Source organism: Homarus americanus, unplaced genomic scaffold (assembly GCF_018991925.1).
Source record: "Homarus americanus isolate GMGI-L3 unplaced genomic scaffold, GMGI_Hamer_2.0 scaffold58748, whole genome shotgun sequence".
Classification (NCBI taxonomy): Eukaryota; Metazoa; Arthropoda; class Malacostraca; order Decapoda; family Nephropidae; genus Homarus; species Homarus americanus.
The window spans coordinates 595,217-667,305 of NW_024729645.1; the positions used below are offsets into that span (position 1 = coordinate 595,217).

The following is a 72,089-nucleotide window of genomic DNA, read 5'->3' on the forward strand; positions in this document are numbered from 1 at the left end:
CTGTTGTGTCTCGAGACTGAGTTGGATATATTATAGAGAACTGGTACTCTTGTTGACACGACATTGTGGTGATCTGTGCGAGTGATTCATTTTAGCGAATGTGATCTGTCTTGGTGACTATGAGATTCGTATTTGTGACTTTTGGTACTTCGATCTAGTGACGTTTAGTGATTCTTGCTGTTCATACTTTTTGGTGACATTTGATAGCTTGCATTCGTGACGCGTAATAGTGACTGAACCGAGAGATTGATACCTGAAGCAATGGTGGTAAGTCTTTCTGTAATTATAACAACAAAAACAACAACAACAACAATAATAATAATAATAATAACAACAACAACAACAACAATAATAATAATAATAATAATAATAATAATAATAATAATAATAATAATAATAATAATAATAATAATAATAATAATAATAATAATAATCTACCCATAGTAAAGTCAGGGAAAGGTGCTTCTATCCCCCTGTAATATCCCCAGTTAAGATCCATAAAATCATAACCATATACGACCGCAACTACAAGAGATGACTCGAAGGACGATCCATGAGACATTAATCGAATCCCCACTCATCTCCCACTGCGACCCTGCCACATCTAGACTGGGGAAATTACAGTTAGTATAGACACACCTTTCACTGACTGTACCAATAAGCACAGTCAAAGAAAAAGTCGTGTTACACTTATGTTCTGAAACCCATGACGAAGAAATTAGGTAAAATGACAGTGAAGCTTCCGGATTCGACTCTAAACGAGGAACTTTGGCCAAAATTCTTCGTCATGGGTTCCAGAACATAAGTCGTGGAAAGTGTAATACGATTTCTGTCTTTCACTGTCCATCAATTATTAACCTAAACTCTTCCCATCACTGAGTCACAGGTAATTGATAACATTAAGAACAGTTTTACCCGTGACCACATAACGTGACATCTTTAACATTTTCCTAAGTGAGTCGTTATTAGTCTAGCTGGGAGGTGAGTCTTGGTCCGTTAGAAATATGAAGTACAACTGTGAATGAAAACACACACACACACACACACACACACACACACACACACACACACACACACGCAAATATATTTATTATCATCTATCTATCTATCTATCTATCTATCTATCTATCTATCTAGTTGTCTCTTTGTCTAACATGTTTATCATCACGTCTATCTGATTATTTTCTCTCTCTCTCTCTCTCTCTCTCTCTCTCTCTCTCTCTCTCTCTCTACGTCACGCACCAGTAGCAGTAGGTAAGCTAGACCAAGCAGGTAACGTGTCGCCGTGATAGGTGTGGGAACAAGGTGTTGACAGTAGAGGTGACCGGGTCTGTTGACTATACTGTTGTTTGTGCCAAGCCCGTTACTGTGTGTGTGTGTGTGTGTGTGTGCATACAGCTACACCTACAATCTTTATCTTCGTCATGTACGTGCACCATAACAACCCCTAGAGCTGACATACCAAGGGGTCATATAGGTCAACGAGATCACTGGTGTAGTCTACCATGATCAGAGCCTCAACACAGCCACTGACAGACAGTACTGATCCTCAATCTTATAATGTAAACACAACCACTAATACAACTCTTACGTACAATATAATTATTTTCCTTATATATTACACATTTCTTTTGTAAGTTGTGTAATTATAAGTAAATAAACAAAGCAAATAAACAATTACAGTATATATATCATTTCGTTTATTTCTTGTTATCTGAGCTTGATTAGCCATTCACAAGCTGCCACGTCACATTGTTATCTGAGCTTGATTAGCCATTCACAAGCTGCCACGTCACATTTGTAATTGGCTCTAGTGTTGTGACGTCACGCCCTAGTGGTTGACGTACACCAATGACCACTCAGGATCCAAACGCTACTTTTAGGTAGATATGTAGATGGTATAAAGTGATTACTACACACACAACAAAATTCCCTACAATACACACACACATTATATAGCAAACATCGCTACATACACTTTATATAGCAGTTTCCGCTACACACAGAAAACTACATAGCAGACTTTGCTATGTCTAGAAAGCTAAACTCAACCCTGGAAAACACACACAATAGATTCACACAATCCGACAGTTCCATCATTACCTGTTAACAGAGGCAATAAACAGAACTGTTACCCGAACAACGGTACGCACAGGTGAGTCCAACTAATTATATATCTCCAGCAGGTAACTCGGTTATACTCACTCGCCATTGGTCGATCCTGTTAGCTTCACCGGAGTCGCTGTGTTAAGCTGGTGATGACAGTCTTCGTCTTATTTTTATCTTCACATCTATCTGTCTTCTACAATGGCAATTATTCTCTCTCTAACTATTTTTAATTTTCCCCCTTTCCACTCTTTTTCTTCATTCCTTTCTGTCTCCTTCCATTTATTAATTTCTCTCTCTTCCATCCCTCCTCTCTCATTCACTTTGTTATCTCTTACTCTATTTTACTCTCGTCGTCTCTCTCTCTCTCTCTCTCTCTCTCTCTCAAAGTAGCAGTAACGATATACCACAGACAGACACGCACGTTGCTTAAGTAGATGACCTCGTAACAGGAATAATAACCAACGTAATTAACAAAATGTAGTCTGTCTGACCACTTAACAGTTATACGTGTGGTGAGAGAAGAGAGAGAGAGAGTAATGCATTGTAGAGGAAAAATTTTCATTATATATCCATCGTTTTTTTTTTTACTCAGAGAAAACGATAATTGCCAAGAATACTAATTGATTTGTCTATCTGTCTGTTTTTCGAATGTCTGTCTGTCTGTTAGTACGATCGCCGCCTCCAAATTTGGTCAGTGTGGGTGAAGGGTCAAGGTCTGAGGTCATCAGTGAAGGTCATCCCCACGCTTAAAGGCATCCACCAACTACCTTGTTTTATTAGTGTGTGTGTGTGTGTGTGTGTGTGTGTGTGTGTGTGTGTTCAAGGAGTCTAGTGTGATGTGTTGTGTTACTAACGTGTAGTTTGTGTTTCAGATGTTGCTGATGATGGTGACAGTGGTGGTGGCGGTGGGGTCAACGGACGCTGGGGAGTTCTCTCTGTTACGCCCTCCCGTGCGTTTCTACGCCGGCGTTCACAGCCCCCAAGAGCCTCAGTCTGTCCTAGTGGAGCCTACGCTACCGCCCCCCCAGCAGATCCCCACTTCTACTTCCCCAGGGAGGAAGAACAGCAACAAGGATGCCCCCGTCATATCCACTAACAATGTGGCGGAAGACCCGATGCCCACGCCAGCAGCACTCCGTCAGAGACCTTTTATAGGCACGCCAGGAAAATATCTTCACCCCTTCAACCGGACCGGGGCTCTCATGCATAGATTCAGACAACAGATGCAGGGAAGGAGAGCGGGGTCGAGAAGACAAGGTATGGGAGGCTTTGGCCTGGGTAACCGTCGTGTGCGTCCTGGAATGGCGAGGCTGGGGGCCGGAGGGTCATCAGTGGCTAGCCATAGGAGACGCCCTGTCGGCTCTGAGTCTCTCACGAGTTTCAGTCAGTGGATGAACGCCCCCGGTGTCCTCCGCAACAGAGTTCCCTTGAAGAACAACGCTGACCTCTTGTCATCATCGACCTCTCAGCCAAATGATTTTTTGTCTGGGTGGCATAATTCTTACAGCCGGAGCCAGACCAAGGCTCAAAATGCCACATCCGACGAAAGAGTTACTACAGAACTATCAGGCAAGATTGAAGACCCGAGCAACAGCCCACAAAGACCAGCAGCCTCTCAGTCCGAGCCAGGTTATAGGAGCTCTGGTGCTGCCAAGACAACCAACAGAAAATCCAGTTTTGGTTTGTTTCCAAAACATCCTTATGCTACTGCTCAGACGCCTCAAGCAAACGTCCCTTCTGTGCACGATATGACCAGTTTGCACTTTAAGAAAACTCATAACTCCTCTTCCTCCGGAGCTCCTAATATGCAAACTGAAATATTGAAGGAAAAGAGAACAAGGTTTTCAGAGAGGCCGATCACGAGGCAAACAGGAGCTACTTCGTTCACGAGGGACACCACCAGGACGACAACAACTACGACAACAACAACAACAAAAACACCAACAACACCTTTACCAATCAGATACTCAGCCACGAAGGCGCCTCCACACGGGAAGGACATTCTCGCCTCCATACAGAGCATCTTCGAGGCTGCTAAGACGGATGAGCGAGAACTCTCCTCGATGAAAAACATCAACCATGGTAACACCTCACCCCAGCCACTGGATATTTTCTCAGGTATCTCACCCTCTTACGGCTTTGTGCCCAGTAACAACGACGTGCAGTCAGTACTTAGTCGTCTAAACACAGACACTCTCGTTTCGCAAATCCAAACTCCTCATTCTATTCCACAAGTTCCTGCAAATCCCAGTGTCTTGATTACCAGCCAGAGACCTAATACTCCCGATCTAGAATCACAGGCTAGTGAAGCTATAACCAACATCCTCATGCCGCAGCGGCCTACTTCAGGAGACAGTTTGATGCTTCATGTGGGTCACTCAATCCCTGTCCAGGCACAGCAGACATGGAGGCCCGAACACCGAGCAGGCAGCGAAGGAGATATCATTCTCGATGAAGGACCTATGAACGACGTCATAGTTGGGAGTCCAGCTACTTTAATCCAGGCACCGCCGAACAAAGCCCCTGTGGTGGTGACATCAACTCCTGCATCTCAGAACCAGTTCGGGAACCCTGTCCACTTCCGAAACACTGAAGAACCTACAACACAACACTCTATAGTGATGTCTCCCTCGTCGGAGTTGCACCCTGACGAATTAGGTCCTCTCTTAGACTTCATCAACTCCAAGTACAAACCTCACCAGATCAACACCGTGCCCTCCTCTGTGACGAGTCTCCAGTCTATGATCAACGCTGGCAGGATACCGGAAGTGTTCAAGAGAGAGCACGTGATGGATGTCATTCGTGACGACCGTCTGAGATATCGACCACAACCTGTAAACAGGAATGGAGAACCATGGAGGAACATGGCAGTGGAAAGGACTCGTACACATCCAGAGGTGAAGAATGAACTCAGCAACGGTGGACAGTTCGTAGCCTTGTCGAGTATAGCCTTACTTGTAGCCTTCTGTGGGTACTTCCTATATGCAGGATCAGGAGCTACCAAGGAGGCCAGGAAGGTCCTCCACCCACTCAAAGTCGCGGTGGATGAGGCTAGAAACGGTCTCCATCTTCTCTTGCGGGGACTTGATGAGTACGAAGATCACTTGATTAAAGAAGAAGAAATAGAGAATGAACACTTAGAACCTCCGCACATTGAGAAGAACAACACGACCCAGAGTGACATTCCTACCATCCTGAAGAAGATGTGGAACTCTGTGGTCCCTGCTGAGGTGCGCATCACCAGCGGCACGGTGAAGCACGCCACGGGGGGCTACCAGCCGGTGGATGCCTCCTCTCTTATTCGAGGCAACAAGTCACGAAGAATAAATAATTCTGGATCTCGACAACCTCACGCTATAGAAGCCTTCCCCAGCCACAAGACCAAAGAGAATCATTATGATCCTTTACACAAGAACAATACGAGTTACAATGAGACTGTAGCACGACCTGCCATAGGTCTCGCCTCCGTTGCTAATTCTTTCCTAAATTCTTTGATAAACACCAAAGCTGTGGAGAACATTATCTCACAGCTGAAATCTTTTCCTGTAACCATCGAGAAGGACAACAATCCTCTGATCAAACCACAAGAAGACATTCAAGAATTAAACCCACAAAAGAGAGATGATGAACCGATTCCTGAGCTCAAAGATGATCTAAAATCCGCAAACCATGACCTCGTGAGCCAAGATAACTCCCAGGAGTTCGAGAAAGTTGATTCGACCACAAACAACCCCGAAGAACTGGATTATCTAACAACAGAAGAATCTTTGGGGCAAGAAAGCCTCCTCATAACCTTCGCTGGCACAGGACTTCGGCAGAAGGGTCTGCGTGAGGTAACGACGGAACAGGTGCCGACGTCAGCCAGCAAGAGATTCATTGTTAACAACCGCATGCACATCCGCCATGACCCAGAGACCGACCCCCCACGCACCTCCGTCTTCGTCAACAACGTGCCTTTAAAGCCTGCGTCTTAACTTCCAAGACTCAGCAGAAGAACCTTGTTGTGTTGTTTAGTTCTGCTTCGGAATTTCTCTTCGGGGGAACTCATCTTCGTCATGGTGTCATCTTCGATCTTAACTGATGCCAAAGAATATGCATCAAAGGTTCATCCAGAAATGTTTACCAAAACTACTTTTCATATATATCTCGAAATACTTCCATCAGTCACGTGGCAGTACAATTAGTGATCAGTTTTTATTGTCACACTAAAAATGAATTATTAAATGATATAGGGAAGATAACGAAGGCCAGCCATATAATATTAAGAATTTCAGCAAGTCAGGTTACCACAGCCTAGTATGTACCGCCTACGGCCCCTCCTTCACCAGCAGATACAGAGACCGAGGCCTCCACATGGATAATCTCAGTAAACACAAGAGGTTTATGATGGAAATTTCATATACTCTACCACACGAGAGCGAGTGATTGTATTTTATTCATCTTAAAGATACACTCCATTACTGCCTTGACTAAATAATTAATCTATTAACGGTATTTAGATGATACAATAAGACATAGATTTGTGCAATGATGTCAGATTTATTATGAGTAAGTCAGCTATTCTCCCGTCTGTGTCGAGGAGGAGCTGTGACGTGATGGACGCTAAGTTAAGTCAATTCAAGTATGGAGCTGCACCAGAGAGTCTAAATAACCAAGTTTAAACAACACTAACATTAATATATTTGTTATCTAGTGACCATTATATATGTGTGGGAAACTTAACATTATTATACAGGAGCTCAGGTGAGAGAGATGAGTCGTGAGTCTTAACACGTGTTGTACCTTAATTGTTCACACACACATACACACACACACACACACACACACACACACACACACACACACACACACACACACACACACACACACACACACACACACACACACACACACACAACAACAACATCGTTCTCAAAGACTGCAACTCGGGCATAATAAATGATAGCTCTTAAGAGGTTGTTACTATATTTATACACATTATTACTTTATATGTATGTACAGTGTTGATTTATTTATGTGTATACTTCAAGGATTCATGTGTTAGTAGATTATGGATGAACAGTACATGTGAATATATTGTTAATTTATATGTGCTTATATTTAACTCATATTGGGACACAATGTTATGCTGTGTGTACCTAAAATGTTGATCTACACACACATACACACACACGAAGGTCAGTGTTAGGTGTACTGTAAACAAACTATCCATTAAGGGTGGTGAGACGGGCATTATTATTATGTTAAGTCCTAAATAAAGGATCTTGACTACAGCTGTTTTTCTTTCCTCTGATCTGTAGTTTGATGTTGATGATGAGTTGATGGTTGTATCGGTAAATATGTGTATAGTTAAATAAATTGATGGTCTGAACGAGAGAGAGAGAGAGAGAGACAGAGATTCCAGGAAAGTTGTAAAAAATATAATATCTAAAAACCACAAAATATAAAAACTAAAATATCCAAAACACAAACGAAAAAATAAATAATTTACTTACTTAAACAATGACTGAATGAATAATTAAACAAGATAATAAGTTTCGTGAATTACAGATTTATAAACGATCTTAAGTTCTTTTTTTTCTTTTTTTTTACCCCGGGATGAGAGTGAATTCACGACCTTATAATGGATTCTCATTGTGATTTCGATGCCATGTTGACCTTATTCTTTCATTGACAGTTACGATGGATATTCACACATATAAACACTGGTAGTGACTTGTTCCTGATTGTCGCCAGAAAAAAGGTGAAACAGTTAGACGCTTTCTTAAAGTTACTGGGAAAAACTGACTCTGCACGTTGAAGAATCTGGTTGGCGAGTTGACCTAGACTTCTTTACAATACCCATCTCATCCCCACTACACCCTCAAGGAGCCACAACAAACACCTCACTACACCCTCAAGGAGCCACAACAAACACCCCACTACACCCTCAAGAAGCCACAAAAAACACCCCACTACACCCTCAAGGAGCCACAACAAAAACCCCACTACACCCTCAAAGGAGCCACAAATAAACACCCCACTACACCTCAAGGAGCCACAACAAACACCCCACTACACCCTCAAGGAGCACACAACAACACCCCACTACACCTCAAGGAGCCACAACAACACCCCACTACACCCCTCAAGGAGCCACAACAAACACCCCACTACACCCTCGAAGCCACAAAAACACCCCACTACACCCTCAAGGAGCCACAACAAACACCCACACACCTCGAGGAGCCACAACAAACACCCCACTACACCCTCAAGGAGCCACAACAACACCCCACACAAGGAGCCACAAACAAACACCCCACTACACCCTCAAGGAGCCACAACAAACACCCCACTACACCTCAAGAAGCCACAAACTCCACTACACCCTCGAGGAGCCACAACAAACACCCACTACACCCTCAAGGAGCCACAACAAACACTCCACTACACCCTCAAGAAGCCACAAAACACCCCACTACACCCTCAAGGAGCACAACAAACACTCCACTACACCCTCAAGGAGCCACAACAAACACTCCACTACACCCTCAAGGAGCCACAACAAACACTCCACTACACCCCTCAAGAAGCCACAAAAACACTCCACTACACCCTCAAGGAGCCACAACAAACACTCCACTACACCCCTCAAGGAGCCAACAAACACTCCACTACACCTCAAGAAGCACAACAACACCCCACTACCCTCAAGGAGCCACAACAAACACCTCACTACACCCTCAAGAGCCACAGCAAACACCCCACACACCTCGGGAGCAAACACACCCCACTACACCTCAAGGAGCCACAACAAACACCCCACTACACCTCAAGAACACAAACACCCCTACACCTCAAGAGCCACAAAACACCCACTACACCCTCAAAGAGCCACAAAAACACCCCACTACACCTCAAGGAGCCACAACAAACACCCCACTACACCCTCAAGGAGCCACAACAAACACCCACTACACCCTCAAGAAGCCACAAAAACACCCCACTACACCCTCAAGGAGCCACAGCAAACACCCCACTACACCCTCGAGGGACACAACAAACACCCCACTACACCCCTCAAGGAGCCTAACAAACACCCCACTCACACCCCTCAAGAAGCCACAAAACACCCCACTACACCCTCAAGGAGCCACAACAAACACCCCACTACACCCTCGAGGAGCCACAACAAACACCCTACTACACCTCAAGGAGCCACAACAAACACCCCACTACACCCTCAAGGAGCCACAACAAACACCCCACTACACCCTCGAGGAGCCACAACAAACACCCCCTACACCCTCAAGGAGCCACAACAAACACTCCCTACACCCTCAAGGAGCCACAACAAACACCCCACTACACCCTCAAGGAGCCACAATGAACACCCCACTACACCTCAAGGAGCACCCTCAAGGAGCCACAACAACACCCCACTACACCCTCAAGGAGCCACAACAAACACCAACACTACACCTACTACACCCTCAAGGAGCCACAACAAACACCCCACTACACCTCAAGGAGCTACAACAAACACCCCACTACACCCTCAAGGAGCCACAACAAACACCCCACTACACCCTCAAGGAGCTACAACAAACACCCCACTACACCCTCAAGGAGCTACAACAAACACCCCACTACACCCTCAAGGAGCCACAACACCTTGCACCTGTGTACCAATGGTGATCTTTACCTCAAGTACAATGATTCTAGTTTCACACACACACACACACACACACACACACACACACACACACGAGGCGAGGTAAGAAATAGTGCTTTGGTAAAACTTGTTGTTCCTCAGTGTTCAAAGTCGATACTTCTGGAGTAGTTGTCTCTCTTCTGGGCTTCTCAGTTGTCACCACCTACCAGCACCAATCGTTCACCTCCACAGACTGTAATACTTAGTTGCTGGTATATACTGACTCTTGAGTGTCTAGGGTGTTGGTGTTGTTTGGTGATGGTAGAGATACTTAAAGTTATTTGAAGGTTCTCTGAAGTGTTTGTAAACAGTGATAGTGACGCTATAATATATTACTGAGGCTCAAGAACTATGGTTGTTGAGGAGGTTCTCTGAAGTGTTTGTAAACAGTGATAGTGACGCTATAATATATTACTGAGGCTCAAGAACTATGGTTGTTGAGGAGCCGTACAGGACTGAGTGATTTATGTCATAAGTTGATCTGATGAAGGGAACAACAAATCTGGCTGACTGTACGTTTGTCACTGGCCATTGGTACGCTCATCTGCTATAAGGAGAGTACAACTGGCGACTCAACGCTTTAAGACAACACCAAGAGGACTGTAGTGTATGACATCCATGACATCATCTATAAACATAACAGTCACGTGAGCTGCTCTGATGTCTCCTTCACAACAAAACACAATGGTTGGTTTTATAGATTATTTTTGTGAGAAATATATGACATAAATTTAATAATAATCATATCATTCAACAAATAATAACTTTGAAGATTCTTAAGGTGTTAAATATACTCATTACCGATAAAGATAGACTGATAGGTGTATATTAACCATACTAACCAGATGAATACTTTGACGGTGGCACTAGTGAGTATCTGTAAACACCACCCAGTGAACTATGTTGAAGAGTATATCACCTCTAAAACACTGTGAAAAAAGTATAAACGGATTGTACCATGTTAAGGGTGTCAATAAAGATGGTGTAGACAATTTAACTCTATAGTTTACATTGTGGTATAATATGTGGTGTTGCATATTAATGTATTATACCATAAGGTCTGATGGGGATATTGTACGCTAAGAAAACATAGACACCTAATGTTAAGAATTTGTTTACTGAAAAGGAAAACGTGTGGGTTACTCTTACCTATTCTGAGTTAAAGTTTTCTATTTTAGTGAGTGAGTGAGTGAGTGAGTGATGGGGTCAGTTAGAGAGGGAGTTACACAGTAGACGTGCCAACACACTTAGCAGAGCCAGACTTACAACAAATGGTATCACGAAATGGTGGATTCAAAGGCTAATGATTTAGGTAAAGTGATGATGAAACTTATCGAATATTATATTTATGTTAGAATGAGAGAGGAGAAGGAAGGAGGCAGAGTGGTGAGCCGCGAGCCCCAGAGTAAACCGGTTCAGCCTGGGGTGGGGTACCTAGTAGGTCTGGTTACCACTATCACGCTGCTACCCTGACCTGAGGACGTTGTTCTATAAGGTACTCCTCGCGGTACTTGTCTTAAGCCTTCAACTATGTCTAGAAGTACACGACAAGCGACAATCCAACGCCTCCTTGTCCTAACACCCACTGTACCCTTGTGAGGAAGTTTTCCATCACAGCTACAATTGTCTTATTGAATTCGTGTCATTTCTCGCCGAATGTTAACTTTGAGTTTGTTTAAGTCACCTGGGCGCTGGGTTCTTGTATACCTCATGTGCTGTGGGCTGTGAGGGATATTCTTACTCCGCGCGTCATGATAACATCCTGCCATATAGAGTATCTTTCTCAGTCAGTCCAACACCAATCGTTTTGTCTGGTAGCATTACGTCTCCGTATTGCTGGCTAGTACTTCCTTAAAACACCTCGTGTGGTTGCCTGCTGACCCACATATTGGAAGATTATCCTTGTTCACGTGGCCAGGAAGATGGAAATGGGCAGCATCCATGACCTGAATTGACTTCATGATTTCTAAATTCTGCTCCACTAACTTTGAAATTTTCATCTACAAAGGACAGTCGGCTTGCCATAATCTGATCAAATCTTGCCTAAAGAACCTGAGCATCTATGGATATAACTGTAGATCTTTGTGTAACATATGCAACACACAACCTCAGCATACAGTCGGTGTGACGAATATCATGGACTTTATTGAAGGTGTAACTCGTTGAGTATTTGTGCTTGTTGTAGCAGCTTTGAGACGCCCATTCCTCTCTTTGTTGTTGTTTCTGAGGCTGACACGTTCCTCAGAGTAATGTATGGCTGGCAGTAGTGATGTATGGCTGGCAGTAGTGATGTATGGCTGGCAGTAGTGATGTATGGCTGGCAGTAGTGATGTATGGCTGGCAGTAGTGATGTATGGCTGGCAGTAGTGATGTATGGCTGGCAGTAGTGATGTATGGCTGGCAGTAGTGATGGGCTGGCAGTAGTGATGTATGGCTGGCAGTAGTGATGTATGGCTGGCAGTAGTGATGTATGGCTGTGGCAGTAGTGATGTATGGCTGGCAGTAGTGATGTATAGTAGTGATGTAGTAGTGATGCAGTAGTGATGTATGGCTGGCAGTAGTGATGTATGGCAGGCAGTAGTGATGTATGGCTGGCAGTAGTGATGTATGGCTGGCAGGTAGTGATGTATGGCTGGCAGTAGTGATGTATGGCTGGCAGTAGTGATGTATGGCTGGCATAGTAGTAGTGATGTATGGCTGTATGGCTGGCAGTAGTGATGCATAGTGGCAGGAGTGATGTATGGCTGGCAGTAGTGATGTATGGCTGGCAGTAGTGATGTATGGCTGGCAGTAGTGATGTATGGCTGGCAGTATGTATGGCTGGCAGTAGTGATGTATGGCTGGCAGTAGTGATGTATGGCTGGCAGTAGTGATGTATGGCTGGCAGTAGTGATGTATGGCTGGCAGTAGTGATGTATGGCTGGCAGTAGTGATGTATGGCTGGCAGTAGTGATGTATGGCTGGCAGTATTGTGTGATGTGATGAAGTAGTGTTGTGAGTGTGTGTACGTTTGTATGCACGTTGTTCCCTCCTCAGAGAGTTGCCTTGTTCATTATACACCTTCACCAGTTCTGGTCTCTACTCAGGAGTGAACTGTGATGTAGTTATCTAAGCTGAAAGTAAAATTATTGTCTTTAAAAACAATGATAAATCACTTATGAAACTTAATGTCCAAACAACAACTTTTAAAACTTGTGAAGGATTTTTCTATGACCACCCTGTATAACTCTCAAGAATCATTCCCTCATAACTACCCGTCTCTTTATATTTCAGGATGGAGAACACATATTTATCTCAATAACATTCCTTAAATACTTTTTGAATTACTTCTTTTTGTATTTTAGAAAGTGTGGTTGATGTTGGGTGTGGTGGTTCTCGTAGGCGTGGGTAGGAGTGAGGGATCCCTGGAGGCGTGGGGACAGGGACAAGATTTACCACAGGAAGCTCAGGACTCCGCTACCTCAGGCTTCAGTATCTCACCGGGAACTGTTCATCAGGATGTTCACTCTAGCGTCTCCCCTGACGTTTCCTCCTACAGTAGTACAAACCTCCAAACCTCCTCCTACTACACCGACCTCACAGAACCCCTCCAGAACCCCGTGAATCAGCTCGGACACAGTAGAAGAGGACGCAGCGGTTCTGGGTATTAATGTGTTCCGTCTGGTTTATGTCAGTGAGATTTTATATTTTATTGTTGGTCAAGTTTGTTGGTGAGTGTTATTTAAGGGGGGATCAGGGGCGGTCCTATGACACTTCATCCATTCTCTCGGTAATAACTCCTATCTCGTTTTCTTCCTCAGCGGTGGCGGCAGTGGTGGCTACACTGGCGCTAATGGTGACGGCGGTGGTGGCGGCTACGGTGGCGGTGGTGGTGACGGCTACGGTGGCGGCGGTGGTGGCGGCTACACTAGCGCCAGTGGTGGCGGCGGTGGTGGGGGCTACGGTGGCGGCGGTGGCGGTTACACTAGCGCCACTGGTGGCGGCGACTAGCGCCAGTGGTGGCGGCGGTGGTGGGGACTACGGTGGCGGCGGTGATGACAGCTACGGTGGCGGCGGTGGTGGCGGCTACGGTGGCGGCGGTGGTGGCGGCTACGGTGGCGGCGGTGGTACACTGGCCAGTGGTGACAGTGGTGGTGGCGGGTGGCGGCGTGGTGGCGGCTACGGTGGCGGCGGTGGTGGCGGCTACGGTGGCGGCTACGATGGTGGCGGTCGTGGCGGCGGTGGCCTCGGCTACGGTGTTGGCGGCTACGGTGGTGGTGACGGCTACGGTGTTGGCGGCTACGGTGGTGGAGACGCCAGCATTACGAACCACTTGTACAGCGTCTTCGGTTTGATTATCTTCTCTACCTTCCTTTGCTACATCATCTACGAGTGCCTCAGAAGCCTCGGCGAGGAAGAACCTGACAACGACCTAACTCGCGCGTTCCGAGAGGATGGAAAAGACGCCTGGACTACCTTCATGCTCTTCCAAAAAGTAGCCACTGCTCTCGGAAGGTGGTCACTGCTGGAATACCTGCCTGAAGGGGTAGAAGAAGTGGTCGATGTAGCCAGGTGGTTGAAATAAGGTAGGGATGCCTGTCTGGTGAATCAAATGAGCATACCTGTTGGTTACCTGCCACATACCTGATTATAGATACCCATAGTATTATACGTTATTAATTTTCTCCTAATTATACTCTCGGTTGTAAGTTTGTTTCCATTTTAGTTCCATATTGTGAGTTTTATCTTTAGTGTTACAGAATCTGCCTCACAAGTCCACAAAGGAGAACGATTGACTTACGAGCATTTGAGAATCTGGATCCTGGTGTATAATGTTGAAGGAATATAAGTTAGATGTGAATAATAACTGTCCTTACTCCTCTCTCAATATGTCAGTGACGTAATCGAGACCACTAAATCCGAGGCTAAGGCCGAAATCGAGATCTTTTGGAGACCGAGACCAAGATATAGGAAGGGGGGGGGGGGGAGCTACTCATCATGTGACTAATGAGTTCCACCGTGTTACCTCACCCCAGGTAAAACAATAAACCAGCAACTGACTACAGTAAGGATAAGTGAAGGTATATTCTTTTATATTTTTGTAACCATACTACTGTAATGACATCAGTGCTCATTATCTATTGGGGTGGTTAAACTTCAGGTGAATTAAGCTTAGGTGTGAATCTTCAGGTAGAGCATTTGTGAGGTTAATCTTCAGGTAATCTGTGTTTATTTATGTTTGCGTGTAAACCCAATTTTACGTGTGTGTGTTTTTTTTCTAGTAAATATATTTATGGAAGCTTAGTAGTGTTATGTGTGTATAAAAAAGGTATATAATATGTATATGTTTTTAATTCCATGATATAAATATTATCAATTACATATGTAGGTTTTGTTTCTTCCTAATGTCTTATTGTTATAATCTACTAAATAAGGATCGTTCATTACATCCAGGTACTTTATATCTTTAACCTTAAACACGAGACCCAAGAATAAATAAATAAATTGTGGTCTCGAAAGGTACCGTGCAAAATCCTAGATCACAGATAGGCCGAGATCGAGATCGAGACCTGGAATAATAATCTCGAGACCTACATCACTGATATGTAATAGAAAAAAGGTATGACTGTGAAATAGATATATAACTTGTATGTATTTCTTTTGTCTAAACTTCTTATTGGTGAGAGACGATCATGGAGATATTCATAATATATAAAAATGAATAACTTCATAAATAATAATAATAATAATAATAATAATAATAATAATAATAATAATAATAATAATAATAATAATAATAATAATAATAATAAATGCACACACACACACACACACACACACACAAACAAATAAAGTAACACACAAACACATCGTCATCTAAGGCGCGCACACACACACACACACACACACACACACACACTGGGAGCCTCGCACAGTCTCTCGCTCACTCTACTGTACCATCACCACCAAGCAGGCTCTATCCTCTCACCTGTTCGTCCAGGTAGGTAACACGACCATAGTACCACCAGAGTCGTAGCACTAATCACACTCCACACCAGCCCTCCTGAACTTCACTGAGGACCACTCTTTTTTTTTTTGTATCTTCTGCCACAAACACAAGATATCATAGGTGGTGGTGCATGGAGGAACAGTCATTTAGACCAAAAAGTAAAGAAGAAGTATCAAAAAAGACATTCGTGTTCCCCAAATTGTTACTTGAAAATATTGTACAGGAAGCCTCATCTAGTAAGCCCTGATTTTGCTTGGGTGTCCAGAGTAAGTGCTAAGTGACCTGAACTAAAACAACTTATCATCTCGAAGTTCTTGTAAATTATAAGTGACAATTAAGTGTTTGGAGTTTGATCTCTAGTGAAAAGAAAAAAAAGGAAACGTGGACAGATTCCCTACGTGTACTATTGGGCATCTAACTGGTTGGTGAAGATAACGGGACCTCTTAGTGCATAAGCGGCAGAAGCGTGTGTAGGCTGTGACGTCACTCATACGTCATACCAATTTAATGACGTTTAAATAGACATAAATTCATCCCTTCGACGTTAATTGAAAATATTAATGGTAAGTATCTAGACCAGAAAGTTATTATTAGAGAGAGAGACATAGACAATCACGTAAAGATTAACCTAACCTAACCTAACCTAACCTAACCTAACCTAACCTAACCTAACCTAACCTAACCTAACCTAATACCAACCAAATTTAATCTAACGTAATCCAAGTCCTTCACCCAAGTAGCGTTAGGGTGTTTTAATCTTCAAGTGATAAGAGTTACCTTCTTTACATTACGGTATGATTAAGGGAGTAGAGGTAACTTAATGTCTCAGGTTAGAGGATTCTGTATGTGTGTGTGTGTACTTAATAAACTAATTACGCCTTAAAATACCTTATAGTAGTTGAAGAGCATTAATAACATCATAACGCCTGGAGGATCAGTAGTAAGAATCAGAGAAAACGATGAAAAATAAAAGCAATTTAATGGGTAACTAAAATAAACGTAGCTGCTGCCCTCTTATCAGCTTATACAAGGAGTTCGGGCAGTTGGTCTATTCAGTGTTAGTACAGAAGGTAACCGAGAACTAGGAATTAATGGTAATAAATTCTACGTTATTGCAGATAATGTGGTTCGTGCTAATGGGCGTGGTCTTGGTTGGAGGAGGCGTGGCTATAGGGAAGGAGGAGCCTCTCAAAGCGTCCCACTGGAGGCAGGTTGGACCGTATGAGCGCTTTGACCCCGCTACCTCCTCCGTCACCGCCAGCTATAACGTGCCCTACCTCGTCCTCCCGGCCACCACACTCGACAAAGATGACTTTTACGGCCTACGTCTCCAGGAAATGTTCAAGAATCACAAGATAAATCAACGTAACCAAGATGACACTGTGTCTAACGCAAATGGCAGTGACAACAGGCACCGTCAACAGAACAACAACAATTATGACCTTCACCAACAGAACAACGGAGGGATCAACACACAATTTACTGATCAATTCAACGGAGGAAGATTAAACGGGAGACTTGACCACAGAGGATCCAATGGAAGGTTGACTGGCGAGGTTGACAACAGGGAATCCTTCAACGGGATGATTGAGGGAGATAGAGACGTGTGGATGACCCAGGAACGAGAGCAGGGACAGTCCTGGGGCCTGGACAGGAGGGTTGGGGCCTGGGACGTCGCGGAAGGTGGCTGGGACAACAGTCGAAGTAGTGGCGACATGGGGTAAATTCAACCAGTTTGTTATTAATTTGTTCCGTATGATATCTATCTATCTATCTATCTATCTATCTATCTATCTATCTATCTGTCTGTCTGTCTGTCTGTCTGTCTGTCTGTCTCCATATAATTCTGTTCTATAAAATACCCAGTTAATAAACAGTTCAAGGTCATCCAATATGATGTATAATATATCTATGATTTAGTTGGCCAAACTGCCTTTAAATCACCTAACATAAACACTAGTGACTCTATATGTATAACCTTCTACATGGCCTTCTGCAGGTACGGTGCTATGGGTGGTGAGATGAGTAAGAAGAGTATCGACGTGTACAGTGTGTTATCCTTGGTGTTGTTTACTTCCTTCCTCACCTACCTCATCTACTTCTACCTGTCTACTCTAGAGACTGAGGAGGAGGAGATAGGTGGTGTTATTGGTGTCCGCTCTATAAGGTCATCTGACACAGCTATCGCCATCCTGGACGACGTGACCAACGCCTTCGAGAGATGGGCGACCTTTGAGTACCTCTTGCCTCGGGAACTGGAGGAGGAAGAAGAGGAGGAGGAGGAGGAGGAGGAGGAGGAGGAGGAGGAGGGGGAGGAGATGTTCTGAGTGCCTGATAATGGATGAGCCTTAGAGTACCTCTTCGCTGTGTTGTGGATGAAGGAGGAAAGGGTGAGAAGGAGGAGGAGGAGGAGGAGGAGGAGGAAGGAGTGAGGAGAAGGAGAGGAAGGAGTGAGTGGAAGAAGGAGGAAACAGAAAATGGAGGTACTGTACACTGACCATAGAAACGAAGAGACACAAAAAAAGGCTTGTTAGCTTATAATGTAAAGTCTATATATATAAAAAAACTGTTTTAAACTGTAATGTTGTGAATCACGACCACATTAAAGAGGCATTAAATACAATACTCATCTTTATCTTTATCTATCTATCTTCCTCTTCCTTCTAACCCTCTCCCCTCTCTCTCTCTCTTTCTCTGTGCACATGTCAACAAACACCTCCCTTTCTCATGTCTGACTCTATTATTAACACGTACCTGGTTGTTGATTTACTGTTTTCATACCTGAGTGACTACAAGTTCTCCTGTAATGTATATCAAGTTATCCAATTATCCTCACATCAAAGTAAACTAGAAGGCATTATTATATCCTCATCTGTATATTATAATAACTAACTTCATATTTTGTATTTTTTATGATATGTTTATATTCAGTTAAAATAAATTCACTATAGATAGGTATAAGGAAATGTTACGTATGGTATTGTATGAGATGTCTTCGGGAGATAGTCTATAATTAAGATGTCTTCCGAACAGTCAATTATAGGGGAACACTAACTTATTAACCCACTTTTAGATTCACAGGTGTTGTATGTATGTATGTATGTATGTATGTATGTATGTATGTATGTATGTATGTGTGTATGTATGTATGTATGTATGTATGTATTGGACAATTGTGTATGAGACCATTATGTAATATATTCAATGTATGAATAAGTTTAAATAAAATCTTATTCACTGAGACGGCTTTCCATTTTCTATGATTAGCAGGAATTCTTATGGTAAAAAAAAATGGTAAGATACTTCATTTTCGAGTAGAGCAACGAAACTATGTATAGTGGTAGCTGAAGTGATTCTAACATGATTAAAGGTCGGAACCCAGTTGAAATATGTCCTTAATTGATTCTAATTGACCTTAATTAGCCCAAATCACTATATCGGCCAATTATTGAGCTAGAGACTCCGTTTTTAGCTCAATCGAAAGGAAATTGTCGAGTTATTGAGGGTAGAGCAATTTAGTTTTGAGCTATAAACAAGTTTAGTGCCTGAAATAGCCAAAAAACGTGACGGCGCTCACTCACGACTCGGTATGTATGAATCAGGAGTTATGACAAGTTCTGAACCTGGTCATCTAGAGGCGTCACACATAACCAAGACTCGCTATATATAACAAGTTGCAGATGCATCTTTATTCTAGTTGATGAGTACAGAGTTCGAGTCATCCAACGTCCCAGAGTTTGAGCAATGGTCACAGGAACATGCAGAGAACTCACCGAACAAATTCTGGTTGGAAGTTTCTGGTGTACAGTATATGTCCGACCCATGAGAGAACATGATTTTGACTTGTTCCGGTGAAGCCTACAGCTGAGTGGGTTACCTGGATCTTTCTCTTCGATCATCCCATGTACTCGAGATTGGTCTTCATTCAGCTTATAGGTTGGAGAAACATTGTGGATTTTAACCCAGAGGTGATCCATCTTCTCTATAAAGGAATTTTCACGATTAAGAAGACTGAGAAGTAATTCAGTTCTCTGCACCTTGACCAGACGCACGAACAGTTAAATGATGATATGAAGAATAATGGAGGATTGTCAGGATTTGTCAGCGATCCCAATGTTCTGAAACGATACTTGGTGTTTGAACCCCTCATCACCAGATTGTTGAAGCAGTTTGAAGAGGAAGCAAGAGAAGCTTCTAGATTACCAGATACCAAGCACCATTCAGAAACTGCCTATATGGAAGGTCGATTTCACAGTGATGTCGATAAGTTAACAAAGTACCTCAATGAACAATAAAATCCTTTTTTCGAAGTATCTCACGTCAATGACCAAACCTTGTCACCAAATGAAAGCACCCGAAGCTGCTGAGAGTCTCGTGTACAAGATGGGAGAAATGGGTAAGGAGCAGCATCGTAAATTCCAGAGAGAAGTTTTTGTGGAGAGATCCAGAGCTGTTCTCTCGACTATCTATAAGAATAACATTGAACTTTTTTCTGATGGAAAGAGTAAATTTAAAACAACAGAAAACTCACTGAAGCAAACCAAAAAAAGTTACTCTATTCTGACACACTTGGTGACATCATCCACCCATCGTGCAACAAGCCTCGAAGACCTCGTCGAGTGTTTGCCGGAGCATTGTGAGTGACTGGCTCTGATGTACCCAACAACATTGACTGCAATGTTCTTGATGATGAATTTGTGATACAGTCAATGATGCCTCGCCCAGGACACAAATCATGTAGAGATTATGTCCTGAATATATTTTTACCGGAGATAAAGAAACTGTTAGTAAATCATGACAGAGTCGACATTGTGTTTGATCGCTATCTGGAAAGAAGCATAAAAGTGTGACCCGTGAGATGAAGAGACAGGATCCGCGTTACAATGCTTCACCGATAACTTCAGGTTATTCTTAAGCTCATTTGAAGCATCCACACACACACACACACACACACACACACACACACACACACACACACACACACACACACACACACACACAAACGTCCCTCTGTGTACATGACTGTTATGTACACACACCTGTCCACACGAGGAAGCAGGTGTGGTAGTTGTGTAACACCTCATCAACACTACCTGCTTCAAGTAGAATCACCCAGAAAACAGAAAACGAAAATGGAGTAGAATTTAAAAAAAAAATCCTGAAAAATTAAACATACAGAAATACTAATTAGTAAAGATACCAGGAGATAGATAGATAGATAGATAGATAGATAGATAGATAGATAGATAGATAGATAGACAGAGTACCGGGTATGTATGTAATTAATAGATGGTAATATGACTAGATGTCAATAGAATGAATATATAATATGTGTGTTTATGTGTGTGTGTGTGTGTGTGTGTGTGTGTGTGTGTGTGTGTGTGTGTGTGTGTGTATTTTGAAGACAGAGCTGAAACTTTGGAAAGGAGTTAAGGAGTTGTGGGTGGTCTTGGAGATGGTCAGCCATTATATCTTACACATCTACCCAGGCGAGGCTGAGTAACATAACTAGTATATATAATTACATAGTTCTCCTGTTATGATACTTATATTTTTATTTTTTCCAATGTAGATTAATCCCAAACTAAGAACCTTGTCTCTCTCTCTCTCTCTCTCTCATAATAATAAAAAAAAAATCCTTCTCTCAGTTACGTAGGAAAATAAAACTGATTGAGGTTACCCATACATACAGGAGAGGGGGCAGGTGCAGGAAAACAGACCAAGCATATCATTGTTTATCGTCTTTTCTCCCTTCTCCTTTCTCCCTTCATTAACATCCCATTTCTTCTCCTTCTTCTACACCTTCTTCCTTCCATCTTCACTACTGTCCACACCTTCCCTTCCCTTCACTGACAAGAATCTATTAAGTTTATATCAACAAATATACTTGCTTGGTCACATGTACGTAAAATTATACCGACACACACATACACACACACACACACACACACACACACACACACACACTTGATTATCTATCGCCGATGTTTGACTAACTGTACTCTAGCGGCCAACAGGTAGGAGACAGACAGACAGACAGACAGACAGACAGACAGACAGACAGACAGACAGTTATTGACAGATTGAGAAATGCATAGATAGATTACAATGGCCTATAGATATGAATGAAAATACACCATCAGTCATCACTTCTTTTTACATCTGTCTCATTGTCTTGTGATTTCTGTCTGTCTGTCTGTCTGTCTCTTCTTCGCTTGGGTCCTCCTACAACACGTCTTCACAACCTCGTCAGATCACAACGTATCACAACACCCTATACTGTCCTCACACGTCATGGTTCGATTATTCCAACATCAACCCAATATCACTGACGCCCATACAAGACAATGATATAATTAGTCATCCTTTAAGACACATTAAACCATGATTTTGGTCCAAATTCTCACCTTTATCGTCAATGTATACACACAATCTCCTCGGAAACAGACAGTGCTATTCTGATTCCGTGATTACATTTTAAAAGGTAATGTTTGCCAGAATTTCCGCCTTCGTCATCAATGTCAACAGAACCTTACGGGCAAAATAGAGCTATACCACACTCTTTAAGGGCATTTCCTCGTGATTTTGGCTAGAATTTACACCTTTATGATCACAATAGTTGGACGTACAAACAGACTAAGTAGAGTTCGAATCTATACATCAGTGTGGTAGAAGATTTAGTGCTGGGTGGTAGTGGTAGTGGTGGTGGACGTCTTTCTGCAGATACTGTGGTAAGGTATTGTGTTTACTGCTCGCCTTCCTCACCTCACTGATGGAAGTTCTATGAGAGTGAGGGATATATTACCCCCCCCCCCCAAAGAGTAGGTAAACTTCTTGATCATTCTTGTTATTCCATTTTTGTCTGTGGTATAAATTAAAGGTGGATGAATTTCTATGTCTGTTTGGTTTGTGTGTCTGTATTTCTGTATGTCTGTCCGTTCTTCTGCCCGTCTATCCAGGCATAGGTGTCGTATATCCCTTAATTCATCTGTACGTCAACTTGTCACTACGTCCGTCCGTCTGTGCGTCACGTCGCCCTGATTAAGTTTACAGAGTTCTACGTTAAGTTTTGATAAAGTGTTTATTTAGGTCTGAAATTAGTTACAATGTCTTGCTTAATTGTCAAAGTGTAAAGCTATTAAGACGGTGATTGATGAGAGAGAGAGAGAGAGAGAGAGAGAGAGAGAGAGAGAGAGAGAGAGAGAGAGAGGGGCTCACCCATACCTTGTACACACCCACAGGTAATATGGTTGACCAGGCGGCAGTACTCAACCGAGATGGTGGATATGGCCATGACAACGGTTATGGTGGTTATGGTGGTGGCTATGGTGGTTATGGAGGTGGCTATGGTGGTTATGGAGGTGGCTATGGTGGTTATGGAGGTGGCTATGGTGGTATAGTCGGAAGGTAAGTAGTTTATGGTTGTTATAATGAATATGGTTATGGTGGCTGTAACAATTGCTCATGGAAGTTACAATGGTTATGGTGCAATGGTAGAGGGTAAAGACCAATTATGGTGGCTATGGTGGAGGATGAAGACGAGTTATGGTAGACAGATAGATAGATAGATAGATAGATAGATAGATAGATAGACAGACAGATAGATAGATAGATAGATAGATAGATAGATAGATAGATAGATAGATAGATAGATAGATAGAAAGAAAATAATATTAACTAAAGAAATTATTCGTAAATAAATGAAGAAATTGATAAAAAAAATGAATAAATAAATAAATGACTAAATACATATAAAAATAAAAAGACTGAATAAATACATTATTATTTAAAGTAACAAAGAAACAAAAAATTAATCTACTCTTAGTCGTTCAAAGTTTGTTAATAAAAGATCATTAACGCCATTTTTTTTTTTTTACAGTTTTATAAAATTTATTCTTGATAATTTGTCAGTTATGCGGTGTTATTGTTCTTCTTGATTTTTGTTCTATGTAAAATATAACATTGAGTTTTGTGTAAATTTAAGCTGAAAAAAAAAAATATATGTATCTAAATATTATTGTCATCACACAGGCCAGAGAATCATGTGGTGTCTGTGTTAGCGATGGCGTCATTCTTCAGTGTGATGACCTACCTGATATGGTGGTGTCTTACCCACGAGGGCCTGTGTCCACCTACACCACCACCAACAACAACACCATCACCATCACCACCACCACCACCACCACCACCACCAGCTGTCACCGCCTCCACTCTCAACTATATCAACTTGGCTGCTAATAGATGGGGGTCTAGATACGAAGTTAGGCCTAGACCAGCGGTAGCATGAGCAATCAACGGCGCCTGGCGTTATTCTCCTTTGGACATCGATTCTATGGTAGTTAATTTAGTTTAAGTAAAATATTTTTTTACTGCATTTTTTAGTTCTGTGATGTTCATGAGTTTCTTTTTCTTCAAGTTAAAAAATAAATTAGATCACTAAATAGAGAAGTTTGCCCTCATTTTATTGACGAGTGGCGCCACGGCCTCGCTGTAGCAACTCTGAGTAGAATAGTAAAATTTTCCTCTTCAAAAATATGTGTTGGTCTACGTGTAAGTAAATATCTCATTATGTATTTAAGTGTATAATTAAGTGTGTGTATGAGTCTAATAATGTCTGTATTTACTTGTCAATGTGTTTATGGACGTGTGTGTGTGTGTGTGTGTGTGTGTGTGTGTGTGTGTGTGTGTGTGTGTGTGTGTATATCTGTGCTGTAGTTATGTATAAACGTATGTCAGTAGTTACATATATGCATGTCTGTATTTATGTGTGTACACGAAAAAAATTAATTGTGTACGTAAAAATAACTGTCTGTATGTATCATCTTTATGACTGTATGTACTCACGAAGGCGCTGTATCTCCCTGTGACGTTATAAGTAAATTACTATGTCAACTAGTTAATACCATCAACCCCTTTCTTATGTTAGCAATGACTTTTTATAATAAATTACTGTTCCATAATTGCCAGTAAAGATATTAGTGTTATTATTGTTATTATTATTATTATTATTATTATTATTATTGTTGTTATTGTTGTTATTCTTATTATTACTGTTGTTATTATTTCTAGAGGCTTGTAAATTAAAGAAACAATATTAAAAGCTATATAGGCTTATATTATAATACAATGGAAGGTTATATCTATACAGTTCTAGTGTATAATAAAATATATAAATCTTTGTTAAAAACTTTCTATTTCCATTAACTATTATATTTGTTTATTCATGACGAAATATCCTCAAAGAATATTAATATTAAGTGATGAATACAGGTACAAAAAAACTGGTTCTCAACTACATATAAAGTATAAGTATGTGCTTCGTAAATCGTAATGTCTTTTACAAATGAGAATAAATAAAGAGAAAAGTAAATATAGTACACAAATGGCTAAATAAATTAATGTATGGATAAGTGTATGATTTTAATAAAGTCAATAAACATCAATTAGTTGCCATACATACTCTACAAAAACAGAATGACAGATTTAAACCAACAGATAGACGAGGTATACCACCAGGGAGCAGACCACTAGCGTACCCAACAAGTTAAACCCTAAAAGCGAGTCTGCCCCAAAAGTTCTAGCAAGTCTCCGTTTTCTTCGAGTGTGTTGCAGGGGGGACGATGTTGGGGCACCAGGGAGGTCGTATTGAGTTCTTTCTGGTCTGCTGTTTCTGTCTGGGACCGGAATGGGATTTTGGTATGGATTTTGGGGCTCATCTTCATCTTGGTAGTATCCTGAGAGATATTCTCCTTTGTAGTCAACCATTTCATCATCTTCGAAACAACTGCTGACAATTTCAAGCATCTTTCCTGCCGGTGAACTTGTCCCAAGGCTGATAAATTTTGACAGGAATTCTCCTCCATCAAGGAATCTATGGCTGGCCTCCAGTAACGTCGCGTCCGAGTAGCTATTACGAACTATTTTCTCCAACCATTTGCCTCCAATGAACGGTACAGAAGTGAAGATGCAACTGAGTACTCGTTCTACTTCGTCAGGTGAATCCTGTATCTCCTCGTGTTCGTATTCCATTGTTCTTTTATCAACATTTATAAAATTCATCAACTCGGGCTCGTCTCCATCTTGAGGTGAGTCGGTTTCCGTGTGAGAAGGTCCTTCCTCGGCGTCCTTGTCAGGGTTCCTTATGGAGTCGTTGATAGAAGAGGAGGAGGATGGACAGCGAGGGTCGTCGTGAAGACATTGAGGACCTGGTGGGGCTGAAGAGTCTCCGACGGGTGTAGGAGCGTCCCCCGCCGCTGGTGTAAGACAAACAAGCAGCAGCAGCACACACCCTGCAGGCAAGAGGACAGTAACGGTCAATAGCAAGTAATATTGATTATGTGTTATTAAAGAAAAACTAAGAGAGGGAGAAAGAGAGAGATAATTTACATGATTTACTAAAGGAAAGGTCAAATCCGTAGAGATAATACTGTTCAGAATTAATTATAACATATGTTTACTAAATATACATGTTGTGGCTAAACTGAGTAAAACAGTTTATAAATATCCATATAAACATTAATATAACTCTAGCAACAAAGTCCAAAGCCCGAATCATTGCCACTATTTAACTATCTTTTGCCAAGCATAAACACATACAAATATCTAATTAATAAGTAACTTTGAATACTATTTTATCTTTAATTACTCTATTATTATAATGATTGATACACAAATCGACATGTCAAACTGCTAGTAAGAAAAATGACTGGTTTTTAATCATTATTTTTTTTTTACCTACTGTCCAATCACTTTCCTCACTAACACACAAACTGATTCACTTACCATTAACAAAAGTCAGGTAACTCAGTGTCTTCTTCACACCCGTTGGTTCATTGTGTCTCATTCTTAACACAGGCGTCATTCTTCACAACCACACGTCAACTACACGTCAACTCAATGACTGGGGAGCGAAGGGGGAAGGAGGGAGTGGATTTTTATCTTGGATGGCGTTGAAGTCACCAACAGCGGGCAATGATCTAGTACAGTGGATGTACAGTAACTCCGATCTTCACTCTGTTGGACACGTACTGTATATCTAACTGGGCAGAAGGCGTTGAATTCTCTCTCTCTCTATTCTCGCGTTGACATCATCCCCATCGTACTTGGTTGACTGTGATGATCTGGTTGTGGTCGTATTAATGCCTTTCTATGGTTAAGTTGAAGGCACCAAAGCACAATTCATCAGTTGTGGATTTGGATTTCTTCCTACACCAGCACTGATGTCAGGATATTGATGAGTGGATCTTTCTCTGTTTTCACGTTGATGTCAGGATATTGATGTGTGGATCTTCCTCTATTGTCACATTGACGTCACCTAGCAACGTGCAATGGGATAATATCATCCAGTTGCAAAAAAATACAAAAAAAAAAAATCACTCAAATTTTATCTTGGTGAAATGGACAGAAGACTAGACAAGGGTTGTACGAGCTGCTCCTGCTGGGTGTCTTAGGCGCTGATGACTGGATGTACAGTGGTCTACGAACCTGCTTCACCTCCGTCCCTCCCTCTCTCGTTCTCTCCCGATCTCCCCGCCTGACTTGTTTTCTTTCTCCCTTAAACACTCTAATCCATTTTCTCCTCTTCTCTACTCGCTTGACTCCCTTTCTCCAACCTTCTCTCTCCCTGTCTCCCTTTCTCTTTGATTCTCTGTGTCTTTCTGAATCTTACTACCTCTCCCTCTTTCCCTTCATCTATTCTACCTACCCTATTTATCTCCCTCTCTACTTTATTCCCTTTCTCTCTGCCTCCCTCCTTCTCTTCTCTCCTTTCCTCTTCTCCCCCTCCCCCCCATGTGGCTGAGGTGCTCTTTCTTTCTCTCCTCCTCCCTCCTCTAACTACCCTCCCTTCCCTCACCTCATCCTTCTAACCGCCTTTAACATCTCTCTCTCCCTCCTTCCTCCTTATCTTTTCTTGTCTCCCTCTCCCCTCTTCTAACCCCCCTCCATCCCTCCCTCCCTCCCTTACAGGTGTGGAGAGGTAAACAGTTAACTTGCCACAGGTATACAAGGTGGTTCATCTACCTGACACCCTACCCACCAGGTGTTGAGTAAACTTTATCAATATTTGTAAGTCAATATTTTCGGTGTTTTCTGAGATTTGGAAGTTTAATTGACTCTACTTCCGCCTCTCTCTCTCTCTCTCTCTCTCTCTCTCTCTCTCTCTCTCTCTCTCTCTGCCTTGCACTGAGAAGACACTGGTGACTGAGGTTGATCAGAGGTACCAACAACAGTGAAGGGGATACGTGTACACAATATATATTCTAGGAAGATCTGATATTATTGGCATAGGTCGTAACCCCTTGTAATGACACCGTAGGGAAGAGGTAAATAGGATCAGATTTATTGACTTGTTCGTGTTCTTGTTCTTGTATTTATTCTTGTTATTCTTTTTCACACTTCTCCTCCTCCTTCTTCTTCTTCTTTACTTCTTCCCCTTCTTCTTTTTTTCTCTTCCTCCTCCATCTTCATCTTCTTTTCCTCCTCCTTCTTCCTCTTCCTTCTCTCCACTCCTCATTCTTCTTCTTCTTCTTCTTCTTGATAACGGAACAATAAGTTATGAAGCCAATGAGTTACCAGGTTGATAAGGGCAATTATTTAGATTAACATTGGTAAATATTTCATCAATTAATATAAAACAATAATTGTTCAGGTAAATACGTTCAGGTGTGTTGTTGTTTTTCCTTCTCTTGTCAGTGTCCTTTATGCTATTATCATCATCATCATCATCATCATCATCATCATCATCATCATCATCATCATCATCATTATCATCATCATCATCATCATTATCATCATTATTGTTATTATTGTTATTATTATTATTACCCTTCCTACAACTAAGTTTCTTAACCTAACCTAACCTAAACTAACCTAACCTAACCTGGGACCATTAAGGTATATCTAAACTTCAGGTGATTACGGTTAGCTTACCAATCATACTCCACATACACTGACCAGATTACAACTACCATATGCCCCGTTAGGTTCCTTTGTTTGGCTGGTACTGAACCTGGTGTTGACATAGCTAGAGTTAGTTCATGCTGGACACACACACAGAGGGCGCCAGATGTTGTGTAAAGTTGGATTCAAGAGGGCACAGGTTCGATCCCACGTCATGTATGTTGAGGGGGGGTGGTGGGGGGTGGTGGGGGGAAAGAGGGGCGTGGGGGGAGGGTAGGGGGTTGGGGAGGTGTTTTTGGCTGAGGCTTAGAAATGGGTTTATGTGTTTGTTTGTGTGAGTGTTTTTTCATGTGTATATGGACAGTGGGGATGTGTATGTGTGTGTGTGTGTGTGTGTGTGTGTGTGTGTGCTGATAAATATAACGTTCCCAGTAATCGCGTTGACAGTAATGCAGACCTACACACACACACACACACACACACACACACACACACACACACACACAATAATACTATAAATAAAGCTATATATCCTGACCTCTATGAACCACAGTTAATAAATAAGGAAATATGTAAACGTAACCTAAATCCTATGACCCACAATACATCCTACAGCAGAGAGAATCTAATCCTACCCAGCAGGTATCCTTGGGGGGGTGAGACCTTATCTTAAAATAACAGATGAACCTTTGTGGGAATAGAATCATCCTGTAATTAAGTCTATTTATCTAGTGGAAATAGAATTCAGATGATATTACTAGAGGGTGACATACTATCTATCAAAGAACTCGATCCTATTGTTATTACCACCATGGATTCCAGGCCTGATCATATGCTAAGGTCAAGTCCTTTTTACATTGGACTCGGGTCAGCGCACACACACACACGGCCGCCCGCCCAGAGGACCTTACTCAGTTACTTGACCAACTCCTCTTCTATGGCCTTGAGGTGCTGCTGAGCCAGACTGTGGTGTGGTAAGGTTGAGCCTGTGTGTGTGTGTGTGTGTGTGTGCGTGTATGTGTGTGTGTGTGTGTGTGCGCGCGTGTGTGTGTGTGTGTGTGTGTGTGTGTAAGTTCTGAATAATTGTACCTGTTCTTGTGTTTATATACCTACTTATGAATCTAGTTTGCTTGATTTCTCCTTATAAACTTCTACTTGGGTTTATGTTTTCTGCAATACTTTCATACCAGTTTAAGCTGACATATAATAACAACCGTGACCGATGTTAGAAACTAGTTTTGACCTATAATTGGTGGACCACAGGGAAGAAGATTGTACAGTTACCCCTGATAATCCATTTTGTCTCTCGTCTGTAAGATTTAATTTTCTATGTCCTTGTCCCGTGGCCTTACGCACCCAACCTCCCTCTGCCCTCCTCCAACACTTGCTCCTTCTCCTCCACATTCTTTGCTTCTCCATCCTCAACATTCCTTAAACCCATTCCTCCTTCTCCAAGCCCCTTATCCCAACCTACCCTTCCTCCTACACTCCTATCCTCCTTCCTCAACTCCTACACTCCGGACCCTTCCCTTCCTCCTCCTCCTACGCCTCCTTCAGGTTCCTTTTCCTCCTCCTTCTCTCATTTTCCTAATGTCTGCACTACCCTCGTCGTCTCCAGCTCAACATATGGTCACATTATCTCCCAGCCTGTGCCCCCGTTACCTCCCCTCTGGGTCGGCACGTCCTCTCGGGTCGACTCCCGTGTAGTGATGATGACTGTGAGTAGTAGTAGTAATAGTAGTAGTAGTAGTAGGCAGTAGTAGTAGTAGTAGTAAAAGAATTGTTTTTTAATGTCAGATGGTTGGGTCACAAATCTTTCCTCGTGTTAGGACAAAAATACATTGACGACATTCGATATAGTTTCTTGATCGTCCGAGAGCAATATTTACTGTATATGAAACTTGTTTTTATGGAAGGGTGTCGTCGTACTGGTCTAGTTAGTGAGTGACTGGGAGTAACTAGTTTTATTTTTTAGAGAGATGTGTATTCTGGTTAACACGAGCACCTGTTATTTCCACCACAGTGATATTTACCAATGTTTATCCTGTAATTTAATGATATAGAGAATTAGAAAAAGTTATGGAATTTTTGCTGTATTTTTTGTTATATTCAAGTTCCATATTAGATCTGGGTTATAGTTTGATGTATATAATTAATGTAAGCGTTTGGGAATTATGTCTAGTAGTTACATTAGTTGTTTATATACATGACAACTACTCAACTGACAATTCACTTTTGTCAGAGAGAGAGGAATAATTATACCTTCTTTACCCTCCTGCCGATGACCTAGGCAAGTGAGGCTAATATCCTAAGGGTGATCAAGTAATGGGATCCTAACTGCTGCCCTTCGCTCCACTCTGTACCTACGGCACCTCCTCCCGTTACCACCTGGAATGTTGACTGTCCTTAGGCACAGCAGCCATGTTTCACCACCTGAAGCTGACCAGGGTAGCGGGGGATTACATGAGTTACCCAGACCAGAGAATTAGAATACGTTTTCTTTGTTAATATAAGAAAAATCGAAAACCCCATAAAGTGCTTTGTCACATTCCTTGTTACTCCACATGGGATTGATTATATTACCGGTAGCTAAATCGGACGAAAACGTAAACACACACACACAAACTCTCTCTCCCTTTACCACCATAAAAAGTTGACAATAAACCATCGACCTCAAGTCACTGTACAGGTAAGTTAAGTCACAGGTAATTAGTTATGGATTCAGGTACAGTGGAACGAGGGGCCATGACAGCTAAATATTTTGTAATTTAGGAACTGTAATCTAGTGAGAATAACAGCTGATTTCATGTTCTCTAAGTGATTTATGGCTCAAAATATTATTGTCAGAGCAGCTTAGGTAAGTTGTAGTAAGCTCAGTGACGATGCCGCCTCTTACTCGGTGCAGTACGACATTTTTACACTCACGCCGGCAGCATGCGAGGTACCGGGTTACGCCAACAGTTCGTATGTCCATATTACTGTACCAGGATTACTATTATGTTTTATTCACTTAAGCCAAGGATTAAGGTTACAGATACAAGTACAGATGTAGATACGAGTAATTACAAATACAAACACAATACAGGCACAAGTACAGAGTTTATACAGGAACACGAGTACAAGAACAGATATCAGCAGAGGAATCAATAGGTACAATAATTTTCATGTTGTAATCGTATCCTGAGTACAAACATAGATGTAGGTGTAAGATAGTGATTTTTTTCTATGGGATGACAGTATGATGGAGAAAATATGAATGACCCTTGGAAAGTCTTTATACGGTGAAAGTATCATTAGAAAGGACAGTGCAGGCATAGTTTTAGTGGTTGAAAGTAATTGTATAGTTATTCTCATGTGGTAGTGATATTATGAAAGTATTAACCGTATTTTAGATAGAAACAGTATTTAAAATGAATTGTTGTAGAGTTAACAAGGAGTAGAAGATGGTGTTGAAAATCAAGTTTCATTGGGTGACTTTCGGTTAACTTTCAACATTTCAACATTGGTATGGATTCCTCTGATAATGTTCACTGTTAAACGAAGAACTTAATAATCCTTAATATGCATCAACCCCTCCTTTAATTTCTACGCTCTGGGTGTAAAAGAAATCTCAATGGGTGATGCCGTAAACTGCAACTTCGAAACCGATCAAAGAAATTCTGATAAAAAGATCCTCGTTATGAACCGCGTCCGGGCAACAGATAGGGATCCTCTGACCATGAATAACAAACAGAACAGAGGATAAACCTTTCAGTTATAGGTAAAACAAATCTAATAATAATGAAGTAAAAGGTTAATTTAACAGTGAGAGACCAAGGAGGAGCTAGTCACTGCTGTAGGGTGTAGGGCAGTGAGGGACGCAGGGGGAGGTAGCGGACTGGTCACAGGGGGGTAGGAGGAGTTCCTTGGGATCTCATTTTTGCTCAGAGGCCCATACCAGACACTGACTCCTCTCGAGATGTTCCCTGCTTTCAGTACCATTTGCTGCTACTTTTTAACCTGTTAGTCCAAGTAGCAATTGTGGTAAATTACTTTGTGCCTGTTCCCTAAAGGACTTTGGGATACATTATTAAGTTGTTTTGTTGGATTCAGTGACATGCGTTTTGTTATGTGACCGGCCGAGGTGTTGCTGCAGGAGTCTATTGACCTCAGAGTGGAGTTTGTTAACAGGTAAGTCCTTATGTAACGTGGAAACGCATACACACACATCCAAACACACACACACATAATAACACACACATAATAACACACACACACATCCAAACACACACACACACACACACACACACACACACACACACACACACACACACACACTCATTTAAGCATGTGACTCAAGATTTTATAGAAGCAATGTAACATTATGTTACTCTGTACACATTTAAGACCGTAAATTATCCCAGCCACTTATTATATACCAGAAAACAAACAAACAAATCACATGTGTCTCTGTTTTGTGTGGATTGATGCCGACAAAAGACGATATAACTCTCCTTGATTGATGTTTGATTGTAATTGTGATGAATCTTCCTTTTACCAAACTCAGAATCATTGTCTTGAAGGGTGTTTGAGTCATTGTCTTGAAGGGATTTAGTCGTTGTCTTGAAGTAGTTGAGTCATTGTCTTTGTAGGGGTTGAGTCATTGTCTTGAAGGGGTTGAGTCAATGTTTTTAAGGGGTTGAGTCATTGTCTTTAAGGTATTGAGTCATTCTTTAAGGAGTTGAGTCATTGTCTTTAATAGCTTTTAATATGTGGTTTATATAGGGAATTGAACACACGTGACTGATGTTTTTGTGTTTCAGGAGAGTCTATGGAGAGGATCGGGAAGAGTGTGGTCCTCCTGGTGGGGGTGTGTGGATACTGGTCTGTCGTCTCTGCTGGCGTGGCACCTACGAGAGGCGCCCTCCTAGACGACCAACACGACTACACCCCTCAAGACGACACCCATGCCCACAGAGACGACCATACCTCAGAGGATAATCACATCTTTAACGCCCTTCAAAACAATGACTCCAATTTTCAAGACGACCACAATGTTTCCAAGGAAATCAATGTAATAAAAAATGGCCCCACTGTCCCCTTAAATTCTCCCAAGGAACACAGAAGAACTCCCCGGACATTGGACACCCAGGCGGGTCTCTCAGCGCTGGCCCTTACATCCTTCGCCCTCTTCTTCAAGTATATAGTGTACCATGGCCTTAACTCATACTTCAAGGACGAGGAGGAGAGATCGCTACAACACGACTTTATTGACATGAAAAACATCTTCATTTGCCTTGACGGAGAGAAGACCTTATTGCAGTGTCTCTTCAACTCTGACTGACAAGGATGGTGACCTATCTGACGGGGCTGACTCGCTACTCGAACTGACGAAATTCCTAACCTGACGGAGGAGGTTTGAGAGATGAAGATGAATATATCCCCAGTCCTTCTTATCTTGGTAATTTGGATCAACTTGAGAAGAACAGGAGGAAGAGGAGGGGGGAGAGGAGGAGGAGGAGGAGGTTAGTGAAAGCCCAGTCCTACACTCTTGACCTGACGAAGATCCTGATCTATTTAGCAACAAGTAAAGAGAAATTGCTGCAGTGTCTCTTCCTCAGGCATTGTAACTAGACCTGAGGATGACATTAATGGAGGAAGAGGAGGAGGAGGAGGAGGAGGAGGAAAAAATTGGGCCACAGAAGAAAAGAAGAAAATTAGAAGAAGACAAAGAATCGACTTTTACAGGTCAAGAAAGTACAATCGGGGAGTTAAGACAATATTGACGGACCTCTTCACCTGGGACTCTTCCGGATCACAAACCACCACCACCACCACCACCACCACCACCACCACAACAACAACAACACCACTACCACCACCACCACCACCACCACCACCACAACAACAAACTCGGAAATTCACCAACGTGTGTGTGTGTGTGTGTATGTGTGTGTATGTGTGTGTGTGTGTGTGTGTGTGTGTGTGTGTGTGTTTTATAATGTTATTAGTTATATGTCTATGAATTTATTAACCTATTTATATATTTAACTTATTTATCAGAATATTCGATTACTAACCCTTTATTAACTTACTTATTTATGTAATTAATGAACTATATTGGTGATGACTTAGACGTATTGGGGGAGAGAGAGAGAGAGAGAGAGAGAGAGAGAGAGAGAGAGAGAGAGCCACATCAATTATCGTATTATATTGTGTCTTTATTATCACTTTTTATTTATTATTTATGACTATTATATTCGTCTGTTGCTTTACTATTAATAAAGTTCTTATTAATACTTGCCACTATACTTCACCTCTTGAGTACGGTAATAAACCCCTGAGTACACGAGTAATCATTTGAGTATAACACTAACCTCTTGAGTACAGTTAACCTCTTGAGTATAGTAACAACCCTTTGAGTACAGTAATAACCCTTTGAGTACAGTAATAACCCCTTGAGTAGAGTAATAACCCCTTGAATACAGTAATAGCCTCTTGAGTATAAATGCTAACATCATGAGTACAATGTTAACCCCTTGAGTACAATGCTAACCTTTTGAGTGCAGTACTAACCCCTTGAGTACCATGTTAACCCCCTTGAATACAAGGCTAACCCCTTGAGTACAGAGAAGAAGTCCATCGAATAAGATATTTTAACCCGTTAAAGGTATTGTGTTAACCCTTGAATAAGTTATCATAGTCCCTTGATCAATAACTAATCCCTTGAGCGATAACTAATCCCCTGATTGATAACTAATCCCTTGAGCGATAACTAATCCCTTGAGCGATAACTAATCCCTTGAGCGATAACTGTGCTCAAAGGGTTAAGTCGTCATACACAAGGTGATCAAGTAAGCATAAGTAACGTCAATTTACAACAACACGAAGATAATATTGAATAAACTCCAAAATTATTCCTGATTGTCTTTCCTGACTTGAGTGATAGATGTTCTTTACCTTTGAGAGATGTTTTATCGGAGGTAATTTAACAGAATCTTGGTCTTGCTTATTGTGGTGTCCTGTGAGACTTACACTAATATTAACTTGGGTTAGGTTAGGTTAGGTTAGGGTGGATTACTGTGGAGCGTCTGGTGAGAATAGGTTATTTGTGCTAAATTTAGGTCAGTTTAATATTACAGTAGTTGTTGTTGTTGTTGTTGTTGTTGTTGTTGTTGTTGTTATTGTTGTTGTTGTTATTGTTGTTGTTATTGTTGTTGTTATTGTTGTTGTTGTTATTGTTGTTGTTATTGTTGTTGTTGTTATTGTTGTTGTTATTGTTGTTGTCATTGTTGTTGTTGTTATTGTTGTTGTTATTGTTGTTGCTGTTATTGTTGTTGTCATTGTTGTTGTTGTTGTTGTTATTGTTGTTGTTGTTATTGTTGTTGTTGTTATTGTTGTTGTTGTTATTGTTGTTGTTATTGTTGTTGTTGTTGTTGTTGTTGTCATTGTTGTTGTTGTTATTGTTGTTGTTATTGTTTTAGCCATAGGTGCTTCAACTATCAGGGTCATTAAAGAAATGTTAATGAATTTAGCTACATAAAAACAAAACAAAATTAAACATCGCAATATAATCCCTCTTACGAAGTCCCTCACACAAGTTATCTCTGCACACACACACACACACACACACACACACACACACACACACCACAACTGATTGGTTCCTAAGAGAATATACTACATGTATACTTTATAATCACAGTATGAATATTAATGTATCTTTCTCACTAAATCCTTATCTTATGGTAATGACAATAATTTACGTAGAGTTTCCTGTTATCTAATAAAGCTTTTTACGTCAGACTTTCCTGGTGTAGCGTAGAGTGAGTTGTTAGGAGGAAGAGGAGTAACTGTCTCACTTGTTAATATTAATCTCTCGCGTTAACCTGTGCTGTGTTGTGTTAAATATATTGTTAAAGCAATGATAAATATCTTCAATGTTGGACCAATGACAAGATATACAACCGCTAAGAAAATCTACGCTCTTATATTCGTAGTGTTTATCTCTGTGAGTACTGTATATTCTGTATGTATTAAAAGAGAACACTAGGATGACCCAAAATAATATGAGGAAAAAACAAACAATAAACAACGGTGAATATAACAGTAAACAACGGTGAATATAACAGTAAACAACGGTGAATATAATAGTAAACAACGGTGAATATAACGTGGGGTTGTTCTTTGTTTACTTCTGAGTACAGGTGGGAGTGGCCAGTCATTGGTCGTCGAGTGGTGACGTGGCGGCAGAGACGAGAGCAACAAGCTTTGACCTTCTGTCCCCGCAGCATATGGGCGAGGACAGCTTGGCATGGGTAAGATATAATTACTTTTTATTTTATACGAATACTTAACGTACAGTATTTTACCTTCTAGTGATCTAACGTATTTTCTAGTCCCATTATTGTATCCTCACTAACGGGATGCTTCTGGGCCGGTAACTAATGGGGTTCTATCCTTATTTACTTTATAAAGAAGCCCTAACACCTAAAACCCTAACATTCCACCTAAATTTTAAGTAGTGTAAATCTTCCATCTAATTGTGACATTAAAGTCTAGTCGTTTGAAATATATTATGTAAACACTTTTCATCTCTTAAAGACATTACTTTTTAATTCTGGTATTTAAATGTTCAGTAAAATTCTTCATTTAAGTTCATTTCGTACACCCACTTGGTCATTTAATTCCTGACATTCCTTCAAACTTATTTAAAACTTCTGTAAAAAAAACAGTCATTTAGGTTTTTCGATATATAATTCTTTGATTAATTCCGTCTATTGATTCGCCAATGAAGCTCTTCCGATAAAAGTATAACATATTTAATAAATTTTCAACCATCAATTTGATATTCTACTAATTCAGTCAAGATTTAGTTTATAAAATATACATTGTAAGGAAATATAAGTTTTGTATTGATTTTTATTCAACCTGACGATCACATAAAAAGGAATAAATATTTTCTAATCTTATCTCGCGTTTTTCACCTTTCTCATGGATGAACTTTGGAGGTGTACTTATTTGTTTCATATACAATTTTAACTATAAGTGTCACTATTTAGAAAAGGATAAAATATATTCTTTAGGGTATATATTTCTATCAGGAGCACCAACAGCATCTATTTGTTTGTGTATAGATGAAAGATTTAGCCCACAGCTCGCTGCTACATACATCCTTCAGCATAACGCAAGATAGAAAATATATCTAATAAGAGAAAACGTAAGTGTGACGGGCCCATACAGGGGTGACTAGATCAAATATGAGAACAAGACCTTCGCATACAATGTTCGTGTTTTCTATTTAATAACAAACTTTTATGTACGTTATGTCATTTCAGTAATACTTTATGTAGGACTGTAAATACACGAGGTAATTTTTTATAAAATTTTTCTCATGTTTAGATGTATCTTAATTAATATTCCTTTGTTTGTTTGTAACTAATGACACATGGAATGGATCTCTTATTGCTGTACTATTAACTGTTGATGGCCAGCGTTGAGGTGCAGTAACACATTATACCATCAACTTTATTATGTGTAATTCTCAGGTTGTTAAGCGCGCTGAGGGACCAATGTCAGCTGACGACCCGGAGGCCATACGTCTCCTGAGAGGCCAGTACATCCATCCTCCTTCCTACCTCCCCTATAATCTGAAGGAATCTGAAGAAAATAAGGATTTTATCTATCTATTATACAAGACTGTATATCCATCTTGGGCCTTCACTGACAGCATCCTCAAGGATCTCTTTGGCAAGGAACAGCCTGCGGGGTTCTTCGTGGAGGCCGGTGCCCTAGACGGGGAGTATCTGTCCAATACCCTCTGGCTGGAGCGGCACCGAGGGTGGACAGGGTTACTGGTGGAGGCAGAGCCGGATAGTTACGCCACCCTCAGGAAAAAGCACAGAAGGGCTTGGTCGTCCCCAGCCTGCCTAGCCATCAAGCCCTACCCGCACACCACCGTTATCACCTCCTTCAGGAGGAAGGGGCGTTCCTCTAACTGGAAGGACAGAGGGGCGGCGAGAATAGAGGAGGTAAGTTACATGTGTCGTTTTATCAACGAGGAAAGTTTTAGATAGAGATATTTGACCTTTCTCTGTCGGTTCCAGAACTTTTTAATCAGTTTAGCGAGTAAATTGTTCTTTCCTTCTGTGCTTATTCGCCTCTTCACTTTCTTCTTATCCATGTTTCAGCTTTATCCCATAGATATTTTGAACTGTTAATTCTCTGAGGTTCATTACTTGATATCATCAATGTTAGTGCAAGACCCCAAGAATGCTCCTATTTCAACTTTATATCGATAACTACAGCAGTCCCTCTATTTCTCGTTGCAACAATCCTTAAGATAAAGAGGAAAACTTAGACACTTTTCTCTTCCTTAGAAGCCGGCCATGGCAGGCGAGGGTCCTGGGTACAAGACCTACCATACAGCTCAGTGTTTCCCAGCGGTCACCTTCCTCCTCGCCCTCAACGTCACCAGAGTCCACTTTTTCAGCCTGGACGTCGAGGGGGTTGAGATGGGCATCCTACATTCTTTCCCCTTCGACAGGATCACCGTCGACGTCTGGGCCATTGAACATATCGGTAGCTCTAATAACGTCTCTGTCACTGCCCCCAAGAATACGTCAGTGACCTCCTCAGGTGGGTCCTCTGAGGTCTCCCGGTTCGAAGACCCTGAATTTATCGCCTTCATGGAGGCACAAGGGTACTACCTCTTCGACATGTTCTGTCATGTGATCGAAGACTACGTGTTCATCAGGCGGGATAGTGAAGTTTTTCGCCGTCTGCGTGTGCCGCGCCATCTGTGGAGGCGTCGAGGGATCTGTTTAAACAAGACCATCTGGGATGAGCACGCCGAGGTGCTCCAACTCAAGCTCCTACGTGATAGTCGACACTGGCCAAACATAGTGTTCTCTGATATTTCTTGAATTTACAGAATACTTCCTTCCACTCATGTAACAAGACATTTAATAAGCTAAATAATTTAACGAGTTAACTATCTATTAACTTTTATCTGATGATCTGTATGACCTTCACAGTGTTCCCTGGGTGATGTGAGTCACTTCTCGAGTCTGTGTCCCATCCAGTTGTTAAAGACTTTTATTTCACTCCAACTGTGACTTAAACAATTCAAGATCAGTCACAACAATAACCAAATAAACCACAAAACAACTCTATTATTTAGTTTCCTTTATCTCCTCTATAGATAATGTCTACCGTTTCCTTCAGCTATATTCTTACCCAGTTATGAACGACACCAGCTGAGCACAGTGGTGACACAAACTTAAAATAACACGGACTCCAGTAACATTTATTTAATATATTTACTGCCTTCTAACGTCTTCACTTCTAACGTCTTCATATCTTTGGGTTAATTGTCTTAGTTAATGTTCATATTTCCTCTCAGTTTTAAGCCAAATGTCTACAGATGTCAACTAAATCACAAAATGTATTCTAATTAATCATCTGTCTGCTACCACACACACACACACACACACACACACACACACACACACACACACACACTTTATGGTTGTATTGACCTTCATGGTTAAATGACGCAATTGAACCAACCAACCAACTCGATCCTGTAGTTAAATAATCACAAACAACAAAGAATTTAGTGTTTTTATTCACATACATTAATACATAGAACCCGCCTTTAATGCCACAAATATAATTATCTTACCTTACTACATCAACAACTCTACCATCTTATGTAATTATCTATTGATTATTTTGGTATATAATAGTTTGTACTCTATTATTTTTGATAGCGAGTTCAAGTTCACTCTGTGTTTGTTTATTTGTGCAGATTTAATAACGGAAAAAAATGTGTGGGATAATTCGTTTTTCATAAGTAATTCGAATGTAAATTTACATACAATATGTCATTATACTGTGAATTTATTCTGGAGAATTCCCATTTAATCAAAAACTTAATGTGTAATTATCATACAAGGTTCATACTGTAACCATCATTCTACTGAAAATTATACGTATCAAATATTGTCATTTTAGAAATTCAAAGCGCCTTGTTATTCACTAAAACATCATACTTATTATACACGTGTTACTATATCTACAAGAGGATGAAAATGAATCAGAAACATAAAGAGATTCATTTATTTGACGACCAACTTCTACTTTTATCCTTACGTACATAAATACACTCACAAACACCTTCAAATACACACCATAAAACGTACATACAAGTAATGCCACTGAAGTAGAAATACTTTGATTCTTTGTTATCCGAAGATGGTACAAAGACTTTTTAATGCCCTCGCAAGGTGGCGTTAGGGAGTGTGGACACAGCATACTACACCTTCTGTGCACAAGGAGGCAGCATTCACTTTTCCAAGTTGTAAATTTTGGTGCCCCTTTCAGCTGGGTGAACAAGGAGTGCCCGGGAATCGAATCACCAACCACTGGAACAGGAGACGAGTGGTGTATCGACTCGACCGCCGCACTCCATAAACGTGTTACCAGAGGAAGTATTTACTAGACGAGGAGTCTGGGTTAAGTGGTCTGACTTTCACAGTGTCTTCATCAAGAGCTTAAGGTCTACGGATCAGGCACTCTGGTCTGTGCCCTACTTCCTCCATACACACTGCACACGCCTCATGGTACACTGCGTCACGACACAGGAACTTGCTCATGAGGCTGATCTCCACTGGACCTGACGAGCTCCTGGTGGGGTTCATGGGGACGTGGGGACCTGATGGATTCCTCGTGGGATACTTTAAAACCATGGGAACTGTATCCACGGTGGAGTCCCTAGTGGAGTCGTTTACGACGAAAGGACGTGAGTCACCTTGAGTGAAGCCTCTCGATGGGGTCTTCAAGGAAAATGATGACGTTGTCGGACCTTGTAACACCGATGTAGGAGAGGGGACATATTCCAAGAAATCCTTCGAGACAGTTTTGGAGGAGGAAGTCAAATGTGGATAATCCTTCGGTATGGTCGCTGATGAGGGAGGAGAAAATCCTTGGGTGGATGATGAAGCAGCGGGAATGCTTGTGGAATGAAAGTCTGAGGATTTGAATAAGTGCAAATGAGGAGGACCTGAGGGAAGATTGGACTTAGAGTAATGGTTATTTTGGGAAGACCGGGAGCCGGGATATTGGAAAGACAAAGAGGGACTTCCTGAATTATGTAAAGGAGCAAAATGACCAGCGTTAAGAGAGGGGGAAAACACAACACTGGGGTAGTCTGAGGGAATCGGGAATCGCTTATCTTGGGTACCAACTGCTGGAAGATTAAACTGACTTGAACTAAATACCGACGGCTCTTGAGGAACGTCCCGAACTTCATCTGGTGTTGCTATAGGCTGTGGGAATTCCAGGCCGAACTCAAAACCAGGTTTCCTTTGTTTCTCTGTCTTCTGGTCCACAGCTGTCAGCGGAGGCCAATATTCGTGTAATGACGCCACGACAGATGTTGCCGTCGGAGGGACAGAGCTTGTCGCCTCAAATTCAGTGATGACCACGTCTTTTGGTCCACCTTGAGGAGAATATTGATTTAAAGCATACCTACTTGTCGGTGATGTGTCCGGTATATTAGCAGCAGAAACACGCAGGTTCTTTCCTGCTGATGAAGTGACAGGTGAAGACACCTTCGACGCTGACACAGTTCCTGAGTTGTTTCTTACATTTATTTTACCTGACAATTTATCCTGTCTCCTGTTTCCTTGGGCGAGAAAATACGCACTTCTGGATTCTGCATTAGAAGACTCGACATTATGTCTGCCTGTCACCCTCGGGCGCGTTGACCTTGAGCTGAAATGCATAGCTGCGTTAGGCGTTGAGACCTTAATTGGATATTCAGTGTTGGTCCTCACAGACGATACATCACGATAAGTATCCAGTGAAGATAAAGTCTTATCTGTATTACTTGTGGCTGAACTTATGGACGGTGAGAATGAGCTATAAGCCCCACCACCTGGCCACATGACCTCTTCAGTCGGGGACTGCGTCGTGCTGTTATCCTCCCAAGAACTCCACTGATTTGCGGTGACAGAACCCCTGGTCGACACCTCCTGCAGGGCCGTCCATGTGATGAGCCTCCCTGCAGACGTCGTCACCTCATGTTGTTTATGGTGTGTTGACGAAATGTGGTCATGAACTGCATGTTGAATGTCATGAGACACATGGTATCTCTGTCTTTGGTCTTGCCCCGAAGAAACTCCACTGAAAGTTGACTGGCCAGCATTGTTGAGACCAACTCTGCTCTGCGGAGGCTTGGATGTCTCTATCTTAGGGTGAACATAGTCTTTGTTGACATTCGTGGGGATGGAACTATGCTTATCTCCGCTGTCGTCACCATAGTTGTCTGTGTTGGCTGTCTGATGGCTGTTCCACCAGTGGTGCAATTTGGAAAAAAGATTTGGTAACATCCTGTTATGGAGGTTTTCATCTGTATCATAATTACCACTTGAGATCTTGGACTTTATAATAGCTATGTCAGGTATTATATCCTCAGGTATATGAAGTTCTGTTAAGGGTGATGTTGAATTGAGGTTCGCTAACAACATCTGCAGAAATTCATCAAGTCTAGAGAGTGTGTCCGGTTGCAGGAACTCCGCTTGGTCATCTTCAGCACCTTGAATTTCTTCGTCATCTGTGAGTTTCAAATCAAATTGACTTTGATTAACATTGTGTTCATCAACAGACGCAGGTGAAAGATTCATTGGTTTAGTGTGGTAGTGATCTGGTGTGCTTGTTCCCTCTATATAAGAGCCACCATGAGGGAGAATATTCTCAGTAGCACTTCCAACTCTGCTGTGGTAGGAGGAATTTTTTAGTAGAGTTTTACGATAGTTCTGTAAGGATTCCCACTCACGTCTGGCTAATTTCAAAAGGGCGTTGAAGGCCTGAGCATCCAACACATCACCAGGACCGAAGTCGAGGTCTCCGCTGTGATCAGTTGAGGATGTAGTGTAGTGGTAGGAGGGGTCAACTGTGAGGTCACTCTGCTCTGTCGTCTCATCCCCCGGGAACCTGTGGTGGATCATAAAAGAAGTAGAGGAGGTGAGGGTGTGGCTGGGTGAGACGCCTCCTCCTTTTATGGGCTTATTGTCTGTGACAGAATGGGAACCTGTCTCAGTTCCTATAACTTTGAAAGGAAATTTGTCTTTGTGTACAGTGTGACTTGGTTGATTGTCATTAGTCAACAAATGGCTTGTTTGGCCTTTTAATGGCGCGGAGGTTGGCTCTGAGTGAAAGTCTTGCTCACCTGCCAGGTCACCCGGTCTGTAGTTTTGGATCATCTGGTAACCTGGCGTTGGATGTTGATCTGATATGTGGGAATAAGAATCACTTGCTCCTGGTTTATGTCCGGGAATACCTGAATTAGAATGGATTCCGAGTCGATCATGTTTAATATCATCCTGTGCTGTGTTGAAATCTGACTCAGTGTTATCATCGTTAGGCTGAGACCAATGAGAGGCTCCGTAGGTTCCAGAAGTTCCATGGGGTCGGATTAGAATGCTACTTGAGATTTTGTAATAATCGCTGTCCTGAGGTTTTGAGATACCTTGGTTGATGTACCCGCTTGAGGTGTCCACTGGGGCGTGAACTGTAGGAGTCGGGGCTTCAGGCTGATAAGGCGTAGATATTTTAGTCCAATACGTGGATTGTGGTTTTTTCTCCTCGTCTCTGTCGGAGTCTGTTATTTCAGGTCTTTGGAAGTAGTGAGTTTCAGGTCTAAAATTTACTTTTGGGGGCTTTGTCGTTGTGAGCTTGTGAATGGTGGAGCTGGAGAAGGCAATGTTCTCGCCTCCAACCAATGAGAAGAGGTCTGGCGGGTCCTTCCCTCCAGAGATACTTGTAGTAATAGGAGTCAAATACGGTGTGAGGTTTGGCTTGGAGAGTACTGATGGAGAGACTTTGTAATTATCATCATCATCACCATAGACGTTTGTCCCCCAAGGGTTGACGTGAGGAGGAGACTCGGAAGTTGGGGAGTTGTCAAAATAGTGTTCATGGTCAGAGAAATAGTTAACTGTGGTGCTCTGGACGGGTTTACCTAGACGACTTGGGTTTAGATGTCCTGACTGAAGTGGTTTATAGTAGCTGCCTATCACTGCGTCATGAATCACCTGAGGCTCCTGAAGAGATCCATCCAGGTGAGTGGTGCTCGTAGTGACATGTGACCCTCCAGGCTTATAAGACCCAAGTGGAGGGGTGACGGGATTACTACCCTGCGTCGTGTAATGGTTCAAGAAATTGTTATATGAAGGTTTGGGCAACGTGAGGTTCTTCAGGTTGTTAAGGTAACTCGGGGAGAGGTTTACGGTTGAGAAAACTGGTATTATTCCCAATGGATTCGATACACCAGCAGCGTCAGATTCATTGCTAGATTCAGATTCGTCATCGACACCAAAGGCTCCGTCGTTGTTTTGGTTAGTTGCAGGTCGTTTCACCGGGTTTGAATTCTTGTTCGAGGAGGAAGGTTTGTTTAGGTTGATGAAGGCATACCCGATGTAAGCCCCCAAGACCATAGCGGCGGACAGGGCTATCTGAGAGAGGGAGTTAAGCTGACGAGGTTCTACTTGAATAGTTGTTGGCCCTTCCACTGGGACCATTGCCTTCTCACTCATATTGTCTACAGGGATAAATGTCTTCCTGTCTGTATGGCTAAACTCTAAAGGATCCATAGGGATGTCTGTCTCTCTATTCGTTAGGTCTATAGGTACAACTGCTCCTTGATTGGTCTGGTCTTTAGGGATGACTTCTTCCCTTTTCGCACGGTTCAATACTGTAGGTAGAGATCGTCTGGACTTCTCACCACCACCACCATCATTGTCATCACTGCCATCAGACTCTCCACTGTCTATCATCTTCAACACAAGTTCAGGTAAAGAACTCTGTAATTTTTCTGACATTGAGTCTAATATACGAAGTTGGGGACCCAGACCGTCTGCCAGATTAACAGCAGAGGATTTAACGTCGACTCCCAAAGTTGATACGATCATGAAGAGGACTGTCAGGGCTGAGAGCAACAGGGACAAGGGGCCGAGTGAGCCTCCGAGCATGTCCGTGGCCAAGGGGGACAATGGCGTACGATCCATCGAACTAGATTTTGTTGGCATCATTGTGGGACGTATCCAGGCTCTAGTTGGCTCTGTGACCACGTAGTTGTTGTCACTGTTAAAGTGGTTCTCGTGTTTGACGTTGTCTGTGTCGACGTAGTTGCCATAGTAAGGAGTGTAGTTAGGCAGCTTCCGCCTGGAGAAATCCCACCTATTGTAACGGAGGTTCTTTGATATGGTCTTGTTCCCCCATCGATGGTTGTCCTTATACTGAGGATCAAACCAGAAGTCTGGATGGACGTCGTACCACCAGGGTTTACTTTGCTTTCTCAAAAATTCTCGGGGTTGTTCAGGGTCACCGAGGGAGCCCTGAGATTGTTCGCGGTCACTACCAACACCTTGAGTACGTCTTAGGTCTCCATCTTCATCAGGAATTAAGTTCCAGTCACCGTAAGCTTTCTGAGTTCTTCTTGAGTCACCGCGCGAACTCTGGGGATGTGGTCGGCTACTAGGAAGACTCTGAGGTCGTATAAAGTCACTATGAACACCGTGAGATGCACCAAGCTTGCCAGGAGGCTGTGGACTCCCTAAACCACGTTGAGAGCCCCGAGGTAATCCTAGTCCAAGGTTAGAGCCCTGAGGTCGTCCTAGGCCAGGGCTAGAGCTCTGTGGTCGTCCTAGGCCAGGGCTAGAGCTCTGTGGTCGTCCTAGGCCAGGGCTAGAGCTCTGAGGTCGTCCTAGGCCAGGGCTAGAGCCCTGAGGTCGTTCTAGGCCAGGGCTAGAGCTCTGTGGTCGTCCTAGGCCAGGGCTAGAGCTCTGTGGTCGTCCTAGGCCAGGGCTAGAGCTCTGAGGTCGTCCTAGGCCAGGGCTAGAGCTCTGAGGTCGTCCTAGGAGAAGTTGAGAGTTCTGAGGTATTCGTAGGCCAACGTTAGAGCCCTGAGGTCGTCTTAGACCGGTGTTAGAGCTCTGGGGTCCTCCTGGGTTAGTGTTAGAGCCCTGAGGTCGTCCTAGGAGGTCAGAGCTCTGAGGTCGTCCTAGGAGAAGATTAGAGCTCTGGGGTCGTCCTAGGCCAGTGTTAGAGCTCTGGGGTCGTCCTGGGAGAGGGTTAGAGCTCTGAGGTCGTCCTAAGACAGGATTAGAGTCCGGAGGTTGAACTAAACCACTGATATCAAAATGAAGACGTCCCCAGCCAGGTGTGGAGACAGGTGCGCCTGGCGTCCTCTGGGGAAGATGTGGGTGTGGCCGCTGGGTCAGTAGGCGTTCAGCAGCAGCCGTGGAGCAGGTCACCATCATCGATATTATCAGCAGTATGACCTTCGACCTCCATTGTGACGCCATACTGACTGCAAAGGGCATAAAACTTTCAGGAATTGATTTATACGAAGGAACAACAAAAGGAGACAGACAGACAGACAGACAGACAGACAACAGACAGAGACTTAATGATAATTTTTCTGTGAAGTATGAAATGAAAACAAAAACAGTTTAATCACCCACAAAATGAACACCAAAAATATTAACATGGCTGAGCGTTTAGAGTGCTGAAGCTGTCTTGAAGGTGTAGGTTATTAGTACGTGTAAACATCTTACTGTCTGTGTTACGCATGTACAGTAGCTAAAACAAGTATCTGTGCAGGTGGGGGTCGATATGCTCGGAAATATTTTACGTGTGACTAGTGACAGCCCTCATATACCCAAAATTTATCGTCCATGGTCTCGTATTGTTTCCCACAAAGTATGCACAGATAGTTGTTTTAGCTACTGTACATAATTTAATGGTCAATATAAAAAGAGATGAATTCACAGTGATGTTTATTTTTTTAAGAGTTAATTAAAGACGATAATTTTTGAGGTGAGTGAGGCAGAGGAGAGACGTCAAGATGCAATGCAATTAATAACAAACTTCGAGATTCCTGGACACTATGTAGTTATATTACATAGTTAGTTATTAAGAAAACAAGAAGGAACTCCAAGGGATCTCATGATGATTAGGAACTCTAGCTTATTTCACCTGATGATTAAGCACCCTAATGCTAGACTAACCTAACCTAACCTAACCTAACCTAACCCCCTCCATTTAGCGTTAAGTTAGGTTAGGTTAGCATTAGGGTGTTTAATCATCAGGTTAAATAAAAGGATCCTAATCATCATGAGATCCAAACCCAAAAGAGATTCGTCCCACAGAAGTCCGAAAACAATGAATTAAACTCAACACTCAACAGCTGACACACCAACTATAATACCTTCACTCTAGTCACGATATCTCACTATAAATGTCGTAAATGAAACGTTATGAATGTATTGACTGTGTGTTTAAAGATACAACATAAAAAGTAGGTGAGGTGTAAGAGTCAAGAAAGAATTGTATTGTCATGTGATCACTGTGGAAGGTTCAGTAAGAATTGTGTGAACGTCGATGATTGGTGATACAACACTGTCTTAAGCTGCTGTAGGCTGGTGGTACTTTGCCATAACAGTGTGACCAGAAGTGATAATACTGAAACAACACTACAAGAATAATTTGAAGTTAGAAATAAGGGTAATTGGTCCCTGAATGATATATGAATTAGAATAAGTTTTAATTACTATTCTTGACAGAGGTTGAGAAGTGATTGGAAGAATATAGGAATTATTATGTTTGGTAGAAATTACACTCAGTTTGGGTCGAATCTCTTCAAAGATCGTTACTCGGGCAAATGTACATACGTGGTGTTAGTTCATACCCGCCCCACTAGATGTCACACACTTAAGTTAAAGGAACGAACAGTACAGAAGCCGTGTGAGTTCTTTTAAGTCCAGGCTTCACCACCACTAGAACATTCTCAGGAACCCGTGAGTGTCATACACCTGGCCCACTGTAAACTGACGAAGAGGATAAGTATGTTTTATTATTTCCTTTTAAAGATATTATAGGTTTTTAACATAAATTATACTATTAAATTATTCACAACTTAATGAATTGAATAGCCTAAATCTAGTCTTTCATTTTAGATTTGTATTATCTCTCTCTCTCTCTCTCTCTCTCTCTCTCTCTCTCTCTCTCTCCCTCTCTCTCTCTTTCTCTCTCTCTCATTCCCTGATTCACTACCATGAGAGACCTAAGCCACCTCTTCCCAGCGCAAAATTTTGGACCCTGAGACTCCCAGCAATCTGTAAGACCCCTTGATGTTGTACCAGACCGACCTCCTCACTCACAAGAGCCGTCTCACGTTTCAACAATTTATGTATCACCAACATTTAATTTCTTCCCACATAAATTCGCGTCTTGGAGGGTTCAGTTCCCCCGTTATGTGACCCGGTCTCTGTCTTTATTAAAACACTCGTGGAAGTTATTTTGTTTAAGGTATCGAGCTTGACTGAATTCCTTGTGTACTGGGAGAGAGAGAGAGAGAGAGAGAGAGAGAGAGAGAGAGAGAGTTAACTCCATTGTTTATTGTGGCACACTCTCTCTCACTTGTTCACCCCCAAGGCCCGATAAATACTAATGCTAATTGCATTTAACAACAGCTAACAACCCGGAAGTCACACAGCCTCCAGTGGGAAAGCATTCAAACATTTTCACTGACATATCAACGGCAGCGGAATATTTGGTGTAGTTACCCCTCGAGGTACAGTAGTTCACACGACCAGGGGAGGTGTGACCCACTCAGCACACACTCCCCTGCGTGTTACTGAGAGCGAACTGATCACTACTTGGAACGCCTCGATGCTTCAGGGAGTTATTATCAAGGGCGGTAGAACATCAGTTGAGGGGAGGGGAAAGGGAGCGTTCTTGAAGCAGCGTGTCTTCCGTGTCACTCATTATCACCTCGGGATGATGGGTACATTGCTGCTGAGAGGGTTGACTATGGCGTTATTATGTGAGATTTGTGGAAGATGTATTATACTCTCTCTCTCTCTCTCACTCTCTCTCTCTCTCTCTCTCTCACACGCACCAAGCCTATTACAATATATATACGATACACTAACTGGTAGCTGGGATTAGGTGGCTCCCTGTGTGTGTGTGTGAGTGGAGGAGGTATTTTATGTAGTGAAGAAGGAGAGTTTGATAGTGTGCTAAATAGTGGGTGCTGGTCTAGTGAGGGCGTCTTTGGCTGGCTGGGAATATGTGTCACCAGGAAACGTTAAGGTGTGTTTTTCACTACATAACACACCTGTCTACATAACACACCTGTCTATATAACACACCTGTCTATATAACACACCTGTCTACATAACACACCTGTCTACATAACATACCTGTCTACATAACACACCTGTCTATATAACACACCTGTCTACATAACACACCTGTCTACATAACACACCTGTCTACATAACACACCTGTCTATATAACACACCTGTCTATATAACACACCTGTCTACATAACACACCTGTCTACATAACACACCTGTCTACATAACACACCTGTCTATATAATAATAATATTTAATGTTGTTCTTGATGATGTTGTTCAGTGTTGTTCTTGATGATGTTGTTCAGTGTTGTTCTTGATGATGTTGTTCAGTGTTGTTCTTTATGACGTTGTTCAGTGTTGTTCTTGATGATGATGTTCAGTGTTGTTCTTTATGACGTTGTTCAGTGTTCTTGGTGATGTTGTTCAGTGTTGTTCTTGGATGATGTGTTCAGTGTTGTTCTTGATGATGTGTTCAGTTGGTGATGTTGTTCAGTGTTGTTCTTGTTGTTGTTCAGTGTTGTTCTTGATGTTGTTGTTCAGTGTTTTTATTGATGATCTTGTTTAGTGTTCTTGATGATGTTCAGTGTTGTTCTTGATGATGTTCAGTGTTGTTCTTTATGACGTTGTTCAGTGTATAACAAAGTTTACCACAGGTCTCGCCTCACTACAGCAGGAGGTACAGTACAGTACACTACACTACAGTACACTACAGTACACTGAGCCACAGGTGCGTCAACAAGTACTTCCTTATACCTGTGGTGTAGGACCTGGCCGGCCTCCTGAAGAAGTGATGTGGTGAAGGTGAGTAAGAGGACTCCACACCCTGTCCGGTCTTGTTTGAAATATTGTCAGTCTCTCTGTCTGTCTGTCTGTCTGTCTGTTGGAGATGTCTTATTACCCGTATGAATCTAAGTTTTCTACGTCGTGTTTGTTTTGTATTTGTTCTGTGATGTGTGTGTGTTTGTAGGTGTGGCCGCCATGTTGTGTACAGTGAAGTAGTTCAGGTGGGGAAATATGATAATGGTGATAATGGTGGTAGGTTGTTAATAATTGGTAGTGGTAGTGGTGGTAGTGTTGTTGGTAATGGTGGTAATGGTGGTAGTGGTGGTAATGGTAGTGGTGGGTGGTAGTGGTGGTAATGGCGGTAGTGGTGGTAATGGTGTTAGTGGTGGTAATGATGGTAGTGGTGGTAATGGTGGTAGTGGTGGTAATGGTGGTAGTGTTGGTAATGATGGTAGTGGTGGTAATGGTGTGGTAGTGTTGGTAGTGATGGTAGTGGTGGTAATGGTGGCAGTGGTGGTAGTGTTGTTGGTAATGGTGGTAGTGGTGGTAATGGTGGTAATGGTGGTAGTGGTGGTAATGCTGGTAGTGGTGGCTGTACAAACACCGCTACATGTATGATTGTCACACGGGACAATAAACACCTTGAGACGCGCTTACTTGACGCCGTGGGAACCTAATGCCTGCCGTGGGAAAATATTGTGAGCATGTTTGAACTTGTTTACACCTTATCTCTCTGTCTTCTCTGTTTGTTTATCTCCTTTCCACGTATTATTCCTCTCGCTTGTTCTCTTTTCCCAAACATTCTCTCCCTTCGTCTTTTTTACTCTTTCTACTCCCTTGTTTTTGTCTTTCTTCCCGCCCCCCATTCATTCTCTCTCTCTCTCTCTCTTTGCACCCCTCCTTTCTTTCTTCCCTCCCCCTCCCTTCTATCTCTTTCTTACCGACCCCCTATTCTCTTTCTTTCTTTCACCCCCCTTTCTCTCACACTCTCTCATTTGTCACACTTCAATCTAAACGTTGTTACACTTCACTCAAAATCATCGTCATTCCTTTCTCTGTCATTAGCGCCCCCTTTTTCCCCTCTCTCTGGGTGTGAACAACGATACATAGAAGAAAAAAAAAAAAAATCGACAAATTTCACTTTCTTTGGCTGTCACTTCGCTGTCCACCACCCCCCCCTCACAAAAATGGTTCCCCCTATATAATTTAATTCTAGGGAAGGAAGTACCACAACCTCCTGTTATTCTCTACAACACCACCAAGGGAAGTACCACAACCTCCTGTTATTCTCTACAACACCACCAAGGGAAGTACCACAACTATCTGTTATCGTCGACAAGATCATATCGTCAGTGATTCATTAATAAGCTGTATTTTCACTCCAAGTCCAAATTTTGTGTTTAAAGTTTTGTTAAATTAATCAATCGTTAATGTCACTAGACCTAATACTGTAAGTCAATTTTGTCTATTGTATATTTTCACCCTCGGGCTGTTGTGCTTTTCAATACAGTGGTAGGTAATTATTATTATTATAATACACAGACACACACACAGACACACACACAGACACACACACACACACACAGACACACACACACACACACACACACACACACACACACACTAATATATTTATATATTCTTTGTCTCTTCTTATTAAATTTTCCTCATTATTGTCCTAAATAATATTAATTACATAAGACTATTATAAAATTTCTCCTGTGTATATATATATGTGTGTGTGTGTGTGTGTGTGTGTGTGTGTGTGTGTGTGTGTGTGTGTGTGTGTGTGTGTGTGTCTGTGTGTGTGTGTGTGTGTAGTAATGACTCGGTATTCCTCTCTCATACACTCTACAATATTACCCACTATTACACGTAACATATTATACATAACATAAGGGAAGATATTATACTCTGCCACAGTTATATTGATCATATGCCGTAGTTCTAACTGACTTGACGTCCCGTGTTAAGGAGGTAGGAATTAGTTACCGCGTCGAAATTAGTTCAGCTAGTAATTGATTTGTTGAGTGAATCAATTAATGACCTCACCTGGCACCGTGTATGTCTTCTTTTAAGTCGAACACACAATCCGTCCCTGAACGACCGGAATTGTTTGTACCCAACGTAAAGGTGAGGGCCGCTTGTTCCACTGTCACAGCGCGTGTTAGTTACTCTCAGTATAAACAACATGGTCTTTCTCCTTTACTCTACACAACAGTTAAGTATATAAATTTTGGTTCAGTTACCTAGAACACAAATTTTTAACCATTATATTCAGTAATTTTTTTCCCCTTGTGGTCTGTTTTTTTCGGGATGATTTTTTTTAATAACAAAAACAACAACAACAACAATAATAATAATAATAATAATAATAATAATAATAATAATAATAATAATAATAAAGTCATTCCATCAGGTTACGAGTCACATAAAATATTTTTAATTTACGCGTCACCCATAAACTGAGTCATGCTGTGACAAGTTATACTGTTATGGCCGTTACGAAGAGAGGGCGTCACACACACACACACACTTCGTCACGCAGGAGGAGATTTACATACATACATACATACACAGGTGTCACAGGTTCCAGGTCACTTGTTTAAACTATTTGACACAGTCGCCTGGTATGTACTTTGTCAACTGTCTAGCTTGTGATGGGATGCGACACACACACACACACACACACACACACACACACATACACACACACACACACACGAGCGCGCGGGGCGTCACGTTCACGGAGACAAGTTTCTTAATGAAGGCTTTAACCTGCACGTTATATCCACTACCACACCCTCTCATGAACCTTCCCTCCCTCTCTCATCACCTCCTTCCCTTCCTCCCTCTCTCATTACCTCTCTCCCTCCCTCACTCACTCCCTCTCTCATTACCTCTCTCCCTCCTTCCCTCCCTCCCTCTCTCATTACCTCTCTCCCTCCCTCACTCACTCCCACTCTTCCTCCTCCACTCGCTCCTTCATTAATTCACTCACGCCCTCACTCACTCACTTAGTCCCTTCACTCACTCACTCACTGACTCCCTCCCTCCCTTACTCAGTCACTTTACTCCCTCCCTCCCTTACTCAGTCACTTACTCCTTCACTCCCTCCTTCCACTCCTCCTTGACACATTTGTCTGAACAATTAAAGTTCACATTAACTGTTCACAACATCCAGTGCTTTGAGGTATGTGTATGTGTGTGTGTGTGTGTGTGTGTGTGTGTGTGTGTGTGTGTGTGTGTGTGTGTGTGAGTGTGTGTGTGTGTGTGTGTGTGTGTGTGTGTGTGTGAGGTGTGTGTGTGTGTGTGTGTGTGTGTGTGTATGTGTGTGCGTGTGTGTGTGTGTGTGAGTGTGTGTGTGTGTGTGTGACTATATATATGTGTGTGTGTGTGTGTGTGTGTGTGTGTGTGTTTATGTGTTGATATAGTGTGTGTGTGCGTGTGTGTGTGTGTTTATGTGTTGTTGTAATGTGTGTGTTTTGTACTAAATCTCTATGGTAAAAACGTCATTTATATTTTTTAACAATTAATCGGAAATTATCTGGATTACAGTAAGTGTGAGGTGTATAGAGATGGAGAGACCAAAGGCAAGTTAGCAAGAATTCATTGTTTCTTACTATATGTTGTTTCTTAATACAGAATTTGAACTACATATATATAAACACACTATATGCATAATTAGATAAACACAAACAAACACATGTATGTATTCCCCACCCAAAAAAAGTATCTATATGATTTTGTGTTAGACAATATGACACAACGGACGAAAGATTTTGACAACCCTACCGAGTCAACAGGAGTGAGAGTGTTCATTATGAAATTCATCGATCACCTCCGTAAAGATACTTTTTTTTTTGGGGGGGGGGGCGATTTACACTCACACAAGCACACACGTATGACCAGAATGAACGAAATTTTTTAAGTCTTATTTAAATGAGATATTTGGTTCACATCATTCAATAAAACAGAGAGAGAGAGAGAGAGAGAGAGAGAGAGAGAGAGAGAGAGAGAGAGAGAGACTCAACTCTTCCATATTACACAGAGAAAATCTCACAATAATCCTGGCAAGAGTTAGCCTCACAGTGTTATCTCAAGAGGAGGATACAAGGATAGAGACTCCTACTTCTGTATAGGTCCTGGTGATTCCTGAGGGCGGTGTGGCTGTAGCATCCCACACTCACCACTACATCACCACTACAGCAGGGTTCTAGTAGCTCCTCGCAGGCTCCTCCGTCACCCACCGCCTCGTCACACACACTGAAGGGGGTCCGCCTCGCTCACACACACACCCATCCATCCTCACAGGCGCTCTCCCTCCTCCCTCATTTTCATCTCCACCCATTTCCTTTCCCCCTCTTAACTCCTTCTCCTTCATTATCTCCCATCTCTTCTCCCTATTATTATTATCTCCTCTTCCTCCTTATTTTTCTCTTTCCTCATCCTCCTCTTATTTGTCCATTCCTCTTCCTTATCCTCTCCGTTCTCTCCCCCCTCCCCTTTACCTTCTCCATCCTCCTCCTCCTCCACCCTCTCTCTTTCTTTCTTTATTCCCCATCTCTTCCATTCCCCCCCATCTCCCCACCCTGTCTCTCCCATTCCCACCTCCACACCTATTCTCTATCATTTCTCTTCTTTGTCCTATTATCTTCCTATCCACCATATTCTCTCCGTTATTCCTCCTTTCATTCTTTATCCTTTTGTTATGCCTTCTTCCTTCTTTCTTGTCCCTATTTAACTCTTCTTTCTTCCTTCCTTTAGTTTTATCCCTCTCTTCTATTTACTATTCACCTCCTCCTGGCTTTCAGAGATATCCATCCATCCATCCATATAGATAGATAGATAGATAGATAGATAGATAGATAGATAGATAGATAGACAGATAGATAGATAGATAGATAGATAGATAGATAGATAGATAGATAGATAGATAGATAGATAGATTAGATAGATAGATAGATAGATAGATGAAAAATAAACAACTATATATCAAGTATAAATCAACTCCTCGTAAGACAGTTCCTAAATTTAAAAAAATATATAAATAAATATTTCTATTGACCGTTAGGAATTTATATATAAAAATAAACCGGAATATAAACTCTTCACTACAGAACTCACGCCGCCTGAGAGTCACTAGGGAAGATGAGTCCCAGTTTACCTGTTATTTAGGGAAGTTTAGAGCCAGCAAGCTATAGTGTGGGTGTGTGTTAATGTGGGTTACAAGGTTATTTTGTCCGAGAGAGAGAGAGAGAGAGAGAGAGAGAGAGAGAGAGATAATTACATTCATTTATAAACTACACCTCTCCTCCCATACAACCCCTTCCAAACAACACAACCCCCCTCCCTCCCCTCCCCTCCCCCCACATACACACACCCTGATCTTCATGGTGTCCAGGTAAGTATATCAGTTTGGGTCAGATCGTCACAACCATCTTGGAACTAAACTTTTAATACTTATATGCAAATTATGTCATTACTGTATTCCTTATTATCAGTATTACATTTACACACACATATACAAACTGACTCCCTCCACACACACACACACACACACACACACACATACATACACATACACATACCACAAATAAGGTTCACATAATCACTCATAGGAAGATACTTGGTAATAAATTAATACCGAACTGAAGTGTACTGTGGGAGGGCCAAGCTGTGACCTGCGGGAGTGTGGGATACTGTCTTCTTCTTCTTCTCCTTCTTCTTCTTCTTCTTCTTCTTCTTCTTCTTCTTTACCTTCTTCTTCTTTCATTTCTCCTCCACCCCCTCTCCTTTTCCCTTTCCATTCCCATTCTATTCCCATCACGAGGACCAACTACCTACCCAGGTAATGTTGATGGAACCTGCAGGTAAATGACTGTGAACTGGGCTGTGTGTGTTGATGGGAACTGTGACGCCCATTATACACACGCTTAACCTAAAAGATGCGTCAATACCTATACATACATACGTGCATACATTTATTCTCATACAAATATATGTATTAATGTATGCACTTTCACATTATGTACACATAATCACTCACATTCACATGATCACTTACATATATACTCACATAACTTATGTATATGAAGTTACATATTTTTATTCACACGCAAACACACACACACATACACACACACACACACACACACACACACACACACACACAGTTAAACGTTTATATATCACGAGGCAATAGAGCTTAATATCCAATTTTGATCAAAGAAAACGTTGTGAACTTTACATTAGAGAAAACAAATTTTTCCCACGTTTAAGGTATAACTAAAATGTTAATCTTGTACACTAAACCTGATTCTTTCTCTGTGTTTCTCGGTACAGAATCGGTAGATTACACAGTGATAAATTATTAACAAAAACAGGTTTTATTATATTGTTTGGTTAAAACACTATAAAAACTAGCGGACTCTTGAGTGTATACCGGAACAAGTGGTTGTATTGGCCAAGTCCGGACACCAAGTAGTTCTCACTTAGTTTACTGTCACGACTCATACCCACAGTGAAGCTAACTATGTGCCTGTAGTTTCTTTAGGTTGAGGCTGTGGTATCTAGTGAAGCTAAATCTATCTACAGCTCAGGCAAGTCCTAAATCATTTAACCTTCCAACGAAAGCAGGACAAATAACATCTGTCATCAACACTACAGGTAAACAGGCAAGAATCTTGATATCAAAATAATGAAAATTTGTATGCAGTTTGCCCCCCTCCCCCCTCCAAAAAAAAAACCACGTCGTTTTCTAAAGCCCCGCCCCCCTTCCCTGAACTATCAACATGTCCAGTACTGCCCAGTAAGACCCTGCCATAATTTACGCTCACACACGTTGTGAAGGACTCCAGAAACAGCTGATAAATAAAACGATAACCAAGAAACATTAATAACTTGGACGTACTTGAGATATGGCAAGGTGTGTTAATGACCCTCGAACAGCGAGCTATTGTAACTCTCACTTACCTGGAAAAAGAAAAGAAAAAATCCGGTTGAGATTACCTGCCGTCAATCACACACACACACCTTAAGCATTAGTTTATGTCAAGAACACATCAGTAGTTACCTTGTGCTGGTGGTCGCGGAAGCCCTGGCACCGTACAAGGTCATCTCCTGGCACCGTGTTGACACTTTTATGACACCTCATGACACTTGCGATAATTCAAGATACTTTGCAACACTTTTCAACATTAATGACAGTTTATGACACTTGCGAGACTTTAAGGCATTAATGGCTCTTTACTGACGCTTTACAACAACAATGGCACTTTCCGACACGATCAGGAATTCACAGCACCTTACGACACTTTTCGATACCGTATGACACTATTGTATGCTGCTTGGACACTTTATAACACTTGTACACCACATCTTACGACACTACACGACGCTTAACTATTGGATATTACATGAATCTTTGTGACATGACACTAATGGGTATTTTGGGCGCCCACAGTTACCCTGTGACATAAACACTTCACATCACGTGTAAAACTTCAGAACACTTTACGTTACTTACAAACACTTTATGATACAGGTGATCACTTCAAAATAGTTATGCAAAATTTACGGCACTTAAAAGCACTTCTTAAAATTACGATCACTTTGAGACACTTTCAAACGCTTCATGATACTAACAAACACTTTACTACACTGACGAACACTTTACAACACTGACGAACACTTTACAACGCTGACGAACACTTTACAACACTGACGAACACTTTACAACACTGACGAACACTTTACAACACTGACGAACACTTTACAACACTGACGAACACTTTACAACACTGACGAACACTTTACAACACTGACGAACACTTTACAACACTGACGAACACTTTACGATACTCAGCAGATCTCGTCAATTTCAGTCTCTTCACCGGCTATTTGTTTGTCCATAAGCCTTCGTGTGCTCCCTTACCGGAACTAAGGCAGAGACAGCACTGAGGGTCTGAGTTGACATTCTCATAAATCCGAAACCCCGAAACGAAGCTGATTCAAAACTTGAGCGAACCGGGCAAACCTCGTTCCAGATTTGTTTATCCCGCTTTATTTACTTCTGTGAACAGAGTCAGACTAACAGACGATCACTAGCTATGAGGTGTTTCTTTTTGACAGGTGTTTAGAAAAAAATATGTTGTACACATGTTGTACACATTTTAAGCCATGAAAATATGTTAGAGTTTGTGGCCAAATTGTTCACAAGTTTGTTTGTTTGCCTTTAAGACTTGCAACAATGTAATGACAGTATTGTATGAGGAGTATTAACTAATGATTATTATGGTGGGTCTTGATACCTTCCGTTGGCAACTGACGGATGGTACCAATCTCCTCCTCCTCCCAGGGTGGTTGAGGGAGGGGGGAGGGGATGATGGGTGAGGGAGGGGGAAATCCACAACCCTCCCAGTCCGTGGGTCCTGATACCTTCCGTTGCATTGAACATTCAATGCAGCTGTTCAATGCCCACCGAGCATATCCGAGCATTAACAGTATTTATGTTGTCTTTTCTCTTGAAGAGGTTAATCCACTGTATCTTTGTTCTTCATCTTTAGGACGTGTATGGAAGTGTATATTCCCCTCTCGTTTGAACCAAGAATAACACCCAAACACTAAACAATTAGCGGGCATTACGTGACAGAGGACACCAGTTTTCACAGTTGTGGCTGCACCTGGTAACGTCATATGCAAGCTGGGTCGCATTTTGGGTCAGGTGTGGGATGACCCCTTCTATCGTCCTTGGGGCCACCGAGGGTGAATTTGTTTAAGGTGTAGAAGCTGTCGCCAACACAACAACCAAACCCTAAGTTAACGAGTTGCATGACCTAGTGTCAAGGAATATACAGGAAGACCGGACCACTCGCCAACTGCACTGGCTAACCATTACCCCAGGACATGATCCGCAAATCGATAAATATCCAGGTTCCCAATTACTGTTGGGTAGACAGAGGTAAATGACGTAAAAAACAACAACATAGTTTTACACTGACGGGAAGCGAACACGGGGCCACTCACTTGCGAGGTGAGCATGCTGACCATTACACCGCAGGTCACCAAAATTACATTTAGTAAACAAAATTTTTTTTTTTTCGTGCTAGTCAAGCTTCGACCAGGGCCTACCTAGACCCCCGGACAACTCTTCCGGAGCCTGACCAGTATGTTGTATTTATATTATCATCTCGACTTAATTATATGTTACAAAATCACTTGAGAGTTTTTCAGTGTTCTTTTTGATAACATTTACTTTTTCTAGGCTAAATGTTGACAGATAAATGACTTAAATAATACGAAAACAAACAAATAAAAACGGCACTCCACCCAATATATACTGTACTGTATGTGACACTAAATAGGGATAATTGGCCATTAGTGATAACTTCTATGTATTTCTCTTCTTTGTAAACCTTTGACGAACCATGAACGATCCTGTAGATCATAAATTTACATATAAATGAATACTTTCATACAAAACGTGACCTGACCTGACCTGACATAACCTGACCTAACCTAACCTAACCAACTTATAGTATAATTTAGCCATCATATCACAGTAAACGACGCTTATACTGAAACACACTAAATTTTACCATATATGAATTAATCTTAAGTTGTAATAATAAAACCAATAAGTTGTCTCTATTTGACTAAACGACTGATGGTTTATTAAAGCTTAATCGTAGACTATATAATCCTGTCCATTAAACTAAATAGGATAATTGCCTAATATTAATAACTTCTATGCTTTATTTTAAGCTTCTAACTGGCCATCGGTGATCATGTACAGTACTTAAACTGTTTTAATGCCTCAGGAACGAATTAGGTTAAGGTCTTTTTGGGAGGAGAACCATTTGATCTTGTAATTCTCAGTGTTGTACAGCTCATCATCAGAGACCAATGTTTTCGGTGAGTTTGGTCTCTTTTCCTGTTTTCGTTGTGTTGGGGACGTCCTCACACTCACGCCTAGGAACGTCCTCACACCTCTGGAGCATTAGACCACTTCCTCGTACTTCAAGAACTTCGATGTAATATTTAGGAATGCTACGGTTTCTTTAAGTCATTCGTTTCACTGTAATGGGAGTGCCGTTCCTTGTTGACCAATGTTAAATTTCCTTCTCTCAGTATTCCTCCCGGACCGTAAGTGTGTCCGTCCGTCCGTCCGTCCGTCCGTCCGTCCGTGATAGATTTCGTATTCACTCGGTAACTTCCCACAGACGTTATGGATTAATTTCAGTATTAGTGTGAGGACGTCAATTATGGCAGGGTATTACAGGGCAGTACTGGTCGTGTTGAGAGGTCAGGGACTTAAGAGATCAAGCCAGTAAGTCAGATAATCAAGGATGTTTAATTATTTCTATATCAAGTATTTTTTTCTGTTTATATTGTAAAGTTAAACTGGCTTAGGACCTGCCTGAGAGGGAAGGAAAAAATCACTAAGGATATCAACAAATGTTTCGTCAATAAACTTTCCCTGAATCTGTGACATCCCCGACGCCGCTCAATTGTTCTTCATATTTGTGTAAACTTATGTAGACCTTATCTCTTTGTTATATTCTTTACTTTCATGTTAGATTATGATAGTTATTGGCTGTAAGATATACGGGATTTCATAAATTAATCTTATAAACAGTACACTAAAATTAACAACGTTACAGGGTGTAAATATAACTTTATGGGTATGTTACCTTGTGTTGTTTCAGTCATGGTTGTTGGGTGAACACTACTCTTGCCCAAAATTCCTCCTCCGTATCAACACACTGTCGAGTGAAGGTGAGCCTCGAGGCACGGTGGGCGTCTGTCAACCTCTCTGGTCAACGCTCATTGGTGGAATATCCAGTGTAAATGACCAGTCGCCTGTTTCGAAGCTCCAACATCATGTTATATAATCGATCATGTTCATAACCAAAACAAATATCAGGATAGGCTTTAAAAACAGAAAGAAACTACATCTTTTAACTTATTGAACCAAATTAAAGTGTTCGGGGGTAAGTGTTGACTTTACTCCACCTTGGCTGACCACTGATTAATTGTCTGGTTTATGTGTTTCTGGAGGTGGAGTGGGAGAGGGATGCACCCAGCCAAGTTACTGGTTAGGAATTTCGAGGCTGCTTAAAAGTGACCTAAGACTTACATTCCTATCCACATACACACACAAATGCACAGGTAGAGACACTCACATGCACGTACATATTCTTACACGCACGTACTATAATACCTGAGGCTCGGTGGCCCAGAAGCCGACTGATGATCGTAAGCGTTAGTGGGTGGCGAAGCGCGTGTCCCAAGGGTGATTTCCGATTGGGAGGGGGCGGCGGGGGGTTACTCAATGGTTCCCCGTTTGTTTATTTTCATTCGTGTTGATAGTCCAGTAACTTTTTAAGGGGGTAATAATAATAGGGGGTATTTTTAAGGGAAGGGAAGGGAAGGGGAGGTGGAGGGGGGGAGGGTATGGGTTAAAGAGGAGGCATAGTCCCCACGTCAGCAGTGATAGCCTGAGGCAGAGAGGAGAAATCCCACAAAGAGCTGTCAGTCACCCTGTGTAATGTGTCGTCCACCATTGAGGCCAGGTTGGGAATGACAGCTGAAGGAGAGTTGCCATTGTTACTTACTGAACAAAAAAAAAATCTGACACTCTTAAACTGACACACAGACAAGGTAAAGAAACTGTAAAGAATGTTATTATAATATTAATTCTTGGTTGAGTTTGAGGTATAGTCAGATATATTCTGTATTATATGAAAGGGATAAAATAAGAGATAACGAGAAACTGATAGACAGAGAGAGAGAGAGAGAGAGAGAGAGAGAGAAGCAAGAGAGAGAAAAGGGAAACAAAAGAGAGAAGAGAAAGCGATAGAGAGCGAAAGAATTTGAACTTTTACGAGAGGTCATGAAGAAAGTTTAATTCCGGCGGACACATCAGGAGAGAGAGAGAGAGAGAGAGAGAGAGAGAGAGAGAGAGAGAGAGAGAACGTGACATCAGAAAGCTAAAACACACCTGCAACATCACCTAAGTAAACTTATACCCAGTAGTGGTGTGTGTGTATGTGTGTGTGTGTGTGTGTGTGTGTGTGTGTGTGTGTGTGTGTGTGTGTATCACCAGTGTTATCCATCCAATAAAACAACTCCACATAATATACCATCATAATTTTATTTAACATAAATAACAAAGATAAACTCTCTCACCTAAACCTATGTACAGGAATAAATAATTACAATAACTAATTAAATATACATATTAACATTTAGCACAACGAGAATAACATTAACAAACATTAACTAATAAAAGGTTCAGAAACTATAACCTCAGACCAGCTGAAGAATAAATACTAATATAAATTAAAACAATACATAAATATACAGAATAATAAACAGATGTATAAATGTATAATTCAGGTATGTATAAAAACACTTCAGAATCAGAGAGACACAAACACTTCATAATAATAACCTTCCCTCACCTTCCCTTGCAGTAAACGAAACACAACACTCACCTACCACAAGTAATGCACCACAAGAGGAACCAAAAACATCGCTAGTAACACTATGTTTTATAATTACCGTCAAGGAAACACAATAGTTTTTTTTTATATGTGTTGTGTCATAATATTTACCAAACACTCAAGTGGGTTGGTTACTGTAGGTGTTCTGAGTATTACCGATATAAATTAAACTTAGAGTAATTACCTTTAGAGTTTAAATTGACTCTTTCTGGCAATAGTCACATTAGGTGTAGAGTTAATGAAATCTACCACACCTGTAATAAATGAAGTTGTGTATCTGCAGGTGTGTAAAAATAAGATTACTGCTCTTTGAATAGACAATTATCTATCTCTGTATCCATCTCTTTGTCTAGTCATTTATAAATTAAGTTTTTAACGACAATGGAATGTATAATAAAGTAGTTATTGGTTTACACTTAATTACTTCTGCTACTACTACTACTACTACTACTAGCAATACTACTAATATGACTACTAATATGACGACTACTACTACTACTAGCAATACTACTAATATGACTACTAATATGACGACTACTACTACTCATGGTCTCCAGCCTCTCCCAATAGCCACACCTTCGCCGCCATTTTATTACCTTAAAATTAAATATCCTAATACATAAGTAGCTACCCTGGCTGTGTTCAGTTAGTTGAGCCGCAGATCTATGCGGCATTCAGTGACTGTTGCCTCATAGTCAATATCTGCAACTGTTGTCGGCTTTGGGGCCGATGCTCTCGTTCCCCTGAGGCAGAGGAAAGCCGACCTAAGGAGAGAGAAAGACAGTCGACATCTCATCCAGGCTGTAACATAACTTCTGGGCTGCTGCTTCTGTTCGGAGATCACCTCCGCGAGTCTGGCGTAGAAGCATCTTGCACTTGGTCCCGACTACTACTACTACTTGTAATACTACTATTATGATAAAAAATAATAATATGACTACTGCTACTACTACTGCTAATAGTAATATTACTATTATAACTGCTGCTGCTACTACTACTACTACTACTACTACTACTACTAATAATAATAATAATAATATTACTAATACTACTAGTATAACCACAATTAGTACAACTATTAATACTACTTCTACTACTACCACTACAACCATCACTGCCACAATAACCAGTATCACTACTTCAACCACTAAAAACTACTATTACTAGTATTTGACGGATAGATAGATAAATAGATAGATAGATAGATAGATAGATAGTGACAGTAGAGTGACGGTAGACAGGTGTGGACGGTGACGTAAGTTTGGTAACAGTTTCCTTTAGTCAAGGCAGTGAACATATACAGTCCACCCTCTACACGCTCCCATAACCCGCATCTTCCACGCCTTACACACCTGCTCCTAAACACCCGTCCCTCTATACCTGCTTCTACACACCCGCCCCTCCATTCCTGCTCTTACATACCTGCCTTCTATACCTGCTCCTACATACCTGTCCTCTATACCTGCTTTTACATACCTGCCCACCGTACCTTCTCCTGCACACCCGTCCCTCTATACCTGCTCCTACACACCCGTCCCTCCATACCTGCTCCTACACACCCGCCTACTCATGCCCTGTGTGTGTGTATTTATTTAAGTGTCTACCTCTCCCAGAATCAGGTCAACGCAGCACATATGACAGAAAGATCCGACTCACGTAAAATTGTTGTCCCATAATTGAAAATGACTATACAGGTAGTTTAAGTTTTTGTAATGATAAATATTTAAAACAAAAAAGATAAATGATAGGAAAAACTAGAGCGACTAATAATGGAGATAGTTAATTAGAATGGTAATGAATAGATTATATAGATAATGAGACATAATTAGTAAGGGATTAACATAACATAAATATACTTGAGCTATAATCATATTTACTCATTACCTGTGCTAAAGCCTAGAGTCTATATTTACTGTTATATTTTCAGCCAAGGTTAAAAGCATAATGTTAACTAATCATATTTTTTTTTAGGATTCTTCATCACATGCGAGCTCTCATCACTGCCATTCCTCCCATAGCTTGAAAGACACGATGGTAAAAGCGACGACCGATGATCGTTTCAGAGTTGGTATTATGCTGGCTTAGCTGGATGATCCTTTCGCCCGTCTTCTGCCTTAGGTGGCGTTCATTTGTGGCATGAGTGTATTGTTTTGTTACGCTCTTGTGAAGGAGAATCGTTTGTGTTTATTGGGGAGGAGTTGGGCGTGAGGGAACAGCGACTTTAACAGCTGGCCTCTGGGATCTTTCTGTAACAACTCCTCTTCTGTGTTTTCCTGGTCGATATTCTTATCGTTGAGCAAAATTTCTTCAAGAATTGGATGAGGGATAGCGTCTAGGGGTTCCTCTTGGTCGTTGCCCGCCTCATCGTATGTTGTTTTTGGGTGTTCTTCAGGGGTCTTTCGGTTCGACTGGTGTTCTGATTCCTCCGCCATGTTCTCTGAAGGGGGCATTGCTAGAGGAGGTGTTGAAGAATAGTTGAGGTCACCTCCCCCTATTACCTGAAGCATAGGATCAGGCATCTGTACCTGCTGAGGGCCAAAGTTCCTTAAGTGACTGTAGGGGGAGTCTGGAACTTCGATATTCATCACGAGAGACGTGATGTTGTCGCCTGGAGGTGTATCTCTTATCGCTTGGTCCAAGGAACTGTAGGCTTGTAGAGGTCTTTCTTCCGTGCTCTCAACGTCATCCAGAGGAAAAACTGGTGTCGCTTCAGCATCTTTGTTGTTCCTGTTTGTGTCTCGGAGGGGGACAGGGGAGTAGATGCTTGGGACTACCTGGGCGTGGGGGTATTTACTCAAGAGGGTCTTCGTCGCGTTCTGTTTTGGACTATTTACTGTCTCGGTCACGGTGCCGGCTGTCTGGAATGCCTGGGAGTTAATGAATGATTCCTGAACAGACTGAACCTGCGACAGAATCTCCTGAACATCAGGAAGACGTGAGCTATCTACCTGTACACTGTCGCCGCCTAGCTGGAGCTGAGGATTTTTAGAAAGAAACTCAAGAATCTGGGCGTTTGGGTGCAACTGCTGGATCACATCGATGCCTGACGGAGTCGAGTCTACCGGTGACGGCTTCTGGAGGTTCTGGTTCAGGAGCGCGCCGTAGAGCTCCGCTTGGCCCACACAGGGTGGCACGTCACCCCCCAGGATCAGGCAAGCGTGGAGAATGGAATAACTTGGGGTGACGGTAGGCTTGGGTGTCTCCCCTAATGCCAGGCCTTCCGGGGTGTCTTCCGGGAACACCTGCCAGGAGATGGGGAGGGAGGTGTCCTGTGGGGTGGGACGTGGCACTGGGAGAGGGGGGTGGGAGGGAAGGTTTGACAGACCAGCAGATGACGTGGAGCTCCTGTAATATACAGAGTCGTTAATGACACATCTTTAATGTATATATATATATATATATATATATATATATATATATATAATGTGTATGTGTGTGTGTATGTGTGTGTATGTGTGTGTATGTGTGTGTGTGTATATGTATATACTATCCTCTTCCGTCTTCATACATCACAATCATGGTACACATTAAATACAATAATAGAAAACTAATGCACCTTAAATACTTATAATCAATTACCGGCAACAGCATCAATACCTTATAAGAGTAGGAACGAAATGTTACTTTAGTATTAAGGGTAAAACACAACAAGAAACACAAGATTATGACAAAATTATAGAGAGAGAATTTAGTTGTCGACCTCCACCTCTGATAACCTCACCATTACTGACAGTTGTTTACATCACAGAACCTATCAACTAAACTCCGCCCTCTTTTTGGCGTCCTTAGCAACCATCACAATTCGTGGAAGTTGATTGGCTGCTTAATGAGTGACATCATAATACCATTAACCAATTAACTTCTATATATTGTGATGGTTACTAAGGTTACTAAGTTGACTCGTAAATGTTCTCTAAGTGGCAAACAAGTCAGGTACTTTGAGTGGCCAGTAACCCAAACTCTCTGAGTGGTCTATAAGCCAAGTTTTCGGAATATGGGAAAGAGTCATGTTTACCTGTGAGGCTTTTAACTCACCTGGCAGACCGTGACGACCTCCCCTCCCCCCCCCTCCCCACCCACACTGTTGGAAGGTAATAGTAACATAACACACTTTAGTGACACTGGAGAGAGAGAGAGAGAGAGAGAGAGAGAGAGAGAGAGAGAAAGAGAGAGGTGACACAATACAGGAGAGATATTAATTAGCTGTATAACCTTACCACTAATTACTATGGTTTAATTGAACATTTTAAACGAGACATAATTAATCAGTACATATAATTATAAACACTTACCCGAGACGGTCAGTGAGTCAGCCAGAACTGGATGAGCTATGATGAGTGGATGAATAACATTGATGAGTAATACAACAACAACTACTACCACTACTACTACTACCACTACTACTACAATCACCACCATCAGTGCTTCTACTAGTGATAGAGACTGTTACTTTAAATAGTGCGATTGTGCTCCTACCATTAGCTACTGTTACTGTTACTTATGATAATGGTGATATTTCTAACAACAATAATAACAAGGAAAGTCTTGCTATTGATATTTCTACGACTAACAGTATCATTATTATCATTATTATTATTATTATTATTATTATTATTATTATTATTATTATTATTATTATTATTATTGTTGTTATTGTTATTATTATTGTTATTATTGTCATCTCTATTATTGTTATTGTCATGTCACCATTTTTGCTACCAATGATATTATTATTATTGTTATTGTTGTTGTTATTATTATTATTATTATTATTATTATTATTATTATTATTATTATTATTATTATTATTGTTATTGTTATTGTTATTCTAATTATTAATTATTATTACTTATTACAATTAATATTATCAAACTACTACTACTACTACCACCACCGTTAATGTTATTGCCACCACCACCGCCACAACAACCATTTCTAATGCCTTTACAAGACTACTACTAATACTAATACTACGACTACGACTACTACTACTACTACTATGCTGGTTTTACTATAACTATCACCGTCACCCACAACTACTACCGCTACTTTTTTTACTACCACCACCACTACCAAAACTACTTCTACTACCTTCACCACAACTACTACCACTAATTTTACTACCACCACCACAACTACTTCTACTACCTTCACCACAACTACTACCGCTAATTTTACTACCACCACCACAACTACTTCTACTACCTTCACCACAACTACTACCACTAATTTTACTACCACCACCACAACTACTTCTACTACCTTCACCACAACTACTACCACTAATTTTACTACCACCACCACAACTACTTCTACTACCTTCACCACAACTACTACCACTAATTTTACTACCACCACCACAACTACTTCTACTACCTTCACCACAACTACTACAACTATTTTTACCACCACCACAATTCTACTACCTTCACCACAACTCCTACCACTAATTTTACTACCACCACCACAATTCTACTACCTTCACCACAACTCCTACCACTAATTTAACTAACCACCCCAATTAAATCTTCTACCATTACATTACTATTGCCACCACCACTAATACTACCACTATTATTGAATGGGATGAGATATAACCGAGCGTAGAAAGCCGATACACACGCGTCTTGTTTACAGATGACGTCACTAGAAGCACTGACTGCAGATTGATCAGCGTTTTATATCAGCAACGAAAGGGAGGTTCTGACGTCTATATTCTTACCATCTGTGCGGCAGCTGGTGTACATGTGTTCACGTGGCCAACCAGCCTTACACCAAGCCTGGCCACCAGTAACTGTAGCAAGCGCTCGTAAAACATTCTGGTGCTTTGCGGTGGTACACAAAACATTACCCATAACCAATACTTTGTTGGTTAGTGTAATTGTGTTTATAATCCTTTGTTGTGACTGGGGAAGGAAACTGTGTGCTTCCATGTCGTTATAATTATTGTTAGTGATTTAGTGAATTATTTGTGGTTTATTAACGTGTCATTGGTTAACTAATATATACTGGTTCATAACTACAAATAGCCGATTGGTTCCCCTGAGCGTTTCACCTCCCCCCCCTCCCCCCCACCGAGGACTGCGCTGAATAAGCCCGTATTTATATCGATCTTTTATAATAAATATATATAATTTTTTGACACCCTCTCTGAAGTGTTAATGCCTTGGAATGATTTGCATTTTAATAATCCAGATATTAAACATTATTTTAGATAATAACAGATCTGTTTACCAATAGTGAACACATTTGCGCTTGAATTTTCTATGAACCAATCAGCTATTAGTATAGGAGAGGGGCGTGGCTTATGGGCCAGGTTAGAGTGGAAAGGGTATATATAATCTGTTAATGGTCTAACAGTGTGTGTGTGTGTGTGTGTGCTTTGGTAAAGGTGGAAGTGTGTTTGCATGTGAGTATGAACTCTGTGTACATGCAGGTGAGTGCGTACGTGCATGTGAATACGTATGTACGTGTGTGTCCATGTGAAAGCTCGTATGTGATCTATGTATGTATTTGTGCAATTGTGTGTGCTTATATGAAGATACGAGTGTACTTATGTGCACATCAGTTTTCGTATGTGTGTGTGTGTATGTGCTTGTGTATGTGTGTGCTTTTAGGCATATACTATGTGTGGACGTGTGTGTTTATGTGCACATATATGAGTGTATACATGCGTGAGTCATGTGTACATGCTTTTGTGTGTATGAGCGTACGTGTGTGCAAATGTGTTTGTACGTGCAAAGACTTGGCGTATCATGCAGGGATGGTTAGTTGACATGCAGAATAAACCCGATAGAGACACACGTTTTGTTTACCTTTATACACATACACACACACACACTTGGTGCTACTCACTCCGGTCGGAAAGAGGTGGATAGGTCAGCCAGGAGGTCCCACACAGCACCATCCACCGCCACCACGCCATCACTGTCGTCTATGAGACCGACGGTGGACGAGGGCCTGGCTGAGGCGAAGGACGGCAGGCCAGAGGCGAAGATGGGGGTGACCACACCGCCTTGATCAGCTGTGTCTATCGTTGAGGGCTCTGTCGTCTCTTGGGTGGTCGCGCTCTCCTCCGTCGTACTTTCCTCGCCTCCATCGCCGCTGTCTGTGGTAGTTTCTGTTGTTGGTTGTGCGTCGGTCGTTTGGTCTCCTGTTGTTGACGGTGCTTCGGTAGTGCTGTCATCACCGTCTGTAGACGATTGGGTGGTGACTTCCTCGCCTCCTGAAGATATCTGAGTCACACCGTCACCACCGTCTGTAGATGACTGGGTGGTGACTTCCTCGCCTTCTGAAGATGTCTGAGTCACACCGTCACCACCGTCTGTAGATGACTGGGTGGTGACTTCCTCGCCTTCTGAAGATATCTGAGTCACACCGTCACCACCGTCTGTAGACGATTGGGTGGTGACTTCCTCGCCTCCTGAAGATGGCTGAGTCACACCGTCACCACCGTCTGTAGATGACTGGGTGGTGACTTCCTCGCCTCCTGAAGATGGCTGAGTCACACCGTCACCACCGTCTGTAGACGATTGGGTGGTGACTTCCTCGCCTTCTGAAGATGGCTGAGTCACACCGTCACCACCGTCTGTAGACGATTGGGTGGTGACTTCCTCGCCTCCTGAAGATGGCTGAGTCACACCGTCACCACCGTCTGTAGACGATTGGGTGGTGACTTCCTCGCCTCCTGAAGATGGCTGAGTCACACCGTCACCACCGTCTGTAGACGATTGGGTGGTGACTTCCTCGCCTTCTGAAGATGGCTGAGTCACACCGTCACCACCGTCTGTAGACGATTGGGTGGTGACTTCCTCGCCTCCTGAAGATGTCTGAGTCACACCGTCACCACCGTCTGTAGATAACTGGGTGGTGCCTTCCTCGCCTCCTCCAGACGTTGACTGGGTGGTGGTTTCGTCTGTGTCACCAAAGTCGTATTCTGCAAAGGTGCCAATGTCCCCAGAGACGAAGATTGGTGTTGGTGGGTCAGGGGCGGATTGTCCATCGTCTTCAGTGTCGCCCGCTGTTGGACCTGACAACATAGGTAAAATAGATAGCTTCCCCTCTCTCTGTCTCTTTATCTGTTTAAATATCATTCTGTAATTTGTTGTTTTTGTTAACCATCCCCTTACTTTATATTTAGCTGTCTATTCTTCATTCCTTCTCTTGGCCTTGTGATAAGAAACGGACAAGAGAGAGAGAGAGAGAGAGAGAGAGAGAGAGAGAGAGAGAGAGAGATACATTCAGCAGAAAATAAAACAGAAACAGACAAACAAGCAAACACACATAATTAATGCCTTACTTACCTCCATCTTCCCCAAAATCTAAGTCTAGTTCATCAAAATTGCCAATATCCGCCGCAGCTGCGACAACTTGGGCTCCCGACGACGACGAAGATGATGACGACGAGGATGAAGATGATGACGAAGAGCCTCCACCACCGCCGCCTCCAGGGTTGAGGAGCCCCAGAGGGTTGAAGAGGAACCCTGACAAGGCTGCCCACAGGAACCACCCCTGGGTAGATAACAGTAGTGGTGAGAGAGGTGGTGATGGTGGTAGTGATGGTGGTGATAGTGGTGATGGTGGTAGTGGTGATAGTGATGATGGTGATGGTGGTAGTGATGGTGGTGATAGTGGTGATGGTGGTAGTGGTGATAGTGGTGATGGTGGTAGTGATGATGGTGGTAGTAGTGATAGTGGTGATGGTAGTAATAGTAATAGTGGTGATGGTGATAGTGGTGATGGTGGTAGCAGTGATAGTGGTGATGGTGATGGCAGTGCTGACTTTGCCATTAGCGATGACTTCGGCCATGAGTGAAGACTTGGCCATGAGTGACGATTTTGCCTATGAGTGACGACTTGCCCATGAGCAATGACCTGACCCTGAGTTGATTAAGTAGACTACAGTATAGAAC

General features: G+C 41.9%; 7 protein-coding genes and 1 long non-coding RNA gene across 9 annotated transcripts in view; 5 read left to right on the forward strand and 3 right to left on the reverse strand.

Annotated features, from left to right (window-relative positions):
- The window catches only part of LOC121866784, a 7,469-nt gene extending 89 nt beyond the window's left edge, over positions 1 to 7,380 (forward strand). Inside the window, exons 1-2 of one of the 2 annotated variants that reach the window (XM_042366514.1) lie at positions 1 to 267; positions 2,982 to 7,380. The exon at positions 1 to 267 is cut by the window's left edge and continues 81 nt beyond it. In XM_042366514.1, coding sequence (XP_042222448.1) covers positions 262 to 267; positions 2,982 to 6,083 — 3,108 coding nt within the window. In that variant the 5' untranslated portion in view covers positions 1 to 261 and the 3' untranslated portion in view covers positions 6,084 to 7,380. The remainder of the gene's footprint in view (positions 268 to 2,981) is intronic. The other variant, XM_042366515.1, reaches the window with a different exon arrangement.
- Positions 7,381 to 15,703: 8,323 nt separating this feature from the next.
- LOC121866767 lies at positions 15,704 to 19,035 on the forward strand. Its single transcript, XM_042366464.1, has 3 exons — positions 15,704 to 15,785; positions 16,913 to 17,514; positions 17,794 to 19,035. The coding sequence occupies exons 2-3, from the start codon at positions 16,916 to 16,918 to the stop codon at positions 18,119 to 18,121; spliced, it is 927 nt and encodes a 308-aa protein (XP_042222398.1). The 5' UTR covers positions 15,704 to 15,785; positions 16,913 to 16,915; the 3' UTR covers positions 18,122 to 19,035.
- Positions 19,036 to 22,446: 3,411 nt separating this feature from the next.
- On the forward strand, positions 22,447 to 24,261 carry LOC121866768 (metacaspase-1-like). Its single transcript, XM_042366465.1, has 3 exons — positions 22,447 to 22,525; positions 23,036 to 23,201; positions 23,826 to 24,261. The coding sequence occupies exons 2-3, from the start codon at positions 23,041 to 23,043 to the stop codon at positions 24,079 to 24,081; spliced, it is 417 nt and encodes a 138-aa protein (XP_042222399.1). The 5' UTR covers positions 22,447 to 22,525; positions 23,036 to 23,040; the 3' UTR covers positions 24,082 to 24,261.
- A 938-nt stretch (positions 24,262 to 25,199) lies between these two features.
- Positions 25,200 to 27,266, reverse strand: LOC121866769. Its single transcript, XM_042366466.1, has 2 exons — positions 26,577 to 27,266; positions 25,200 to 26,083 (listed from the first exon to the last, which is right to left on the reverse strand). The coding sequence occupies exons 1-2, from the start codon at positions 26,653 to 26,655 to the stop codon at positions 25,278 to 25,280; spliced, it is 885 nt and encodes a 294-aa protein (XP_042222400.1). The 5' UTR covers positions 26,656 to 27,266; the 3' UTR covers positions 25,200 to 25,277.
- Positions 27,267 to 32,516: 5,250 nt separating this feature from the next.
- On the forward strand, positions 32,517 to 34,542 carry LOC121866770. The gene is made up of 2 exons (XR_006089020.1): positions 32,517 to 32,864; positions 33,497 to 34,542. It is a non-coding gene; the product is annotated as an uncharacterized LOC121866770 (long non-coding RNA).
- Positions 34,543 to 36,454: 1,912 nt separating this feature from the next.
- Positions 36,455 to 39,847, forward strand: LOC121866771. The gene is made up of 4 exons (XM_042366467.1): positions 36,455 to 36,684; positions 36,881 to 36,991; positions 38,222 to 38,704; positions 39,053 to 39,847. The coding sequence occupies exons 1-4, from the start codon at positions 36,598 to 36,600 to the stop codon at positions 39,596 to 39,598; spliced, it is 1,227 nt and encodes a 408-aa protein (XP_042222401.1). The 5' UTR covers positions 36,455 to 36,597; the 3' UTR covers positions 39,599 to 39,847.
- A 935-nt stretch (positions 39,848 to 40,782) lies between these two features.
- LOC121866785 lies at positions 40,783 to 54,919 on the reverse strand. The gene is made up of 2 exons (XM_042366516.1): positions 54,801 to 54,919; positions 40,783 to 47,049 (listed from the first exon to the last, which is right to left on the reverse strand). Exon 2 carries the CDS (start codon positions 47,042 to 47,044, stop codon positions 41,231 to 41,233), a length of 5,814 nt encoding a protein of 1,937 aa, XP_042222450.1. The 5' UTR covers positions 47,045 to 47,049; positions 54,801 to 54,919; the 3' UTR covers positions 40,783 to 41,230.
- Positions 54,920 to 64,156: 9,237 nt separating this feature from the next.
- The window catches only part of LOC121866786 (serine-rich adhesin for platelets-like), a 14,520-nt gene continuing 6,587 nt past the window's right edge, over positions 64,157 to 72,089 (reverse strand). The window contains exons 2-4 of the mRNA XM_042366518.1: positions 71,481 to 71,688; positions 70,033 to 71,206; positions 64,157 to 66,522 (exon numbers count right to left, since the gene is read on the reverse strand). Of these exons, the coding sequence (XP_042222452.1) occupies positions 65,331 to 66,522; positions 70,033 to 71,206; positions 71,481 to 71,688 (2,574 nt within the window). The 3' untranslated portion in view covers positions 64,157 to 65,330. The remainder of the gene's footprint in view (positions 66,523 to 70,032; positions 71,207 to 71,480; positions 71,689 to 72,089) is intronic.

Bases quoted from the DNA above. Each gene is read 5' to 3' on its own strand.
- LOC121866769 (XM_042366466.1), bottom strand. From the start codon at position 26,655: ATGACGCCTGTGTTAAGAATGAGACACAATGAACCAACGGGTGTGAAG. The intron at 26,084-26,576 runs GTAAGTGAATCA...TCTTGCCTGCAG, and splicing joins TTACCTGACTTTTGTTAATG to GGTGTGTGCTGCTGCTGCTT.
- LOC121866785 (XM_042366516.1), bottom strand. From the start codon at position 47,044: ATGGCGTCACAATGGAGGTCGAAGGTCATACTGCTGATAATATCGATG.
- LOC121866771 (XM_042366467.1), top strand. From the start codon at position 36,598: ATGATAAATATCTTCAATGTTGGACCAATGACAAGATATACAACCGCT. The intron at 36,992-38,221 runs GTAAGATATAAT...TGTAATTCTCAG, and splicing joins GCGAGGACAGCTTGGCATGG to GTTGTTAAGCGCGCTGAGGG. The intron at 38,705-39,052 runs GTAAGTTACATG...TCTCTTCCTTAG, and splicing joins GGGCGGCGAGAATAGAGGAG to AAGCCGGCCATGGCAGGCGA.
- LOC121866768 (XM_042366465.1), top strand. From the start codon at position 23,041: ATGGTTGACCAGGCGGCAGTACTCAACCGAGATGGTGGATATGGCCAT. The intron at 23,202-23,825 runs GTAAGTAGTTTA...GTCATCACACAG, and splicing joins TATGGTGGTATAGTCGGAAG to GCCAGAGAATCATGTGGTGT.
- LOC121866767 (XM_042366464.1), top strand. From the start codon at position 16,916: ATGTGGTTCGTGCTAATGGGCGTGGTCTTGGTTGGAGGAGGCGTGGCT. The intron at 17,515-17,793 runs GTAAATTCAACC...GGCCTTCTGCAG, and splicing joins CGAAGTAGTGGCGACATGGG to GTACGGTGCTATGGGTGGTG.